The sequence below is a fragment of the Juglans microcarpa x Juglans regia genome, chromosome 4D (genome assembly GCF_004785595.1).
Source record: "Juglans microcarpa x Juglans regia isolate MS1-56 chromosome 4D, Jm3101_v1.0, whole genome shotgun sequence".
NCBI lineage: Eukaryota > Viridiplantae > Streptophyta > Magnoliopsida > Fagales > Juglandaceae > Juglans > Juglans microcarpa x Juglans regia.
Genome location: NC_054600.1, coordinates 15,250,590 through 15,319,779, shown reverse-complemented (window position 1 = coordinate 15,319,779; position 69,190 = coordinate 15,250,590). Strand labels below are relative to the sequence as shown.

At 36.9% G+C, this 69,190-nt stretch overlaps 2 protein-coding genes across 2 annotated transcripts; both read right to left on the bottom strand.

Annotated features, from left to right (window-relative positions):
- Positions 1 to 10,649: 10,649 nt before the first annotated feature.
- On the bottom strand, positions 10,650 to 11,153 carry LOC121260153. Its single transcript, XM_041161998.1, has one exon. The coding sequence runs from the start codon at positions 11,151 to 11,153 to the stop codon at positions 10,650 to 10,652; it is 504 nt and encodes a 167-aa protein (XP_041017932.1).
- Positions 11,154 to 29,602: 18,449 nt separating this feature from the next.
- On the bottom strand, positions 29,603 to 33,201 carry LOC121261621 (auxin efflux carrier component 5). Its single transcript, XM_041164066.1, has 5 exons — positions 32,377 to 33,201; positions 32,083 to 32,168; positions 31,834 to 31,991; positions 30,104 to 30,180; positions 29,603 to 29,836 (listed from the first exon to the last, which is right to left on the bottom strand). Exons 1-5 carry the CDS (start codon positions 33,063 to 33,065, stop codon positions 29,764 to 29,766), a joined length of 1,083 nt encoding a protein of 360 aa, XP_041020000.1. The 5' UTR covers positions 33,066 to 33,201; the 3' UTR covers positions 29,603 to 29,763.
- Positions 33,202 to 69,190: the final 35,989 nt, after the last annotated feature.

The following is a 69,190-nucleotide window of genomic DNA, read 5'->3' as shown; positions in this document are numbered from 1 at the left end:
TGACTGCGAGCTTCGTTATGTATGCTGAATCTCAATAGCATGTTTTTAAAGATATTATGTGATTTCTAAAGTAAGCCCAGTATTTTAAAGCCCTCAAATGTTTTAAATGCACTAGAAATATTTATATGGGGTATTTCCAGTATTATTGAACTAAGCTTAATTTTAAATAAGACAATTATAATATTTTTCAAGAGCTTCAAAAATATTATAATTGTAGGAAGTCATTTTAATACCATTTATTAAAATGATTTCAATTATTTAAAATATTATAAGATTTAAATTATGTTGAAAACTCTAATTAATTAAATGGTTTTATTCTTTTAAATATATTAAATAAGACTTTATCATTTTATTAATGATGAATGAATATTATTTTATAAACTAAATTTTAATTTAAATAATATTCTATCGTAATTCCTCTCAGTGTTTTTAAGTTAAATTGGTGTCTAATCTTTTACCGTTAGATCTTTTTATAGTTCCCAAAATAAAGGGTTAGGATTAAAACCCAGACACCCCTCTCTTTCTCCCTCACTTTCCCTTTTCCCTCTCTCTCCTCCCTCTCCCCTTGAGCTTGACGGAAGCTTCTCTCCCTTTCACCCGATTCTCTTCTCCTCCGCTCAACGCTACCTAGACTCACCACCACCACCACCACCACCAACCTCCTCTCATGCCGGCAAGCTCCCACCACCAAACCCAGCCTCCACCTCGCAGCCACTCTCTCCCACGCACGCTCGCATCCCCTCAAGCACGGCTACACTGCGTGTAGCTCCTAGCGCAGCCGTAAGTGACCATCCAGGCCACCGAACACCACCACGAGCGCCCTGAGCCTCCCCCTTCCTCCTCCCCTAGACCCAGCCGCCGTAGCTCCCCCTAGGCCATGCACGAAACCCACGAGTTTCTCCCCTTTCCATCGCCGTTTGCCGCCTCTTGGCCACCGCACCACCACCGGAGCCTCCTCTGGCCATCGGCAACCTCCCTTAGCCACCCCCATGTCCAGTCGAGTACCTAGCTCTCCCACTCTCTCTCACGCTCTCATGGACTCTCCCTCACGCACGGCCTAGATTCGCTGCCGTGGTGCCACCACAAGCTCCACCGCATCTCCCTCAGCCCCTCCATGGCCAGCCATGACTAGCCAAGCCCTCCCTCTAATTTCTCTTATTTGAGACCCACGGCCTAAACTCCTCCAGGAGCTGCCGTATCTTCGATGTGTGCCACCTCGACACCACTACAAAGCCACCACCCCAAGACCACGACCCAACCTTCCTACGCTTTGATCTGCACCTGTAGCCACCTTAAAGGGCCCAAACGGCCACTGTACGTGGGTCAGCCTCCACGTACGACCCTTCCGACGTCATCAACCGTGACGGTCAGCGAACAACGCACGAGTCAACCCCGTCGATGGTATAACCCTCTATTAATTATGCTAGATGTTAATTAGTTGATTAGGTTGTGGACTGTGTTGTTAGTAATTGTGGAGTTCGCTGTGTAATGTGGTGATGTGATGTGCTGTGTATGTGAAGTGTTAGGCGTAGTGGGGAACTGTGCTGTGTATGTGAAGTGTTGGGCGTAGTGGAAAACTGTGCTGTGTAGTGTTGTGGATTGTGTTGTGAAGTGTAGATTGGGAAGAGTACACATGGAGTGTACTCTGTGTGGCGTAGCATGTGTGAAGGGAATACACGTGGAGTGTACTCCATGTGATGGAGTGATGCACCATATGGCGTATATGCCATAGTGGTGATGTGGCATAGAATGTGTGAATGAAGTACGCATGGAGTGTACTTTGTGAGGTGAAGCGACACATCGTGTGGCATGTCACAGAGATAAGGATGGTTGTGTGGTTGATGGGCGTAAGCGTAATGAGTAGTGTCAGGAACTAAGGAACAGTGTCCTGAGGTAGTTAAGACGTGGCCTGTAGTCTAAGTTGACAGGTGTTATTGTGTTTGACTTATGACTGGGAGTATGTGTAAAGTGGCAGAACAAGTGTAAGAGTGCGCAATGGAAGCATGATTGGGGAATGTCAGAAAGTGACATGGTTACTGGCAGTCGTGCTTGTGATGGGTGATGAGTTAGTGTAGGAATGGCGTAACAAAAACGTGACGAGATGTCACAATGCGATAGGAGTACGTGACGGACCGTACTCATGATGAGTTAGGAGTTGGCGTAAAAATGAAGTAGGTAGATGTCAAGTGATGTGACACTGTCACGATGTAGCTAGAGAGTAGTCTTGAGCTATATGGCGTGACGTAAGACGTAGTTATGAACGGAGTCTTGTTGTGTTAAGTGTTGGAATGAACTGTCAAAATGGACAGATAGCATGAAGAGTCATGCTAGCTTGGTTAAGAAAATGTTGGTATCGGAGTATGACACTTGTCCCTACGAACATGTGATCAACGTGTTATGTGTTGGTCTTAGGAGATAAAAGGGTAAGGTACGTGTGTAATCTAGTGAGACATATGCACCTGACGAATTCACCATATATAATGGGTAATTTGTCCTAAAAATGGTTACACGGTACTTAAGCCTCAAAGTTAACTTAGAGCCATGTGGCGTGTATGAATGAGAATGAGGATTTAGTGTGAGCTAAGGTGCATGGAGGTAGTGATGGGTGTATTGTCTAGGATTAGGATACGTGACTCCGTCGGTCAGAATCATGCATCGAAATGTGGTCACTAGGAAGAGTAAGATGAAGGTCTTAGTGTCTTAATCCTAAGTTGAATCATGGATTCACTCTAGTGGAAAGGCACTCAAAGTAGAACATCGAGTTTGGAAGAGTTAGTGACCGTAAGTGGTTCCCGAAGGTTTTAGCATGGTACAGGACATGTAAGAGCACGAGATAGAAAGAGAGTATTCCAAGTAAAGTGTAGTTATATTTCTAGTTTAAGTTGCTTATGCACTAGATAGAGAATGATGTCAAGGTTATGTGTATGCATGTAGGTTGCCATCTGACACACACATGAATGGACTGCATGATATGAAAGTACCATGAAGTTTAGGTAAGTATTATGTTCATACGCTTCTAGAATTTTCTAAAATATATGAAATGAAAATGAAATGTTTTTATCTTACGATGTCTTATGAAACGACACGAAAGATGTTTTACAAAAGCATGCTAAGTGTTCAAAGGTATACGTATGTATGACCCTTCTTGGTAGCCCCTTTTTACGCACCCAAAGTATTAATTGTATGTATGTGAATGGATGACTATACGCAGTATCTATTGTATGTATTTTCCATGAAAAGAAATGTTGAGGCTTATGCCTGATGCTTTAATTGATGCTTTAAACGACGAGAACAAATCCCAAGCTTTAGGAGGTCCCATGTTTCTATCATCAAAGTAAGAGAGGAAATTATAATCCTCACTCTCCATCAGCCTAAAAGCCTTCTCAAACTTCTCATAGGTTGAGTTCCATTGTGTCTATACATTAAGATACAACATTTTCTTTACAATCAATTTTTTCTTTTTCTTCACATCTCTTTAACTTGTTTAATCTTACAAGGGATGAGCGCACATATCTAACTGCATTTCTAACCGTTGTGATGGCGTCATTGCACTTCTTCAAACCCTTATTCACAATAAGATTCAAGATATGAGCACAACATCTCATGTGCATATACTTACCCCAACACATTCCCTCTCAAAAACTGCTTCAAATATGAAACTGCAAGTATCATTTAAACTTGCATTATCAACAGTGAAAGTAAATATTCTATCAATGCCCCAATCAATTAAGCACGACTCAACATATCAATGAAATGGGCAATTAGACACATATAATTCAGACTTTGTACCGATGTCCATGTATCGGTCATCAACAAAATCCTCATGCCACCATCTTTAAACACTTTTTAAGTTTTCCCTTTTATAATTCATACAATTTCATACAATCTCTTGCAACTATGACACGACATGGCACTTTAAACCGAGGTTCAAGAGACCAACACACTTTCTTAAATCTCTGTCTTTCAACAACTCTAAACGGCATCTCATTGAAAATTACCATTTTTGCAATTGACAACCTCACAGTCTCTTCACTATATTTGTGGGTTACAAGACTCCTTAATGTACTATCTCACTCTCTCCAACCTCTTCCTCAGGCATTGTCTCACCTGTCAATATTTTTTTGTACCTATCCAAAGGCTCACATTTATGAGTATTTTTAGGACATGTAGGCAATTGGTTTTGCATTGTTGAAGTTTTATTCCTCTTTGAGTGGCAAGCATACATCATGTCACAATAATTATATTTAGCCTTCGGATCATCTATAGGACAACCCTCCACCTTTGTAAAATGGTCTCATACAATCGATGGATCCTTCCCTTTCCGTTTCTTAGGTAATGGACAAGTACTACTAGTAGGGACACTATGGGGTTTTGATGTTTGGGTCTCCCTCAAATCATCTCCCAAATTAATTGGCTCATTTGAATCAACATCGATTGGAGTCGACAAAGAATCCATCTAATTTATAAAACAAAACGTAAATATTACATGTACATTATACATAGTGTGTAACACAAATTATACACTGTCCAGTTTATCACCCAAAATCACCTCTTCATGCTTCAACTAACTTTTCACCCATCCAATGACCATTAAAATTAACACAAAACATACCAACATAAACTATCTCAAAGAGGAACAACTTAGAAACGACAAAGACCAAACGATGTTGTTTCCTTTATTTTTGTTTAATACGGTTTGAAACAAAACGATGTCGTTTTGGATCAGAAATATAAAATATATATATATATATATATTATCGGCCGGTTTGGTGATTTGAACCTGGTTCAAATCGGAACCGAACCGGCTAATGTCAGTTTTATATATTTTCCACTGCCGAGCGACCGACTCTCCACCGGTTCCTAACTCTAGCGATCGGTCTCCATTGCCAACGGTCGGTTTGGTTGGTTCCTGCTCATCCCTATGAACAACATAATATGGTTAATAATCAAGTCCTAGAATAGATCTAAGTATCAAACCTAAGTTCACATGGCAAAATTTGAATCAAAGCATAGATCTATCCAAACCTTTTCAAGCATTAAAATTCGTATCTTTGAAACCAACTCCATAAATCCTCAAACTAGCATCCTAACATTTAAATCAAATTAATAAGAGTATCATATGTAAATATTAAAGTCATTGGAGCATACTTTCGCAACAAAAGATTCAAGCATAGTCAAAACAGAATCGGTTTTCAACCTCTCAATTTTCAACTTTTTAGAGCCCTGCAAAACTCTTATAAAAAGCTTATAACATGCAACAAATCTTCATCAAACCTGTGTATTAGCATGTTAAATTCAATCCATATAAAGATCAGACAAAGATCTTTTCAAGAATACCATAAAATAAATCAAAGAATTATACACTGTCCAGTTTATCACCCAAAATCACCTCTTCATGCTTCAACTAACTTTTCACCCATCCAATGACCATTAAAATTAACACAAAACATACCAACATAAACTATCTCAAAGAGGAACAACTTATGTGAAGAGTACTTTGTGAGAAAACACTTACAACAACTTCAAAATAGTTGAGCAAGGTAAGCCAAAAAAGCTGTTTGAGAGCTCTTCTGGCTTTCTCTTCAGGAAAAGGTTTGGAAAGTGATTAAATGCAAGGGGAATGGACAATTAGGACACTTAAGCATCGTGAGGGGAGATAGGAGATGTGTGAAAGATGCTTTGAGTGATGGGGTGTTAGCCAAAATTGTAGGTTATACCATGTGCTTCTGCACATGGTTTTCATCCAAGGAAGCTTACTTGTGAAGAGTGGTGGTGAGGTGGCTTTTGGCCTTCTCATCAAACGCTATTTGGGTTTGACTTGGGCAGTGAAAGGACTCTGAGGGGGGAAACTTCCTCCACAAGCCTTGCCTTGGTGTTCAATTTCATGGGCCTTAACAGAATGGGCTTCCCTTTAGGGTTTCAAAGGGCTTTGGTTGGGGTTTCGATTACTATCAAGCCCAAATCCAACTTTTCTTGGCCCAATAAAAATACCAAGGTTTAAAAGACTTAGGATTTTACGATTTTACGATGCAAAGTTATTTTCACCTTTCTTTGGAGTGAATAATAGCCTCGTTGTTAGAACCTGCATCAGTGTTTTCGAAATCACAGTGTGGAATGTCCAAATTAAATTAGAAAAGTCTTATTTGGACACTTGGCAGGATCTTAGCTGCACTTGGTGAATATAGTATTGGATACTTGGCACTAGGAGGAACGAATCATGAGATAAAAAATGTGAAGGAAATCAAGCTTTGTGATCATGCCACCTAAGCAAAACTCTAGTCTATCTATCCATCCAATTTGTGTCAAACCAAAGAGGATTTGACCCTAAAGAAACCCTAAACACTTTGGTTTGGAGAAACCCCAAAACTTGGAGAAAACCAAAATCCCAAATGGTTTTCCTAAACCCCAAAGTTTGCCTTCAAACCCTAAATGCACCTAATTTTAGTTTAGTATTAATCACTTGATTAAATCACTTACACATGCTAATAACGACTCAAATTCTTGTTATTATATAACTATTTATTCGTTTAAACTTTGGAAATTTTATTGGGCCAAGACAAATTAGATTTGGGCTTGATAGCAACCCAAACCCTATTGAAACCCTAAATGGAAGCCCATTCAGTTGAGGCCCACAAAATTGAGCCACCAAAGCAAGACTTGTGGAGGAAGTTTCACCCCCGCATATGATCTAGGACATCCTTGTAATAAAAAATATGTTCCATTTTATGCAATCAATCAATGAAGCCCTCCACTTGCAAAGTAGCAGAAAATGCCAGTAGGTCTACTCTGAAGCCTAAGTCTCCACCTCACTCTTCCCTACCACAGTACTCCCATAACAGAGCACGATTGTGACATGGTTTCTCAAAATGGGATTCAGAATATTGAATAAGTCTGACCCTCCAGGTTTTGTGCCTCTAAATGCTGGGATAATTCTACTATTTACCTCTGCAAATCTATAATCATCGCATCTTGTATGTTACCATCGCGAGGAAGGACTTCCTCATTCGGAACCTATCCGTCGACCATGACCTCTACCACCAGCCATGAAAATTGATGATAATTCACCCTAGGAAAATGCTAAAGCTCTAATACCAGTTGACGCTAGGGCATAATAGGTGAATATTTTGATGGTTAGTTAAACAACAGACGCTAGAGATTGAGATTGAGAAAATTGCAAATAGAGAGAAACTTTGAGATAAACTCTAAGATTAGGGTTTGTTTATAAATTCAAATAAAAATCAAGATCCTTCTGAAGCCCACAAGCTAGGCTTAAATAGCTAACAAAAAAGGCAAAATTATAATTAAGGCAAAACAGTAAAATATGGAATAAGATAAATATGCTTAAAATCTAACCTAAGAATACAAAATAAAATAGTTATTAAAATAAAAATTACCATAAAATAAAATTAACCAAAAATGAAAGAATTAACTAAAAGTGATGATTCAGAAGGAAAAATGGCTGATTTTAGGGTCGACAAGGGGCCCACCAGGTAGAGCGTGGTGACCACGACGTGCGTGCCGAAGAAACCTTTCTGGATTAGGGTCATATGCGTGATTTTGACCCCTATAGTCAAAGCTATGGGTAACGTAGTGATATCGTCACTTCTCCTTGTCCAACCGAGGAATAGGTCATTCCTTGTCCAAATCCGATGAATACCACTTCTTGCCCAAATCTACCCCTTCTCGCCTAAATCCTGGTAATACATATCTCTTCTCTCCAATTTTGTGCTGCTCTACCTTCTCAAGGTAGTCCAGTGCTTTTAAAGTCATATCCGTCAACTAAGCCTCATCAGACTCAGATTCCCCTGCATCACTATGCCTTGCCACTACATATATGTTTGTTATACATTATATTTTGTCATGCAATGTTTATCTATTATATATTTTATTCTTTCACATTTATCTGTTACACATTACATTTTGTCATGTAATATTTATCTGTTACATATTATATTTTGTCATGAAACACTTGCCTGTTTCATGTTATGCCATTTCACAAAATGTTTATTTGTTTCATGTTATACCGTGTCATGAAATGTTTATCAGTTTCATGTTATGCCATATCACGAAATATTTGTCTGTTTCATTTTATGTCATCTCATTCATCTCACATACATGTCACGTTACGTTACAATTGGTCATCTATCCTTTCATTTCATGTTACGTCACATCTCGATTACAGAGTGTATTTTGAAAACAGTTTTTCCACCTCAAGTCAAGTCGATCTATCTTTATCATGACCCTAAGTGCTAGTATGAGATAATATCTTAGTGGAACTCTTTTGTTCACCCTAGAGTGTTTAAACTAGTGTGAAATCCTATGAGTTGACAAGTTAATGATCAACAAGCTTCGAATGGGGCTTAATTAACTAGTCACCAGAGCGAAGCTAGGCACTAAAGCCGATAGTGCCTCCCACACGTTCAATTTCATGTTATACGTACTCGTACTAGTGTAGATACTTGCCACTGGATACATACATTACGTTCTCCATAGCAGGTGAAAATACCTGTGAACTGGTACTATGTTAACGCACTCACTGCTAGTGCAGATACCTGTAGTAATCGATAGGAACACATGGTTCAAGGAGAATCGTATAGCACCCATATGGTCACTTTTATTAATAATGTTTAATTATTGAGCAAGATTTCAAGTTCATGTATTTCACGTTCAAGCTCATGTTATTTCACGTTCAAGTTCATGTTCAGTTAACATTCAAGTTCAAGTCATGTCTAGTTCAGTTTCAATTCATGTTCAAGTTCATGTTATGTCAAGTTCAATTTCAGTTTAGTTTCGAGTTTAGTCCATGATCAAGTTCTTCTCATGTCAGTTCAAACCACGTCAGTATATGTCATGTTATTTTTCAAATCACGCCAAGCTTATTTATGATCATGTTATGCATTCATGCTTTTATTGTTATGCATGCATTTTAAAACTGTTAGTTAAGTTCTTTATTAACTTGCTGAGATTTGTACTCAAATCTCACCGTGGTAGTCCCAACTACCATTCCCTTGGAATGGTAGACGATGTGTTAGGACTAGGAGATGCAACGGACACTGGCTTGTTGCATTTGACTTACTGGAGACGGTCGATTAGGCAGTGCAAGCACAATACGGAGCTCATAGCCTCCATGCTCCAATTCATATATAGTATTATCGCGTCCATAACTGAGTTGCGCGAGCTACTAGATGGATTAGCCCAATAGATACTTTAGTTATGCTTGTACTTAAGGAGCTTTGTCTCTCGTACTTTTGTGATTACAGACCTTTTGGACTCAGCTGTAATCTTGAACGACTATCACTTTCATGTTTATGTATTATGTTTTAAAGTCTTTGGGATATATCTCATTTGATGCATAATATTGCTCAAGAAAAAAAATTATCCACTACAAATATTGCATATGCATGTTAGGTGCATTGCATCTTAATTGTTATGAATGGGGGCAGGTAACCTTATGTTGTATCTCTCGATACTTCAGAGTCTGTCTGTTCCCAAGAGGAATCTGAGGTGCGTCACATGTTACATCCTTCCCTCCTAAAAAATAGGTTGCTCACCAAGCCTATTGTGCATCACTGGACGAATCGTCACTAATCGGTGTAGGCGGGGGTGAGTCGATGTCCATAGGCACAATATGCTATGGTAAGTAGTAGAACGCGTCATCCTCAGAAACATATGCCACGTTACCAAAATTCTCGGGCCAAGGTGCTACTTGACCTCCTTGTCGTCGCTATTAGGTACATGATCCTCCATGAGTAGAAGACATCAATGATATTGATATTTCAGGTTCATGATTGGTGGTTATAGTGTGCTCCTTTGCTACATGGCCAGACTTAGCTCCATCTCATGACACCCTCGCCTTGAAACTATCTTGATCCATCCATGATGGTTTATAAAATAACTACTACTATAAAAATGAAAATATAACACTCACGAAGGGCGTTCTATACATCATGCAAAACCTCAATACCAATATTTTACTACCTACATATTTGTCTCCAATATAAAGGCGATCTATATTTCCACAAACACAATACTTTGCCAAAAAGCATTTAATTGCAGCTAGGTAAAACTACTATCATAAGTGAATTCTACTAAGGCCAATGTTTCTCCTAATCACTTTACTCTTCAAGACACAAACTCAATCGCATCCTTTAAGTTGGATAGTTTGTTTCATCTGTTTATCCTCAAAACCAAAACAAACTCCAATACACAGAATACTATTTAGCTGACCTTCAACTCCTTCCTCATACTACTACTAAAGGGTATTCTGTGTCTACACCGTTATAAACAATAATACTCCTAATGAGTATTGTTACTCTTACCACCTGAGTAACAATTTGGCTTGCGAACCGAACTCTGGTGTAAGCTAAAAATAGTGACTCACTTGAAACCAACAATGTACAAGCTACAAATCACTATGGCTTGGCATTGCCTAGCGTCAGTTATAAAGCAGTACTACTACTAATTGTAGTCAAAATAATCTTAGCTAAGCTTAAAAATAAAATGGTCTAGAGAGATACCAGGGATGACATTAACTCTTTCTCTTCCTGGGATGTTAGCATTTACGTCTCCCAGAGTGACAGTGTACACCCTAAAAGGTACATGATGCCTCGACTTTGGTTTGCTCTCAATGTTGGGGGCAATTCACTTTCCTAAGCCTCAATGGGATAGTCTTTCTTCATATGGCCTAGCTGATCACAATTGAAACAGGCCCTTGAAGCGAGTTTGCATTCGACTCCATGCTTCCTGCCAAACTTTCTACAGATAGGTATTGGACTAGGCATTTGTCCTCCAATCATGATGTCCTTTCCTTTGTTTGCTTCGGTCATCACCCTCTTATTATCTAAGCTTCCACTGACAACGAATTGGTAAGCTCTCTTTTTCTCTAAATTAATGTGGGTAGTTAAGCCCCTTTGCCCTGCTTCAATAATAGCTACCACATTAACCAACTCTTGGTAATTCTCGATCTGGAGATAAACCACTTGGATGTTGATCCATGGCTGCAAACCCACTTGAAATTTCTGGGCTTGCATCTTCTCAGTAGAAATTTGGTGTGGAGCAAACCTCCCCAACTCCATAAATTTGGCAGCATATTGTTCCATAGACATGCTGCCTTGTACTAGTGATGCAAATTCCTTCACCTTTTGTTGCTTCATCTATTATGAAAAAAATCAATTATCGAACTCCTCCCTGAATATTTTCCAAGTAAGGTAGTCAAAATCAATGATTATCGAACTCCCTAATCAGAAGTTGCCTTCGTGTATCCCAGCATATGCCAGCTTCTCCTTGAAACAGATACCTAGCATACAGTGCCTTTTTTTTTTCTACATATCTCAAAAGTCCATTTGAGGTCGATTATCCACTTGTTTGCCCCTATAGGCCCTTCGTTACCCATGAAGTTTGGGTAGTGGTGCACCAAAAACTTCACATAGGGACAACCCACTTTAGGCCTATGTACGGGCACTTGATGCTATTGTTGTTGTTGTCTAAGCACCTCTGTCAGTAAAGAAAGAGCTCCTGATACCCCTTGTCCTCCGTCCATTGGAGGATTCTGTTCCCCTTGGTTGTTGCCTCCACTGGGCTCTCTCGATACTCTTCTACGCACCATGTGTTACTTCCTGAAACACATGCTTACATTTATCAGATTGAGAATCCACTTCCGAATTCCAAAAAAATATTCTAGCTCATAAGACAATACTAGTAGTCCTATCTTAGCTTGATCATATCCTATACAAATACGTCATTCCTCTAGGCTAGCTGCATCTTTATTAAGAGATCCAACTGAATAATTTCCTAAAGTTTTCACAATCTACAACCTCGAATCGAATCGAATTCATCTTCCAAACTTGCATTCAATCCATAACCTAAAATAAGGTAAGATCATTATCCAATGTTCGTCACTTTTAGATCTCGTAAAATTTCGTCACCCAAATGTCTCTTAATCTAATGGTAAGTTCAACCAGAACTCCCCTCCTAATATTTATAGACCCAAACTTCAGGTATGATTAAACTGATATACTAAACCTATAGAATTCAAAACCTAATAGGAATCTTTCCAAAGAGTCTTCAATTTCTAAAACCTCAACTCTTCTGAGTAATCCAAAATTGTTACCTTCTTCCATTATAGACTTTTGTTTCTGTTCCACAATCAAGACAATTGGGCCATGTTGCCTCTATTCTGCGGCCGATGCTGACATGCTTACCTATTCCAACACATCTATTCCTCCAAGCCTAGGTATCTCAAACTCAAGCCTAAAGAAAGACTAAAATTTCAATACTATTATAAGGTACAATTCCTAGGGACATGTGGCTTTAACTCAGAGATGTATTGCTTTGATACTACCCTGTGATGCCTCTAGATTCTGTTTTGGATTGGGCAGACTCTAAAATATCAGAACATACAACACAAGGGTATTTGCTCCCGTTTATGACAAATAAAGATGAAATGCATTTAACAAGCATCTAAACGATATACAATATTCACAGCTGATAATTTTTTTCTTTGAGCAATACTATGTACCAGATAAGATATATCCCAAATTAACATAAGCATACTTCATAAAAGTCACATCATAATTGATATCTAAAGGTTACAGTACTTTGTCCATAATATTTGCAACATAACTAGTACTGGAGACAGAGCTCCTCATAGACATAATCAAACGAACATTATAACTGATAGGCTAGCTTAAGGAGTAGCTTGCACAACTCGGCTAGGATAGCCATAATCCTATCTATAAATTGGAGCATCGAAGTGATGAGCTCCTCATCGTTGCTTCATGACCTAATCGACCTCATCCAGGATATCCTCTGCTGATTCTCTAAGTCCTGACACATTATCTACCATTCCGGTGGAAATGGTAGTTCGAACTACCATTACGGTGAGCATAGTGTGACGAATAAAATGCGTGAATTCATGAGAAACTGTAAGGAGATATTTTTAAACGTTAGAAGCTCCTTATTAACAAAATTATAAACATTAAAATACTGGCTTAAAGTAAAATTACCATTTTACCCCTCTACTTGTGGAAAAATTATCATTTTACCCCTAACTTAAGGATTTCACATCCTAATTCCAAAATTTACATTCCTCATGTAAAATTTGTCCTAAATCCAAATATCTAATTAGAAGAATTTAAAACACATCACAACTAGGTTAAACATGCTAAGGCCGAAACATGTATAGGCCAAAACCTCTTCATCTTTGCTACAATTCTATCAAATCTCATTTCTCATGCTTAAAATCGAAATATGCAACATACAAAAATCATATCCTGTGCTCAAATAGCATACTAAAACAACCAACAAAACTTTCACTACAAAAATCACAAATTTCTTCAATAACAAACTTCAAGTATTTAACCTTAAACACAACCCTTAATGGTCAAGGTTTTATCTATTTTCAAAACAGCTCCAAGAATACTAAAATTCCAATAACATACTCTCAATACATTCCTAACACATTCCAAGGAACCATCATGCTTTGAATCATCAAGCCAAAATGATAAAAAGTCACAAAATCCAACTTAAAACATTCGGATATCACACTTTCACCAAAACTGAAATCTATGTGGTTTGGTTTTGATCAAACCATTAGATCTGAAACATTTCACGAAATAAATCAAAATTTGCATAAAAACATAGATCAAAACCATATGTATCTTTAAAACCAACACCATAAATACTCAAACTAACATCCTAACATATAAAGAAAAGTACTTGGAACATCATGTGTAAATATTAAAGCCATTGGAGCATCCTTTCACAACAAAAGATTCAAGCTTAGTCAAAATAGAATCTATTTTCAACCTCCCAATTTTCAACTTTTAAATCTATGCAAAATTCTCTTATAAAAAGATTATAACATTCAACGAATCTTTATCAAACTTATATATTAGCATGTTAACTATAATTCAAAAAAATATCAGACCAAGATCTTGTCAAATACACCATAAAAAAAATAAAAGAATCACATAATGTCTAGTTTATCGCCTAGAATGACCTCTTCATGCTTAAACCAACTTTTCACCCATCCAATAACCATTAAAATTAACAAAAAAATACCGACATATTTCGAAGAGGAACAACTTATGTGAAGGGTACTTCATGAGAAAACACTTACAACAACTTCAAAATAGTCGAGCAAAGTAAGCCAAAAAAAGTGTCCGAGAGCTCCTCTAGTTTTCTCTCCAAGAAAATGCTTGAAAAGTGATCAAATGCAAGGGGGATGGACAAGTAGAACACTTAATCATCTTGAGGGGCGATAGGAGGTGTGTGAAAGATACTTTGAGTGATGTGGTGTCAACCAAAACTATGGGTAATACTATGTGGTACTGCACATGGTTTTCAGTCAAAGAAGCTTCCTTATGAAAGGTGGTGGTGAGAGGGCTTTGGCCTTCCCATCAGACACTATTTGGGACTGACTTAGGTAGTGAAAGGACTTCCATAGAAGGCGTAAAATTTCTCCATAAGCATTGTTTTGGTGGTTCAATTTCGTGGGCCTTAACTGAATGGGCTTCCATTTAGGATTTCAATGGGGCTTGGTTGGGGTTTGGGTTTCTATCAAGCCCAAATCTAATTTTTCTTGGTCTTATAAAAATATCAACGTTTAAAATAATAAATAAGGATGTAATAACATGAATTTGAGGGGTTAATAGCATGTGAAAGTGATTTAATCAAGTGATTATACGCTACGCTAAAATCGGGTTCAATTAGGATTTGGGGGCAAACTTTTAGGATTTGAGAAAACCATTTGGGATTTTTGTTTTCACCAAGATTTTGGGGTTTCAATTGGATTTCAAGTGTTTAGAACTAGTATTGTAACCCTATTTGGTTTGACACAAATTGGATAGTTGGATGGAATAGAGTTTTGCTTAGGTTGCATGATCACAAAGCATGATTTCCTTCACATTTCCATCTTATGGTTTCTCTTGATGCCAAGTGTCCAATACTATTCACCAAGTGTGGCTAAGATCTTACCAACTTTCCAATTAAAACTTCTCTAACCTAATTTTGACATTACATATTGGGATTTTGAAAGCACTGATCTAGGTGCTAACATCGAGACTACTATTAACTCTAAAAAAGTGAAAAATAAACTTTACATTATAAAATCCCAAATAATCATACTAACCTCAATGTGCAAATTATTTATAAAATTCAACTCTGAAGTGCCTCAAAAAATTCAAAACGCATTTTCGAACGAGCGTTTTTTCGAAAATCGAAATTTTTTTTATTGCGCCTTAAAATTCTAAATAATCCTCTGAGTTTAATGGCGCAGTCCATTTCTCATTCTAATGATTTTAAGTATTTTAAATGAATAAAATCATGTTTTTGGCACCATAGTAAGTGGTAATACTAACTTTGCTGTCAAATCCAAATCCGCTCTATTGTTTTTTCATTTTTACCCTTTGAAAAACATTCAGCCGCATGGTTTGGTCTTCACGAAAGGCTGCATGGCAGCCACTGATGGTGGCACAGGTTGGCCTTCCTTTGCCGACCTGGTGACTATTGTTCCGTAGCCCATCCATGAGATGATGTTGGCATCCCGACCTCCGAAGATGGTTGACGGTGAGGTATATTTTCAATTCTCCAAGGAAGAGATTGCACGTTCTGCAGAGCCATTCTAATATTCCATTGTGCTCAAATTCTTGAAGCAACGTCCTTCGCTGGACGTCATGCGTGCTTTCATTCATAGCTGATGGAGTCTATAGGCCATACTGGTGGTCTCTTCCATGCGGCATCCTCGTAATGTTTTTGTGCATATGACTAATGAAGCCGATTTTACTAAAGCCTTATCGCGGGATGTTTACCTCCTAGTTGGAAGCAAGAGATTGTGTATGAAACACTTCCTGCATATTGCTTTACATGCAAAATGCAGGGTCGTAATTCGTGGACTTGTAGAACAGGAAATCTGAGAAGAATGGGCATGTTCAGGTAGGGAAGAAAGGTCATCAAGAGGCTGTGAAATCTATAGCAGAACCTGTGCCAATTGCATCTGATATTGCGTTTAATCTTCCGTCTAATCTCATTGTAGAAGAAAATATGGTGACTGGTATGGAAACAGAGGGTGTAGTTGTAGAATTGGTACCGATTCCGCCTGATGATTTCCTTCGCTTGAGCCAGTGGGTGGTGTTTTGGTACTCCTGAGAAAGTAGATCATTTGGTGTTGTTGTTGGTGTGACGTCTGGTCTGCACGGTGATAGCTTGTTAACACAAAAACAGATGGTGTAAAGGCAATTGAGATAGAAAAAGATTTCCCAGTTTGTGCTGAGAATGCTACAGGTGTTATAATGGGGGAGACTTCAATGGAGAATCTTGAAGTCCCGATGGTTATGGCTAGTGAGGGGGTGGACCTATTTGTGGTGCGGGATTCGTTTGTGGTGCAGATTGAGACACTCGAGGAAGAGGAACTTGCGGATTCACCTGGTGAGGAGACACTCGTGCTGGAGAATATTGTTTCAGAGCTGAAACCAGATATTCAATAAGAGGTCTTCCCATAGGATAAAGAATATCTTATGCAATCTGAGGCCAATGAAGGTAAGAAGAAGTATAAGAAAAATATGTTTGTTAAAATGTGAAGTTCTTCTCGGTTTCATGCCCAAATTTCAAATCCTGCTCAATGATTGATTCCATTTTCGTATGGAATATTAGAGGGATTGGGACCTCCAACAATAGATTAAAGAAGTTGATTGGTAAGTTGAAGCCGAAAGTTGTTGCTCTTTTAGAACCTTTTCAAATTTTAGAGGCCGCTCATAAATTGGCACGATGTTTGAGTTTTGATAATTTATGTTCTAATGAGGATGATGGGGGCAAAATCTGGATTTTCTAGAATAGTACCTGTGAGGTGCAAGTGGGTCAGATGGGATTGCAATTTATTTCTATTTTAGTAGGTGAAGGAGCCGTGAAGTTCTTGCTCACAGTGATTTATGCCAAATGTACCATGGCGGAGAGGCGATACCATTGGGATGACCTCAGTTCTAATAATTTGGGATCAGATCCTTGTGTTTTTGTTGGTGATTTTAATATTATCTGTAATGATTCAAAAAGGAAGCGAGGTAGGCCTTGTCCTACTTTGGATATGGAGAAATTTAATAATTGGATTCACCAAGGGAGTTTGATGGAAATGGCTACAAAAAGGAGTGTTTTTACTTGGTGTAATGGGCAATTGGGTCTTGCTCACTCTTGGGCACGTCTTGATCATGCCCTCATGGACAACACCTTTCTTGCTTTGTTTCCAAATGCTATTTGTTCTTATTTGCCACATTCTACTTCATATCATGCTCTCATGTTTATTGAGTTCAAGAAAAATCCTCTCTTTTATGGCCCAACCTTGTTTCGATTTCAACAGATGTGGGTGGATCACTATAGTTTATTGGATTGTGTTCGGACAACTTGGGCTTCTCGGGTGGGGGGTTTGGTTATTCAGATTTTGATTAGAAAATTAAAGCAAACTAAGGTGGCGTTAAGGGAGTGGAATAAAAGGGTCTTTGGTCGTACCTTGGGTGGTATTGATGCTCTTGAGAAACAGCTTGAGGAGATTGAGCAACAACTTCAATTAGATTGGGAGGAAAATTTGGAGAGGGAGTTACATATGGTAGTCTCGGACCTGGAAAGTTGGAGGCGATGGGAAGAGACAAGATTGACACAAATGGCAAAGTTAAAATGGAAGGTGGATGGCGATCGAAATTCAAAGTTTTTTCATGCTTGCCTTGCCAATAAGAGGAGAAAGAGAGTGCTGGAAATGCAATCAAATGCGGTGGTTTATGAGATGCCAGAAAGCATTCACCAAGGGACAGTGGAATATTTTTCTTCTTTGCTTCAAGGGGACTAACTGGTTGAGTAGCCTAAACTTGAGCAGTTCATTGATCTCGTCATTTCAGAGGAGTAGAATGTCTCACTTCTCCGTGCGCCTACAATAGAGGAAATATTTTAGGCTTTGACTTGATTCTGTCTCAGAGTGCTCTGGGTCTTGATGGGTTTGGTTTGGGTTTCTATAAAAGTTGTTGGGAAGTGGTTAAAGTTGATGTGTGGAATGCAGTTTTGGATTTCTTTACATCCAAGCACCTTCCCAACTTTTTCACGGCCTTATATTTGGTTTTAATACCAAAGGTGGATTCACCTACAAGTTTTGATAAGTTTCACCCCATTAGCCTTTGTTCTGTTTTTTATAAAATTTGCTCCAAGATTATTGTGAATCGATTAACAGGTCTCCTGCCTCGCCTGATATCTTCGGAGCAAGGAGCCTTTATTCCTAGAAGAAGTATCTTTGAGAACATTAGTCTCACCTAAGAAATGATTCAATCTATTAATAAAAGAATTCATGGGGAAATATTATGTTGAAAGTGGATATGCCGAAAGCTTATGATCTCGTGGATTGGGCTTTTCTAATTGCAGTCTTGCGAAGGTTTGGCTTTTCTTCTCAATTCTGTGAGTTGGTGCATTCTTGTATTTCAAGCCCTTGGTATTTGGTTATGATGAACGGTACGGTCAAGGGTTTCTTCCCGGGAGGCGGTCTTCATCAAGGGGATCCTTTGTCACCTTATCTGTTTATCATTTAGCAAGAGATCCTATCCCGGATGATTCATGGCAACGTGAGAGAAAATAAATTTGGCTATTTCTATCTAGCCCGAGGTACGCCTATTGTTTCTCACTTGATGTATGCTGATGATGTAATTATTTTTTCTAATGGAAGTCAAAGATCGGTTCGAGTACTTCAGCACATTTTGAGTCAATATGAGAGGTGGTCCGGACAGACTATCAATATTCAGAAATCAGCATTATATTGCTCGGACAAAATTTCCCCTATGCGCAAGCAGAGTCTATTATGTCGTATTGGGTTCATGGAGGGGACTATTCCTTTTAAATATCTAGGAGTGTCGATTGTTCTGGGGCGCCTTAAGTAGTCTCATCTAGAAGGCATGGTGAATAAAGTGAGGCAAAAAATCAGTGGTTGGCAGATGAGGCTACTATCTATTGGTGGAAAACTAGTTCTATTAAGGTATGTTATATCTAGCATGGTGATTCACCTCTTTGCTGTTTTACAGGTCCCCCAAGCTACTATCACCAAGATTCATAGGTTGATGAGCTCTTTCTTTTAGGGAGAATCCGATGGGCGAGATAGAAAGAAATAGGTGGCTTTGAAACATATTTGCAACCCTGTGGAAGAATGTGGTCTTAGGTTACGACATCTTCAAGACACCCAGAGAGTCTTACATATACGTTTTGCTTGGAATCTTATACAAATTAATTCTCTATGGGCTAACTTTTTCGAAGAAAAATATGTGGGTTCGAAGCCTTGGTTTTTAATAGAGGCCACTAAAGGGTCAAGATTTTGGAGAATGGTTGCTAATTGTATCCCATTGTTGTTCAATAATTCTAAGTGGAAGATTAGAGAAAGAAAGATTTTTTTTGAATGACAAAAGGAGGGATAATGGTCCCCTTATTAATGAGATGCCATTAGTGGGTTCACCCCTGCTAAAAGTTAAAGAGTGTAGGTTGTCGGATAGTTGGGATGTGGATCCTCTGGAGAACTTAGTTGGGCAGGAGAAGGTGGATGAGATTTTAGTCTCTTTATCTAGGCCTAATTCTGGAAAGGATGTTCTTGTTTGGACTCCTACGGAGACAGGTATATTCTCTACCAAATCTGCTTGGCATTGTATTCATATCAGAGGTTCTCCTCTTGGTTGGCACGATTGGATTTGGCATAAAAGTCTTCCTTTAGAATTATCTATACATTTTTGGAGGGCTTGGCATATGACCTTGAGTGTGGATGATAGATTGCGCCGTATTGGTATTCCCCTTGTTTCCAAATATGATTGTTGTAATGTAGGCCATCTTGAAGATATTACCCATGTGCTCTTTGAGGGTGATTTTCCTCAAAAAGTAGGATCCTTTTTTGGCACTCTGTTTGGTATTCCTCTTGGCTGATCTTGGAAACAGAATTCTGGGACTTGGTTTAGGCATCTAGCTCTTCTTCTCAAGTGGGTTTTATAGTTGGCATCATTCCCATTATTGTTACTTGGTGCCTATGGAGGAGAAGATGCCTTGCTTGTATGGAAGGTATTCTGGAAACTCATGAAGCTGTTGTTCATTCTATTTGTGTGTGGCTAGGTTCCCTTTGTCATGCAACAAAGAATCCCATGAGATTGTCTCGCTGGGATGGCATGATTCTAGAGGCCTTGGGGATTAAACCGGTTGTGCCTAAAGCTCCTTGCTGAAAAGTGGTTAAGTGGCTTGCGCCGCCATTGAGATGGTACAAATTGAACACAAATGGTAGTAGTCTTGGAAACCCGGGCAATTGTAGCATTGGTGGGGTTATTCGAAATGATTCAGGTCGACTTGTCCAGGTTTATGCCTCTAATATTAGTTTCGGTTCTAACAACAAAGCGGAACTTCTGGTGCTTTTTCAAGGTTTGAGAATCTATAAATCATTACATATTTCTAATGTGATAGTAGAAATGGATTCGATGGTGGTTATTTCTTGGTGGATTAGAGGGCGATGTAATGTGTGGTACTTAGAGGATTTTTGGGAGGAACTTGTTGGATTGTCTCGCACTATTCATTACCGTTTTCAACATGTGTTTCGTGAAGGTAATTTGATGGCGGATTGGTTAGCCAAGTAAGGGCCTTAGGCACCAATTTGGTTTATTCTAATAATTGTGATATGCCGTAGATCCTTAGAGGATTGCTCTGTTTGGAGTTCTTAGCCCTCCCCATCTTTAAGATGTTAGTTTGTCTGGTATTTGTGATTTTGTTTTCTTTTTGTTCGATAGGATTGTCATAGATTGTTTTCTTGGGTGCGGTTTTGTTGGGTTTTCCCACGGGCCTTTGTTTGTTACCACGGTATTCCTCCGCCATAGGTGAGAGTTTTATTAATAAATTCGGAAAGGGGTCATTATTGGACATGTTACTTCCTGCTCTTAAATAAATAAATAAATAAATAATACTAACTTTGCTGATAGACTAAAACCTATGCGATTGTTCGATTCTTGAAAACTTTCGACATTTTTACGAGGTTCCTAAAACCAAATGAAATTCATCCCTTAGATTTCTAGCGGACTGTTACACCAAATGCAGCCCAGGGCATGAGACAGTGCATTGGAAGAGAGAAAAAAAAAAGACTAGTGCCGCAGAAGCATCTCGAATGGAAGAAGAAATAAAAAACTGGAGTTCTACCTCTAGTTTTGCAGCTATGTTTATGTTTTGAGTATTGTAATTTTTATTTTTCTTCATTTTATTTTAAATATTATTTTGATGTTTATTTACGTTAAGTTGTTAGAGTTTATTTTCATGAACATGTTTAGCTAAATTTTCAACTAAGGTTGATGATGAAATCTCATTGAAGATTAGTAATATTATTTATGAGATTGATTTTTCCCCAGTTGTTTGCGCATTCCATGATATATTGTTCTTACTTCATATTCATTGAGAGAGATAAAATTCTTGATAAGAGTTCAATCATATTTTCCTTATGATTTAGAATAATCTTAATCAACTGAGAGACTGATTTATATTTTTGTTAAAAATAAAATCTAATATTTTTTGTGATTTGTTTTAACAAACACAAGTGATGATTTGATTTTATATCTTTGAGCGAAGAAGAACATACTTTAGATATTTTCTTCGAAAGCAATAGGCTTCAATGGTGATATTTTCCATGATAACAAGACTAATTTCTAAATTATCATGTAGATGTTCAGGAAAAATCAATTATCATAAATAATTTAGTATAAATTAATGAGGTGGATTCCAAAACCTTAGTTTATTCTCTATTAATAGTTTATTCACGGTTTATATTAACTTGCATGTTTATAATTTATTTTAGTTCTTTTTATTGTGATTGGTTCATTAAATTAATTATTTCTTACTTTGATTCATTGTTTAGTTCTTAACTTCTTATTTTATTTTAGAACTCATCTTTCTGAACTAGATTATAATTTATTTTGTTTATATTTGATTGGTTTCCTATGTTTTTTTACAAGTTCTTGTGGGTTCGACCTCTTTGTTACTAAACTTTATTTTGGTAAGGTTCGTGCACTTGCGAGTATAATTAAAAGTTCACAACACTGATTTACCCATGCCGCGTGCATTACGATGCACTTATTACTGCTCAACTAAATATAAGAACTGATTCTGAGTGGCCCTTTTGATTTTCTAAGTAAACTCCTATTTTCCTGCATCTCCCCATTGTACCTTTACCAAAAGTACGACTTTAGATCACAATCTCTACTCCTTCCAGTCTATAATTCATAGTGTTTTCAAATAAGTAAGATTTGGTTGCAATAGAACTAGATCTGACTAATTATGCGGGGTTGTTGATACCCGAAACTCTTCCTTAATGAGGAAACGTGAAATACATTATGAATCCTTTCGTATCATGTTAGTAACGCAACTCGATACGCTACTAGCCTACCCTTTCTATCACTTGGTACGGCCCTATGTACCTTGGGCTTAATTTCCCTTTTAGCCCAAATCACTTAACTCCCTTCATAGGTAATATCTTGAGGTACACCAAGTCACTTTCCTCAAAGGTCAATTCCCTTCTAACGTCAGTGTTGCTCTTTTACCTACTCTGAGCAGTGACCATCCTCGCTCTTATTAGTTGGACTTGTTTCATCATCTCTTGGATGATCTCTGGTTCTATTAATCTAGCTTCTCCTACTTTCTCCTAACATATCGACGATCTACATTGCCTCCCGTACAGTGTCTCGTAGGGAGCCATTTGTATGGCTAACAGATAACTATTATTATATGCAAACTTAATAAGTGGAACACGACTTTCCTAGGGTCCTTTAAAATCCAATATGCATGCTCTCAACATGTCTTCCAACATTTGAATAGTCATCTCTGACTGGCCGTCATTTTGGGGATGGTAAGCACTACTGAATTTCAGCTTGGTGCCCATCACCGCTTGTAAACTCTTCCAAAGAATGAAACATAAATCTCAGGTCTCATGCATAATAGAGAGAGAGAGAGAGAGAGTGAGAGTGAGAGAGATTTTCTTTGGGGGTTGTGAGTGTGATTTTTCTTTGTTCTTGAAGAGAGGTAAGGGAAAACTTGTGATTTTCTTGTGTTTTTTTTCTTTGTCTATTTAGATTTATTTTGTTGTAAGGATGTATTGTTTAGTTTGAACTAACTAGTATTGTGTTTTTTTTTTTAAGGATTATTTGTTGGGGCTTGTTGAAGCTTTTGATTTGTATATGGATATTGTTGTGCTAGGTATATTTTTAAATTTTGTTATGAATATGTTGTGATTTTTTGTGAATTGATTGTGAATATGTTGTGATTTTTTGAATATATTGTGAATATGTTGTGAATTTAAAAAAATATATAGTGAATATGTTGTGATTATTGTGAATATATTGTGATTTGTGTATATATTGTGAAAAAAAAATTATATTATGATTTGTGATAACATTGTGATTTGGGCATATATTGTGAATAAAAAATATATTATGAAAATATTGTGAACATAGTAAGATTTGTGCATATATTGTGAATATATTGTAAATATATTGTGATTTTGTGTGCATATTTTGTGATTTGTGAATATATTGTGAATTAACAAATATTTTGTGTGATTTGTAATAATATTGTGATTTGGGCATATATTGTGAATAAAAAAAATATTTTCTCATCTTTTATTATATTGTGATTTGTGATTATTGTGAATATAGGAGATGGAATTAGGAGATAGAAAATATAGGAAAAGTAAAAAATTCCTAATTAACTAATAAATAACAAATTAATAAGATACTAATAAATATCTTATATATTAATCAATATAAGTATATATTGATTAATATATACTAAACAATTTAAAAAAAAAAAATTATATTGTATACTAAGTTTGAAACAAATAAGATATTAATAATATACAAATATAAGATATTATTAATATAAAAAAGTAATCAAACACTATTAAAAAAATAATTTGTAACATATAATAGTTTAAAACAAATAAATTATTTATAACATATACTAGGTTTGAAACAAATAGCTAATTAATAAGATATTATACAATACAAAAAAGTAATTAATAATAAAAATAAAGCAATATAAAAGAAATAACTAATTGACTAATATGATATTAAACATACTAAGTAATTCATAACATAACTAGTAAATAAAACAAATAAGATCAAAGCATACTAAGAGTAATATATAATAAATAAGAAAAAACATACTAAGTAATTCATAACTAATGACTACAAATAATTAATAAAAAATAAATAACTAATAAATAACAAATAACTTTAACTTTAATTTAATTTATACTAATATATTTAATTTCTAAGTAATTCAAACAACATACTTCATGTACGTTACTCAGAACAAAGCCTCCCAACTCTAGACATAGCCTGTGTGTAGTATATATCTATATGTTATTTGTTAGATTTTGTGTGACATTACATGAATAACTTTAGACCCATTTGCGAATTAGTTTACACTTCGGTATTCACTAATTCCTAAATTGTTCAATGTGGACAATTTGAGATTATATTATCTATATTGCACATTTTCGTTACTCTTACTTTACACGTTTAGTATGAAATTTTGTGTCTTCCTCATTTGTTGTTCGGGTATACTGTTTGCAGGGTGACAATCTCTTTCTGTGAACATGTATACTTGGAGAACTATGGGAGGTTCTGCCAAATTTCAACTGATGTGAAAAGTAGAAGAGTGATGAAATTTGTGCAATATGGATGATATAATCTCGAATGGGATAGGACCAACCACCTTTACCTAAAGAGCAGTGGGAATTTGAGCATGTGATGCATGTGAAATTAGTTTACATTATACTAATCAATAGGTTTTTTTAGAAATGGATAAAAGATAGATGCGTCTTGGCGATAGACTTGGAAAATACTATGTATTGTATGCACGTGGAGATAGAACCTTTATTGATTTTACTCGGGCCTCTGTCGATAGTCGCGATTACAATAAGTCTCCATGTCGATGGTGCAAAAATTTGTGCACTATAGAATTGGATAAAATAGAAAGCCATATATTTGTGAATGGTATGGATTTGGGGTATACCTGATGGATATTGCATGGTGAGCCATATGAACAATCAACCGAGGTTTTGTTCTGTCATGGTATTGATATGTAGCACATGGATGAAGATACTGAGCGGGATGACACTAATGAGCAGGATGAGATGGAGAAGATGTTGAGTCACTAAAGTTGGGATGTTAATGGATGAAGTAGACGAGGATGCCTCTAGTGGCAGAGGGACTAAATTGAAGAATTTCTCTACAATGTGGGAAGATGCAAAGCGTGAGTTTTATCCTGACTGTACAAAACACAGCAAAATGTCGTTTATTGTATGACTGCTTCACAATAAGTCATTGTATGGGATGTCAAAAAAAGCAATCAACATGGTGTTGGATTTATTTAATGAGGTGCTTCCTAAAGATTTCGCATTGTTGAAGAATTTTTATGAAGCCAAACAGTTGAGAAATGGGTTAGGGTTTGAGTATAAGTCCATACATGCATACAAGAATTATTGTGTTTTGTTTTGGAATGAGAATGAGGAAAAATAAGTTTGTCCCGTATGCAGAGAGTCGAGGTGGAAAGGTAAGAAAAATATTTCGGTGAAGATTTTACGTTTTTTCCCACTGAAACCTTTATTGCAAAGGTTATATATGTATAAAAAAGACAGTTCAAGATATGAGGTGGCACGAGGAGAAAAGAGTTAAGGATGAAGAATATATGAGGCACCCAGCTAACTCACTTGCGTGGCAATCTTGGCTGCACAAACGGGATACGAACCATGCATGTTGATCTTGCTGCTTCTCCCTCTCATGAGCTATCAGTATTTTCCGAGAATGTTTGGCCCTTGGGTGCACAAACAGGATATGTCTTAATTGGTGGAGAGTTAGGAAAAACTCGGTGGTATGTGTTGAATAATTTTTGAGAGAATGATGACTATATTAGGTATGTCACTGCATACTTAGAATAATTCTAATTAAAAAAATTTAACTATATAACGAATGTGTTCAAATATTCTATTCTTTTGTACTTCTATACAGTGAGCATATGGACAAACTTAGGACAAAAGGCACAGAGAATATAGAGGCGAGACACGAACAAGAATTTTCCTGATGGTTTGAACAACGCGTATGCATTTAAATGTCCCATGACGAAAAATCTTTTTGAACCATTTTAATTATTAGTAACTTTTAATAATTTTGTTACTATTTCAATTATTAGATTTTGGAACAACTTGCTCATGATCTCGCATCAGTTTCTTTTGAATTGCATGCATTGGCCTGTGGTCCCTCACATAGAGTACTTCGATACACTGCATGCACGGTTCAAGATTATAGATTCCATACTATGGACTATAAACATAATCGAAAGACGCAAAATTGTGGTGTGTTGGTCAAGGGAAGTCATGGAACAAATGATATTTACTAATATAGTGTCATACATGACATTATGGGATTAAAATAGCTGGGTGAAAATGTGACATATGTTTTTAAATGTGATTGGTGGTATCTAGGCGGTGGTTGGGTTTCGATACATAGGGAAAGTCATTTTAAGAGTGTCAATACTGCATGTAAATGGTACGAAAATGATCCATTTGTATTGGCTTGTCAAGTTACCCAAGTTTATTACTTGCTTGATCTAATGAAAGGGGCTGATGATGATAGTGGAGAGATAACTTGGCGAGTCGTATAGAAATTTGTTCCTCGAATATCTATGATGCAGGAATGGTAGCAGATCACGATCATTATGGAGATTCAGATGACACTTCGATTATAGAGGCCTACCAGGAAGATGGAGAGGGTATTAATTTATTTGTTGACCTTGATGCACTTGAACTAATCCCCTTATGTAGAGATGACGTCTCACTCTCGACCCATCCGTATTAAATAATCATTCAGTTGAAGTAGGTAAGAAAAAAGAAGAAGAGTCTGAAGAAAAAGAAGAAGAGTCCGAAGAGGAAGTCGATGAAGAAGACAAATAAGAAGATGATGATGACGAAAATGTTATTGAAGTCAATTCTGAAACAAGCATTAAAAATACATCTGGAGATGAAGAATAAAAGTATTAAATATTTTATTTACATAGGATGACAGTACAATACAATTTTTATAAATATTCTCTACTATTTTTTTTAAAAAAATATTCATCATTTCCAAGGATGCCACCACAACGACAATGAAAAAATGTGTCTCCTCCCCCAAGTCCCAAACTTGTTCATGACTCCCCAATCGAGGACTCCGCTCATGAACAAGTTGATATACAGGAGACAGACAGCCAACCGAGACCTACCAGTAAGACTTTGGGGACTGTATTTAATAATTTTAAAAATACTAGCTGATGCCTTGTTACATCGCAGAGGTGGCTTAACACGTGGCCTTGCTCTGAAAAAAAATAGAAGGGACAGAAAAATCAAGGTCAACATTTCTGATAACTTCATGGGGGAGTGGATAATACTGCAACATCGCTTTTCTCCTATGTCGGCACACTATTCCGAGCTTATGTCCCATTTTATGTGCGATCATGAAGAGATATTCCGAATGAGATTAAAGATCACATTCAGAGTCGTGTAATGGTTAGTTTATATACAATAGTAAATTTTTTTTAGAGATGTTTGATTTCATATTTTTGACGCAATTCATTTCTTAGGATGAATTCGACTTCAATTTTGGCCATAGCGGGGATGTGCGAATTGTGAAAGAGTTGATGGTTACATTATTTTGGCATCACAAGGGACGATGTCATGACCACTTTACGAAATTCAAGACGTTGGAAGAGGTTGTTCAATCCCCTATTTAGAAAATAAAGTTAGACGATTTAAGGAAGTGTTGTGATCTTTTCACAAATCTAGATTATCAGGTATTCTAGATTTCTCTCCTATAACTTATATACTAATATATTAGTTCCATATATTATATTTAACATTCTTAATTAATCTTGTAGCACTTAAGTTCTATCAATGTATAGAATAGAATGGCTTTGACAATCTACCATCGTGCTAGTAAAAGGTCATTCCAAAGTCTTACCGATAAAATGGTAATTAATAACTTATTAAAATTCACTCATTTTTATCATATTTTTTTTATTTAAGTACTAACATTATTTTTTTAAATTGCTAATATAGCTTTGTTAGAAACGTGATGATCCTAAAAATTTCTCCTTCATTCATGTCTATGATGTTAGTCACATTGATGAGCATATTGAGTGGATTGATCCTGTCGCTGAAGATAATTATGTAAATGTGGTTATTTTCTGTAAATAAATTATGCAATATGTGAATAGATATTATGTTTGATTTCTCATTTCTTTTAATATGTTACTTATTGTGTGTTTTCTTTGTAATTGCAGGAAAAAATGATTGAGATGTAGTCAACCACTGAGGAATCCTCTTCTAGTGATATGGACATATTCAAGCAAGTGCTCGGGAGCAAGTCTGGTTTGGTAAGAGGTTTGAGACGTTCTTTCAAGTATGCCGATTCATCCTTCATGACCTCAATTTCGGAAGTTAATAATCATACTAAAGATTTAGATGCACTATGCCAAAAAATTGAGTAGATGAAGTTGAGACACCAGAAGTTAGAGTCTCTCTTATCACGATAGTCTGATTTAGAAACGCATTTGCAGGAGCGACAAAGAAACCAGAAGGAGAGAATATGCATTAAAGTTCAAGAGCAAGTACAGAAAGAGATGCTGGTCCCGAAGAAATGTGTTATGTCACTGTAGAAAGATCGCAGAGGACGAGGAAAGAAGAAGAAATGAATATATTATTATCATTATTAGAAACTTTTATTATCTAATTTTATAAATCTATAAGACATTATTAGTTGTTATATTTATGGTGGAATATGATACAATTTGTATATTTTTTAATTTTATGAAATTAGTATTTCTGATCAGTACGTTTGAATGTAAATTAAAAACAAATTTTCGAACATAATACCACCGAATTCCAACAAAACTTTCGAATGTAAGTCACTCCGTTCGAACGTTTCCACCCACAAACAATCTAAATGTTTAAATGATTAGAATATATACGTTCGAACGACAACCCAACATCCGAACGTTAAATATTTTATGTTCGAACGCTTCGCAATTAACATCCTACATTCAAACGTCTTTGAGCAAACGTTGTAACGTAAATATTAATCGTGCAAAACAAAAACAACGAATGTCCAATTTTTTTACGTTCAAATGTTAATCGGTCAGGTTAACATTTGAATGTTGGTTTTTACATGCAAACGTTACTTTCTTTGACGGATTTTAACTGTTACAAAAAAACTTCACGTTCGAATGTTACATCTCATGGAAGACTTCCAACCCTCACAAAAAAGAAAAACTTTTTTTGACGGTTAAATAGTAAACTATCACAAATTACTTTCTATGACGCATTTTAGGTAACAATTTTAAACCGTCACAAAAAAATATTTGTGACGGTTTACTTATTTTTTGTGACAGTTTTATCCATCACAAAAGCCAAAATCTGTTGTAGAATTTACAGCTCAAACAACAACATAATACTGTACGTGCTCTCTCTCTCTCTCTCTGTATATATATATATATATATGTATTAATGTTTGTTGTATTCATGGGATCGATGCACGTGTCTCTTGACGAGGTAAAAGATTGAAGGTAAGTACTAGGCAGCAATTAGGCTGAAGTTGAACATGTTCAAAAGAAAACAAATGGAAAGGAAATAACTAAAATAAAATAGAAAGACCAACGATCCTTAGCCTCCTAATCCCTTTCTTTTGGAAAAACCCTCATCCGGGGGTATCAATATACAAACTCTAAAATAGCATAATAGGCTATCAACAATGGAAGTGAAACCATCGTGCCAAAGATCACCCTGCAAAAAAAAAAAAAAAAAAAAAAAAAAGAGAGAAAAGAAAAGAATGACACAAGCCAAAAAAGAACAGTCAAGTTGAATTTATGCATGTATAATATTAATCAATCTAAGGCTTTTGTTTTAGTTTTCCACGCATAAGAAACATTCTTTTTTGCAAAATACTCTCTCGAAATTTCATTACTGAATAATTTTCATGAAAGTCTTCATGTATTGAATGGTGAAAGTTGGTGTGAAGAGATTCTATATCATGAGTTTTAAGCGACTTACGCAGTGCTAAGTACGTCTGGATGTAATCCATATTCTTTAGCAAAGATGAAGGACGTAATGGATTGTGGCAGTGCTGCCTGCATGCAAACATCATATCAGAATAGAATAGATTGGTACTGATATGATCTTTACTGTTTATGTAAAAAATATATATACTAAAATGTGCGAAAGAAGATGCCGAAGATCAAAACCAAGTGTTCAAAGGAGAATGTAGAGAACATCTAATCCCAATCGTTTACTGATGATCAGAGACACATGATGATCTTGTCGGTTCATATATTATCATTGATCGAACGTATATAAGCAGTAAAAGCATGAAGATAGTGGACGAGGAGATCTTGGTTATACTTTATATAAATTCTATTGTTGATCAGTGAGACTTAAAGACTATAATGCCATATATTCAAAGCTGGTTTAGCCTTAAATATTAAAGGCTTTAAACAGTGGATTATCATCAATAATGTCTTAACAATGGATTCCATGAATTTATTGGCAACAGTACTTTCCCTTGTATCAATATCACCATGCATGGTCTATTTATATGTAGCTTTCTATTAATAAGGCTAGGGAATATTCCTATAATTAAAAAGAGTACTGCTTATATATTACGACAATATGAGCTAGCCCACAACTTTGTGCTGTACTTCTACGTTCATGACAAGCTTCCACCTGATCCTTTGATGAGGGGCAGAATTTCTAATAGCTAGAGATAGACAAATTAGATGTCTGTGTCCACTCATTTTAATCATATTATTTAATCTTGAATAAATTTCATAATCGTAAGTGGATTTATCCTAATAGCCATGTAATTGCCAGACAGCAGCGGCGACATTCAAACTTTAAAACACTAGTTCAAAACTGCGTGAGACAGCCAACCTAAAAGTTATGCTAAGCAATGTTAGCACTTATCTGACAACAAAAATATATATCGTTTGCATTCAAAACTCACCTCAATTTTATCTCAACTCATTTCATCTTATCATTATAACTTTATCAAATTCTCACATAAAATATAATAAACAATTCAACTTTTTCAAATCCCATACTACAAGAAAATTGTTTATTTGCGACCAGTTAATTCTAGCGAAATGACTATTTGCAACTAAAATTGATTGTGAATAGTCTTTTGGTTGTAATAAATTGATCGCAAAAGCCTGTTTTTCTTCTAGTGCCAAAACAACTTTTTCAAATTTTCTCACAAAATATAATAAATAATTTAACTTTTATTTTACTATTCACAAATTATCTCAACCCATCTCAACTCAATTCTGAATCCAAACCACTCCTAATCTCACTCTCTCCCCACTTCTTTTTCTCCTTTTTGGTTCCTTGTTTTGGCCAAGAAACCACTTTCTTGCACCAAGAAAGGGTAATTAATTTCTTGTTATCCTTGTCAGCATCTTAAGGAAAAAAAAAAAAAAAACACAAAATTGGTGGTTGACATCATTCAACCTTTGACGTGTTGTACACTCAAAAGTAGTCGTGTATGAAGTGAATTAAATAGTCAAATGCACACCAGCCATGCATTTTCTACTTTAACTATTACATCTAATTACAATATGCCCTTATAAGCATGAATGGAGGACATTGGTAGCATCGATTATCAGTGGCTGACCTCGGTATGTATATATATATTACATATATATATATACTAATTTGATATTCCAATGACACGTCGCATGCAACTAGTACTTATGGTGCATGAGTTTATAAAAAGGGGAAAAAATTACCTGAATGATAGCAATACGTAATGCATCACCATGCAAACCCACTGCGATAGCACCAATAGCCATAGCGGCTGGTCCCGCTATGAACCTTAAAACCATCCCAATCATAGTGAGGCCTGGGCCGCATGCAACCAATTTTTCTTGAAGTGCCATGAAGATCCCTGCACATGATATTTAATCAAATAACGACATCAAGATTGAACAGAACACAGAATAAGATTAGCTAGATCGATCTCTTAATAATGTTCTCACCCATGCTAAACATGGCAGTGCCTGTCCCAGCTTTTGACATGATCAGTATGGATCCCTCCACGATGCTTGGCATCTGCAAATGCCACCTGAAAACATATGAAACTAATAAATTAACAGAACTCAAATTAATATAAATGGTATACAATTTCATCCACGAACGTCTAAGACAAGATCATGTTCTATTTGCTATTTTACTCTTTTTCCTGATCAACACTCTTGATCATCATGTTCTACTATGTACATACGTACTTGCAAGTATAGTTAAAGAAGCATGTTTTACATATATATACATACCTACTTGAGATAAATGCCCAAACAATGCCTAGAATACATGCATACGAGTTCGGATTCATGGCTAGTTTCATCCACACCGTCCTCATCAAATACCAGAACGACGGCCCAGTGCTTGGCTCAACATCGACACTGCTCTGCTCTAAATCTTTTCCTGGTTCAACCACAGATTGCACCCGAGAAATATCACCAACACTCGTATCGGAAGAAAAATCAATACCCGTCCGTCGAAATTCCAGGACGAACAAGAGAACAGTGAGCCAAAGGATTCCCTGCACAATCGATGATTGAACGACCATGTCCACCGCCAATTGGCCATACATGGCCTTCATTAAGGGCACCCCTACAACAAGAGAATTGGTTAAAGTACACAAAGAGAAGCTCGTTATGGACCAGCGATAGCTTCCTTTGCTAGTGCACTTAGCCCAGAAAGCGAGCACCACCACGATAATGAGCTTGGAAACGGCGTCAGCACCAATGAAAAGAAAGTTCCATTCGAAAGGATCGGCATGGGCGGTGAATTCAAAGGTGAAGAGTGGCAGAGTGAAAAAGCAAACGAAGCGATTGACTGCGTCGCACTGTTCACGAGTAAAGACACGCCACCACCTGACGGAGCCATACCCCAAAATCAGTGCAAAATAAAGAGGAACCATGGCCACCACCACTTTGTAAACGTCTCCCCACCCTATCATTTTTAATCTCTTCTCGATGATCAGCTACGTACGTACGTGAAAAACTAGCCCTGATTTCGAAGTTGGAGTACCTAGTCTAGTACTTATAAGACTAGGGTTGAATAATATTGAGAGAACGTAACTTGTATGACAATACATATATGAGCTGGGGTATTTATACACGCATGCAGTACTGAAAAAGTTGTGTTGTTTCTCTCCAATCCCTTTTACTTTTTCTGTTTTTTTTTTTCTTTTTTTTTGGTATTATTGAAGAGATTGAGAATTGGTGGGTGCATACGATTCTATGCCCTGTATTCTTTTTAAGGGGTGACATAATTTTTGTTGGTTTTGTGAGTGGTTGGAAGTGAATATATAGTTGCTTTCACTCATGGTTTTTTGTTACGCCAGGCCGCAATTGTAATAGAATAAGGAATGAGGTCCAGCAATAATTCCACTCAACTGTGCAAACAGGGTTCCTGAGTACGTGTGGTTTCTGTTTAATTATATATATATGCCGAGAAGTGGAGGCTTAGAGGCTTCGGACGTGTGAATTTTTAGATTATGGCATATGCAAAATTATATGCAAGTGGACGGATGAAAAATTTGTTCCAGGTGATGCATATATGCTTGCTAATGACTTATGCCTCATTTGATTACGCAGTTTAGATGATATGAGATATTTTATTAAAAATTAAATAAAATATTGTTATAATATAATTTTTTAATATAAATTTTGTTTTGATATTTGAAAAAATTAAATTATTTATTATATTTTATGTAGAAGTTTAAAAAAATTATAATAATTATATGAGATGTGATAAGATGATATAATTTAATTTTGTGTAACTAAATAAATCTTTAAAAATAATAATAATAATAATAATTGAATTATAGAAGCACTAGTAGAATTCTCAGATTGAGTGCTACCTAGCTCCTCGTGATCATGTGACAGACACTAATCATATAGGAATTTGAACCACTCTTTCTGTAGGTACCTTAATTACTAGCTGGCCTGGCGGTGTCTTATGATCGATCGCAACATTGTGACGATAATTTATTATTGATGTTTAATAATTCTTAGATTTTTGTATCAATAATTGATCTAAGAGTTATTAAATATTAATAAGTTAATTATATAATGTGATAATGATAAGATAGTGATCTATATATGCAGTTTCAAGCATTTTCTTTCAGGAATAACAAACAGAATAAGTTCCATTTTCAGATGATTGATCATACGTACTACGCTAGCCCAAAAGCAATTAATACTACTACTACTACTCCTAACTGCAATAATTCCGATCCTTCAGTGTTAGCTTTACATTCTTCGAGCTCGTAACTTGATCCACTCATTATATTCCTGTGTGCTGATCTGGCTTTCGATGGGATGTGCTATTTACGACGTTTAGGGTAGAAATTGTACGGAATTCATCGATTGGAGCTTGTTACTTGATCAGTGAATCAACGAGCTGCTGTTTTTTTTTTTTTTTTTTTTTTTTCCTCCTTTTGTATTGAATGGTGTAGGACTAATCTAATTAGGACCAACGAAGCGATTGTTAGTTGGTCGTGTCCCTGCTGCATGCATGCATGGATGTGGAATAATAACTTTGATCGTTCTAATAATTACTAGGAAACGCTTAGCTTCTCGATCCATGCGTACGTACATTATCAATTTCGATCATTGCATGCATTCGGTGTAGTACTACTACTACTACTACTTTTGAGCCACAACCACCAAATTAAATAAATATTGTTATAAACTTTTTCTATGGTTTTTGTGTGGAGTCTGGACCGTACATATGAATGGAGGAGTTTAGTGCGCAGATCAAGATATTGTGACAACCTTTTTCAGTCGGAATAAAACTAGCTAGCTTCTTTTTTTGGGCAAGTAAAACTAGCTTCCTTTTTCTTTATTCTCCACAATAAATTGTTGTTAGGGTGAAGTACACTAAAAACACAGCAGAATATTTTCTATCTTTTTTGTGTAAATTAAATTGATAATTTAGTAAAAATAAACTCACAAAGGGAATAAAGAAAATTAAGCAATTCACAAGCAAGACACCAAGATTTTTATGTGAAAAATCCTCCAATGCAAAAGAAAAAACTACGGGATCTAATTTAATTAAAACTTCCACTATGAACAATAATGGGTTTACAATTTGTCTTCTCTAGAGCAATTTCTAGTGGCAAACACTACATCAAGATCAATATCTATATTCTTAGTTTAACACATAATCATCACCATATAAATGGATATTAACTAGGGCTACAAGAAATATCTCACCAAGTGGGTATTTGCATAAAACTAGCGAAGAGGGATGTCAATCAAAGTGCAACTCTCACCTTCAAGAATAACATAGTGAAATTTCGTCGAAATCGAACCACAGATCTAAAACATCTATGGAAGTGTGAGAAAAAAGACAAATTCTCACTCTTTTGTACATATAGCCGCAACTTACTCTCTTTATTTTATTTTATTTTATTTTCTCTCTCTTACCCACACTAGCATACACGGCACACTTTCATAAATAAAAAACCTCACCTATTTTGAAATTAACAAATTGTCACTAAGTGGCTTAAATCGGCTTCGCTCACATGGCGGAACCTAACCAACAAATATCCCCCTTTAAGCTATGTGAGGAGCTCCACCAAGCCTTTTTTCTTCTACATACTTCAACTTTTTGCATAGTTAGTAGTTTTGTCATCATATCTTACCCATTGTTGCCAATGTGAATTTTCTCAAACTGTAACAACTTCATCTTCAATGCATTATGAATCCATTAATACCTCACATCAATATGCTTAAATCTTGAACAAAGAGTTGATTTCTTAATGAGACGGATAACACTCTCACTATCACAATAGAAAATATAATTCTCTTATTTCTGACCAAGTTGATCTTCTAAGAACATTTCCATCCACAACAACTCTTTGCTAGTTTCAGTGATGACAATATACTCAACCTCTGTAGTAGACAAAACAACACATTTCTGCAATCTAGATTACCATGACACAACTTTCCCTAAAAAGTAATCAAGTGCCCTGAAGTAGACTTCCTGGAATCAATGTCACCAGCCATAACTGCATCTGTAAATTCATCCAGCATTGGCTTACTATTTCCAAAGGAAAAACATACCCTACAAGTACCTCTAAAACACCTAAGAATCTAATTTCTAGTGGCCAATGTTCTTTGCCAGGATTAAAGAGGAATTGAATAACAACTTCAACAGCATGAGCGATATTAGGTCTTATGCAAACCATGGTATACATTAAGCTACACAGCTAATGCATAGGGCATATTTTGCACCTCTTCCTTCTCCTTCTCACTTGTAGGAGTCTACCTTGAACTTAACTTCAAATGGCTTGTAAGTAGAGATCGAACACATGGGTTTTCTGTTGCCCTTTTTGAACCTATTTGGTACCTTCTAGATATAACTTTCTTGAGATAGCCACAACTTGGCATTCTTCTTTCACGAGCGATCTTCGTACCAAGAATCTATTTTGTGGTTCCCAAGACTTACTTAACTCTCTTTTTAATTTGTCAATCTTTTCATAATCACGACCAACTATCAACAGTCATCCACATATAGCAAGGGACTAATAAGTTCGCCATCAGATAACTTTTTAACAAACACACAATCATCAAAAGTAGTTTTATCATACTCTTGCTATAAAGAAATCTAATTTCTTGAACCAATGTCTAGGTGCTTGCTTGAATCCATATAAACTTTTCTTTAGTCAATGCACAAGATGCTCTTTGCCCTTTACTGTAAACCCTTTTGGTTGCTCCATATATATTTTCTGTGACCTGGAGGAAAGCAATCTTCACATCAAGCTAGTCAATCTCAAAATTTATACTAGTCAATCTCAAAATTTATCAAGCTACTCAAACTCAAGACAAGTTTGATAGAAAACATTTTTACCATGGGTGAAAAAAATTCTTCAAAATCAATACCTTTCTTATGACTAAACCCATTCACAACCAAATGTGCCTTGTACATTGATTTTGAACTATTTGGCTCGATCCTCAATCTAAAACTCATTTATTCTTCAGTCCTCTTTTACCCTTTGATAGTTCTATCAACTTATAGGCAAGGTTCTCATGTAGGGATCTCATTTGTTCTTGCATAGCTCTCAACCACTCATTTTTTATGATCATGCTGCATAGCCTCTTGATAAGATTCTGGCTCTCCTACATTTGAAAGTAAAACATACTCAAAAGCAGAAAACCTGGTGGAAGGCTAACGCTCTCTAGTAAATCTTCTTAACTGATTATCTGTAGGTAATTCTAAATAAAGTTGCTCTGCTTGTTGTTCTGGTCTCATATCATCAATTTTAGGTTCACCACTTTCAATAATATCAATATATTCTTCCAATTCAACTCCCCGATGTTCATCATACATCACAAAAGAAGAATAAATTGAATCCATGTCAACAAGTTATTCGTTGAAAGACTCAGACCTTTTACTTTGATCCACATCTTCAATGATTTGATCTCTAAACAAAACAACATCTATGCTTCTCTAATTTTCTTCTTAACTGAATCCCACAATTTGTAAACAAATCCTTCATATGCATAATACCGAGGAAGATGCTCTACTTGGATTTGCTATAAAGCTTGGATCTCTCATTGTTAGGAACATGAACAAAAAGTCTTGCAGCTGGACACCCCCAAATGCCCAAGAGAGATATCTTCCCTTATACAAACCCTTTCAAGAATGTCACCATCCATAGGAATTGAAAGAGAAAGGTTGACCAAGTTAACAATTGTCCTCGTTGCTTCACTTTCAAAATGAATTAGGCAATTTTGCATGACAGAGCATATGCCTGGTTTTTTCACAAATTGGTCTATTCATTCTCTTAGCAACACCATTTGGTTATGGTCTCTTAAGAATTATTTTCTGCCATGAGTTTTGCAATACTCTTAAAATGGTCCATTGTACTCACCACCATTATCTGCCCAAACACATTTTGAATGTCTTCTGATTTCCCTTACAAAATTCTCATGGAGGACCATGAACACATCTAGCACTCGGTCTTTAGTTTTCAATAGAAAACCCCATACTTTTCTAGAGTGATCATCAATAAAAGTAACATAATAAAGTGCACCACCAAGACTTTTGGCATTCATAGTACAAATATCAGTATGACCCATCAAGAATATTACCCTTTCTAGATAGAGAATGCAACACCCCAAGGCAAGGTGTGAATCAAGAATTTTGGTTATGGATTTTTGGACCATGGAGATCACGGGTTGAAATAAATCTTAGGCCTAAGAATTTACAATGACCTTAGACTTGGTCTATCTTCTCAAAATTTTTCAAGGTACATAAGAGGATCATTTGACGAAAAAGATAAGCACCATTGCTTTTTAGAAATTTTTTGTGCAATAAGAATTTTGTGATGACATGACACCAACTGGCCCTTGACACATGGCAACTCACTTTACCACCTCATTCTTAGGGCCCAACGCCCATAGCCACCTGGATAATGGGTTTTGATTGTTCTAAATACATGACCAAGTCACCTCTTACTTCCATGCATCATCATATCTTGCACTTGACAAAAAGACTCTTCTCAAGTCCACATTTTCAAATTTTGTCCCCCATGCCACAGCCATGTGTGCCGCTCGCCCCTCTTCACCAATAGAATTCACTATCTTTGGCTAGCTTTCTAATCATTTTCAGTTGGTGTAATTATTAAGATTCAGATCTTGTTAAAGCTGGAAATTTTGAGAGGAAAGGGCAAGAGGCTTCGCCGAAAATTGTAAGCAATCTTTATATTCTCCTCTGTTGATTGCCACCCCTCTACGCCGCTCGCGCTTTATAGTTTTGGGTCTAATTTATAATCATTTCCAGTTGGTTAAATCAATAGAGTTAAGAGTCTTTTATTTAGAAATTTCACAAGGAAGAGAAAGCAATAGGGGTGTAAGGTCCGGCCCCTCTTGCAAGCACCAAATCTTTTTTTATTTTTCTTTGATGCATGTTGCTTCTCCACCATCTAGATTCATGAAGATTTTTATTACATATTTTGTACCGATCCAAAAAAAAATAGTTAGGGAATTTCTTTATACCATAGAAACGTAATGAAATCCTTTTCAGGATTTCATGAATTGAACAATCGATTAGGTTTTAGTCCATTGGCATAGTCGGATCTTGATCCACTATGGCGACAGAGTAGTCTTTTTTGTTTAACTAGAAAACTTAGGAGTATAAGTTTACAAAACAAATTGCATCATTAGATTCGTTTGAATATTTATGATTTTACGATGCAATAATACGTTTCCAATGTTTCAAATGAAAAGTAGTCAGGATTACCTTTTTATTTAATTAAGGCACTTAGAAGTAAATTTTTGTGAAAAAAAATTGTACCATTTGACTCATAAGAATATTTAGAATTTTATGGTACAATAAAAAAATTTCAAATTTTTTGGGTGAAAAGTAACCCTTCGAGAGAGCAGCACAGGGCAACTGGTTAAAATAACTGTCAAATCATCATGTAGGATGTCCAAATCCACTTAGGATCACTAGAATTACCTTTTAGTTGGACTCATCGCACAATCCTAACCATCCATTTGGAAACCCTAGGATACATGTCAAGTGGAGTGGAGGACAAATGTGTAATTGTTGGAGTGTAAATCAAGTCATGTGATCATGTCTCTTACACCAAATACTATTTGGTCAATCTAGAAATAGGGTCTCAATCCTATTGAAATTCCAAATAGTTGGAAGCCAACCAAAACCAAAATCCTTGGACGTAACCAAACCACAAATTGGTTTCCAAACCCTAAACCAACTCGGTTTTGATTAAGTGTTTTATCACTAAGTTAAATCACTTCTTCGTGAAATTAACTAGTCAATCACACACTCTTACACCCTTAACTACTCCCTTACATCTTGGTAATGTCATTTAACCAATAAAATTTTGATTTGAACCAAGCAATTACCGAAACCCTAAGGAGACCCCAAACTAGATGCATTTCGGTTAAGTCCACTTAGTCCCACTAAAACTACCCCTTTTGGCCAATCTTCTTTAGAACGATTCCTCCTACTTTCACGGCCATGCTTTGGGTGTCATGCCACCTTCTGAATAGCTCTAAATAGTGGCTTGATGGCAATCCTAACCACCCACATCAACCCTCATGTGATTCAAGCACCCCCCCCCCCCATGTCATTCAAGAACCATCCATGTCAGTCCTTCACCTATACCTCATGTTCACTCCATTTGCTTCCTGCATTTTGTATTTTTCTCCAAGAGAGAAACGAAGAGAGATTTGAGAGAGTTTTATGGCAACTTCTTGTTCTAGTGTTCCAGCCCTTTGTAAGTTAATTTATATGGATTAATCCTATTATACTTTGTTTATCATTGATTCTAGTTTACTTGGGTGTGTGTTAAAAAATGTTTCATGGAGTTCTAATTGATGAGAGTCTAGTTTCATGATGGAAAGATTTTGGTGTTGACAAGTTTGATGTTTGTGTGGAACTTTGAAAGTTTTATGATATTTTTTTATGAAATATTGGGTCAATCTTGGTCCTAACATGTCTATATGCAAGTTATGAGTTGATTAAAAGCATGTTAGTATTTTTATAAACGATCTTTTCATGATTACAAAGTACTAGAAATCGATTGGCTCAAAATAGTTTATTTTGGCTTAGGTTGTAATTTTGGCTCTAGAAACTTGATCCTATGGCATTGATTTTCATATATGTTGTTCTTGATGTATGTATTAAGATTTTAATTTTGAAGCATTATGGTTTAGATCTTTGATGGAGTGTTAATGAACATGCAAGAGTTTGGTTTAAACTCAACCTAGAGGCTCTCGGGTTTGATCGTGTGTTTTGTTGAAATATTTGCCATGCCCTGCTAGTTCTATTGCTTAGATCTAGTTAGAACTTGAATGTGAGGTATATGGTTGTGTTAACTCAAGATTTATTGCATAAAAGTAAAGGATATGGTCACTTTGTTTCAAGTCCAAAGCATGCTATACTCAGTTTTATGGTCTTTGTGCAAATCGATTGTGTTGAGTTGTGTTTTGTGATTTGTGGTTGTTTATTCAAGTATGATATCACTTAGGTTCAAATAACTAACATGCTAGGAAAGTATTTATGGACTTTTGGATTCCTTGGAGTTGATTTAAAAGTGTTCTACCAAGAACATCAAGAGTAGGTTCTATTTGACATTGTCTTAATGTTTTGTCATTTTCTATGGTGTAGTGAGTTTAAGTCGGTGTAGTGAGTTTAAGTCGGTGTAGTGAGTTTAAGTCTTTGCATGATTTTATAACTAAGGATGTGGTCTTTTAGAGTTGCTAAAATTGGTTTAAGCATATTAGTATGTTGGAAGGTCAAGTAGCAATAAAATCATGTTTTGGCATTAACATGAATCAACTTAAGCATGTTTATCAAGTTGTGATTAGTTTTAAATTTTTCTAAGTTCATATTTGGCTAAATTTTGGTAAATTTTGGACTTTTTTGTAAAATCCTTATTTTAGGAGCAAAATTATAATTTTTCACAAGTAGAGAGGTAACTTTGTAAATTTAGCCTTAAGTTAGTAAGTTTTATATTTATAAAAATTTAGTGGGGTTTTCTGACCCTAGAAAACATCTCATTTTAGTTCACACACTTTTTACGCTTGCTTTATGTTACACTATATCACTGTAAATTTGCCTCTAACTTACTCTCGATATATTCATGTGTGTATAGTGGAAAAATTGCTAATTTGTATCATGTCATTATAGTTATTGTAAATGTTATAATATACCATGCCATGTCTCTATTATTGTTGCACATTTGTCTATTACATGAATACCATGTCACAAGTACATGCCACGAATACCATATCATCTGTTACATGTTATTTTGTTATATGTCATGAATGCCATATCATCTGTCATACGTTATTCTATTACATGTCACTAATGTCATGTCATCTGTTACATGAGTATGTCATGAGTTACGTCAAGTCATGCATGAGTCATTTACTTTATCACGACCTCAAGTGCTAGGATAGGAAATTATTATAGTGGAATTCCCTTGTCCACACTGGAGTGTTTAAATTGAATGCGGAATCCCTTAGGTTGACAAGGTACAATCAGCAGGATTCGAATTGGACTTAAGTAACTGGTTACTAGAGCGAAATCAGGCACCCAACGTCGATGGTGAAACTACATGTTTAACAGTTTTATCAGTTTAGTTATCATGATATACTCACAGCTGGCCCATATGCCTATAATGTGATGTAGTACCGATAGGAGTACACGGTCATTGGGGAGTCATGGAGCATTTACAGTTCACGTTAAACAAAACATATGTTTGTAACAAGGTCATGTTCATGTCAAGTCAGGTCATGTTCATGTCAAGTCATGCTACGTTCACATCAAATCATGTTACGTTCATGTATAGTCATGTTATTTACAAGTCACATCATGCATGTTCAAGTTCATGTCTTGATTTAAACATGTCATTTTACTATCATGCATGCCTATGTATATTGTTGGTAGTTTAGTAGCTTACAAATCTCACTCAGTAATCTCAACTACCATTCCCCTCGGAATGGTAGACGATGTGTCAAGATTTGGAAAATCCGCAAATAACCAATTGGACAAGGTTGAATAGACCACAAAGTGATGAAGAGGAGCTGATAGCGTTGATACTCCATTTTCTGGATATGATTTTGGATATTATAGCTAAGCTGCTCACGCAGCTCATTGATTTAGGTTAGCCTATATTTCATGTATGTATTATGCAGCGTTGACTCCAGTACTTGTTTTGACTTAGGCTTATGTTATAACTTTTGGATATGTGAATTTGTGAAGTATGATTATGTTTTGGGATATAGCAATTCTGCTGTATTGCGTATTGCTAAAACAAAAATATCATCTGTGAATGCTGGATATTGTTAGATGCATGTTAAGTGCATTGCATCTTTAATTGTCTTGACCGAAATATGTAACATTGTGTTACATGTCTCGAATGGAGTTTGGGGGGCATCACATAGTTGGGAAACTTTTGAGCATTGAATCATTGGATATCTATACCGTTCAATGGACACATGAAGGAGAGAAACTTGTGGAAACAATCTTTGGGAACCTGAGCACCCCCATTTAGCTTTTATCCATCATTGTTTTGTTGTCATTTGCGCCACATGTCGAACATCCACAAGGCTGGTTTGCACCCTGATAGTTCTCAAGTATTAGCTATAATCGAGTGAGATTTTGGGGGTTATTTGTTGGGCTGCAAAAAGGCTGGAGCAAGGAGCATTTAATAGGCAGTTTTAGCTCAAGACTTGTGTGGATTCCTCTTATTTTCCCATTTGAAACCAAGAGCTTCATAGAGAGTGTTATCTACTTCCTTCTCACTTCTTCTTCTCTTCTTCTTTTCATAACTTGTGTTCCATGCTTAGATCTTTGTTTGGGAGTATCCATAAGTTCTATCATAATAATATTTATGATCTAAGCCATGCATGCTTTGGATCGACATTGTTTTGCACATAACTTTTGAGTTGATCTCATAGTAGAATGATGCTCATGTATGTTACAATACTTGGAGATGAAAGTCTGATTTATAAATGAAAATGGAGCTATGTGTTTAAGAAAAATTATCAAGGTGCATAAGATTGTGAATCAATGAGTAAGGTTATCAAGCATGCTTTGGTTCCAATCTTTATGTTTGCATCTATTATTTATTTCCCAAGTTTGTTTTAGCTTAAGCATTCATGGGGGGTTTTTGAACTTGGTTGTGATTTGGATCTTGATAGTATGGATGATTTATGTGTTGAGAGCACAAAGGAGTAAGATCAATTGCCTTAGTTTCAATTTTAGGGTTCCAATGTTCTTGAACATGTGCTTAATGGTTTTCCTTTAAGTTTGTACGTAAATAGAATGAACCAAGGCAGTAATGTGCTTTTAAGATCTACTTTGGAAGTATGATGAGTGATGTTTAGCGCTAATGATTTATCTATGCTTAAGTCTACATTTGAATGCAAGATTATAACTCAAGGTTTTGGTCTTTATCTATTATGTTCGTGAGGTTTATGTAAATTACCCTTTAAAGGACAAAAATGGGATTAGCATAGAAGTTTCATGATGATTGTTAAGTTTCATAAGTTAAGGGGCCGATTTGTAATTTTAGAATTTGATGCTTCTTTATATGACATTTGAAGTAGTCCTAACATTAAATATCACTTCTTGCAGCATGACAACTTTGTTTTAGACAAAAGTTTGTATGTTAACCTATAACTTACTCTTCTTTTTCTTTTTTTTTTTTTTTTTTTATAAAAGGATCACATTTCATTCATAAAAGAAGACATACAAATTTGACTTAAAAAAGTCAATTACAAACGTTAAGAGCTCCCCAGCACACTACCATGGCTAACATGTTCTAGTCCAGACGACAGATCTCTAAAGACCTAAGTCTAAGGGATTCGTCGTGCACATCTCTGTCCTCAACAGAGAAATAGTAACCAAGTGACAAAACCCATACCCCGACTAAGCGGAGTAGGTACACCAACCCCATACACTGCCAAAGCAGAGAGAGGACATCACACCGTTTGGACCAAGGTCCGAAGGGACAAAATTTTTGATTTTTTTATTTTTTTTGAAAAAAGATAAACAAGACACAAAATAAATTACAAAGGAAAAACCGTTGAAACAGAAAAGGACAATGCTCCAAGCGGCTGTGGTGGCGCGTGCAGTACACGTGCCACCCTGGAAGAAAACCGTCGACCAATATTGGAGGTTTCGGACTCACAGGCCCCAGTGGTGCCGTGCGTGGTGAAGGTAGAGGCCTCCTAGTGGCGCAAGAAAGCCACTCACTGAACGCATCCGCTAACTTTGGGCCGTGGGTGCAAGCAACTCGCTGCTCCGTCTGGCGCCTCCTTCGGAAAGCTTGAAGATCGGCGATTGGGCAACACCATGGAGAGGTGCGTGCTCATTTATAGTCTCGAGATATTCCAGATCCTCGATTCTCCCTTATTTAGCCTGCAAAATACAACAAACACAAAAACGAAGCACTACACATAGGGGACGAGGGGAGAGAGGGAGGGAGGGGGAAGGAGCCGAAGCTCCCACCCCCTCGAGACAGAACTATAACGAGGGTTTAGAGGGAGACGGGTTCGAGAGGTTTCAAGAGACGACTATCAAAATTTTAGATCATAACTTACTCTTAAATCATATAATTATGTTTATGTATAAATGCTTTATGCTCGTTGCATATGTTCTATTTATTCCAAGCTATTCACATCCACTGCTTATTGTATATGTTCTGAGTATTTCAAGCCATTCACATGGTATGCCATTATTAAATGTCATCATCATATTTCCATGCAAAGAAGTGTATGTCATACATTCAAAAATAAAAATAAAACTGCCCCTTACATGCTCTGTTAGGGTTTTCGTGTGTTTTCACAGGTTCCTTTCTCCGTTTGGCCTCTGTTTCGTTAAGGCTGGATGGCCAATCTTCTAGCCGTCAGTCCTTCGCCGAAATGGCTGTTGTGGTGCTGCAACCCTTTCCTGAAATTACTGTAACCCCTGGTGCACCTAATGTTGTGGACGACAAGATTTTTTTCCAGTTCTCCAAAGAAGAAATCACCCGATCAGTGGAGCCATTTCGTTTCTCTATAGTGATCAAGTTCCTTCAACAAAGGCCCTCTCTGGACGCTATACGTGCCTTTATCTCTAGCCGGTGGGGTTTGTCATCTACCCCGATGGTCTCTCCTCTATGAAACTGCCCCACAACGTTTTCATCAGGATGGCTACAAAAGCTGATTTTGTGAAAGCCTTGTCCTGTGAATCCTGTGAAGTGAATAGAGTGGCTTACCGTGCTTTTCACTGGTCTCCAGAATTCAATGAGGAGTGCGAACCTTCTAATGTACCTGTGTGGATTTTTCTTCCTGGATTACCTCCCAACTATTATCAAGAATCTTTCCTTCGGATTTTCACTGCACCGATTGGTCAATTTATACATAGGGACAACCCCACACATTGTGCGACCCAGACTGATGGAGCTAAACTTTGTTTGGAGATGGATGTTGCCAAGGAGCCGATCTCTTATTTCTGGATTGGTGCTCCTGGTCTTGCTACAAGGAGAAAACAAGAGGTTATCTTTGAGACTTTGCTTACGTATTGTGGAAAATGCAGAGTTCAGGGTCATAATTCTAAGACATGTCATGTAGGAAAATCTAAGCATGGGGAGCAAAACCATGGCCGTAAGAAAGGAGAATCAGAACCTGGTGGAACTAGTTTTGGTAATACACAAGGTGGTGAGATGAACAACCCCGTGGTTATTCCTCCTGAGACAGAGACCGACAAACCAATTGGTGATATTCCGGAACTAGTTGGTGATATTTTGGAACCATCTCCTAACCAAGGGATTATTATGGAGGTCAATGTTCACGATGATGGAGGGGTGCTAGCACCAAGTGAGGATGCAGGTACTCTTTTGAACCATAATAGCATTTTTTCTTTTAATGTTGAAGAGCCCTCTCCTCCGATCCTGGAGGAATCTGCTAATATTGATCTGGAGGAAAATGAACTTTGTTTAGCAGTTGAGACTCTAAATGAAAATATAGGCAATAATCTTGAAGATATTGCTTCCGAGCCTGATCCTGATATCCCTCCAGAAGTGCTCCCTCAGTTTAAGGATTACCATTTGGAATCTGAAGGTAAAACGGTTAAGAAAAAATATCAAAAGAAAAAGTTTGAGAAAGTTAGAAGGTCCATTCAAGTCATTACTTGTCCCTCTAACTTGTCTTTATGAGTAACTCTATTATTGTTTGGAATGCCCGTGGCATCGGTACCTCTCGTCGTAGACTGAAGAATTTAGTTTGTACGTTTAAGCCTAAAATGGTTGCGGTTTTGGAACCATTCCAAAATCTAGACAAAGCTACCCGTTTGCAACATTGTTTACACTTTGACTCCTTTACTTCGAATGTAGCTGATGGTGGTAAAATCTGGATTTTTTGGGACAATACTCTTGATATTCAAGTGGTGCAGACAAATTTGCAATTTGTTTCTCTTCGTGTTAACACGGGGTCCTATCATTTTTTGTGTACTATCATCTATGCTAAGTGCAGTATGTATGAGAGGAAAAGTTTGTGGGAGGATCTTAGTTCCCAGGCTATGGGATCGGAGCCTTGTCTTTTTCCGGGGGATTTTAATATCATTTGGAATAACTCGGAGAGAAGGGGTGGCTCACCTCGATCAAATGCGGCGATGGAGGAATTGAATGACTGGGTCCACCAAGGTGGTTTGGTTGAGATGAAGTCTAAGGGCAGAAATTTTTCTTTGGTATAATGGGCAGTCGGGTCTTGCTCGGTCCTGGGCGAAGTTAGATCGAGTTTTTATGGATTTCTCTTTGCTCTCTTATTTTCTAAATGCAGTTTGTTCTTATCTACCGTGGACCACGTCCGATCACTCTCCTATGGTTATTGAGTTCAAGATGGATCCTTTCTCTTATGGCCCTTCGCCTTTTCATTTTCAACAAATGTGGGTGGATCATCAGCATTTTTTGTTGTGTGTTCGTCAGGCGTGGTCTGCATTTGTTGGTGGTCGTGGGCTTACTAAATTGGCTTTTAAATTGAAGAACACTAAGGTTGCCTTGCGTGAATGGAATAAATAGATTTTTGATCATACTAATATGCATATTAATTCTCTTGAGCAGCAAATTGAGGAGCTTGAAAAGAAACTTTAGCAAAATTGGGATGAATCTACAGAAAGGGATCTTATGGCCTCTTTTGCGGAATTGGATAATTGGCTCCGTCGTGAAGATACTAGATTGGCTAAAATGTCTAAGTTAAAATGGCATATGGATGGTGATCGTAAGATGAAGTTTTTTCATGCTTGCCTTGCTAATAAACAACGTAAAAGAGTGGTGGACATAAGATCATCGAATGGCATGGTGTTCACTTCGCCAGAGAGTATTCATCAGGGGGCTGTGGATTTCTTTTCTACTTTTTTGCAAGGCACGCCGACCAGATTGTTACCTGATTTATCGACTCTTATCTCACCTATTATTTCTTATTTTGACAACTCGATTTTGTGTGTGGTGCCTTCTATGAATGAAGTGTTCTCTACTCTATCTTCTATTCCTTCTAATAGCTCCCTGGGGCCTGATAGATTTGGTTCTGGTTTTTTCAAAAGTTGTTGGGAGATTGTGAAAGAGGATGTCTTGGAATCCATATCTGTTTTTACTGCATCTTTTCTTGTCTTAATTCCAAAGGTTGATACACCTTCTGGTTTTGATAAGTTTAGGCCTATCAGCCTATGCTCGGTGTTCTATAAAATATGCTCCAAAATCATTGTTAATCGTTTGACAGGTCTCCTCTCACGAATGATTTCGTGGGAACAAGGCACTTTCATTCCGGGGAGAAGCATCTTTAAAAATATTAGTATTACGAAGGAAATGGTCCACTCCATTAATAAGAAGGCCCATGGTGGCAATATCATGATTAAACTAGATATGGCTAAAGCCTATGATCGAGTGGATTGGCTGTTTCTTCTGGAGGTTCTTCGCTGTTTTGGATTTTCCTCTAATTTTTGTGCTCTTATTAGAACATGCATCTCGACTCCTTGATATTCTATTATAATGAATGTCACTATTAAAGGTTTTTTTTCAAGGTGGTCGGGGCTAGCGTCAGGGTGATCCCCTTTCTCCCTATCTCTTTATTATCCTTCAAGAAATTCTCTCTAGATTGATCAAGCAAAATGTGGAGGCTCGAAAATTTGGTCAATTCTCACAGGCCCGAGGTACACCCATAATTTCTCATCTTATGTATGCTGATGATGTGGTGTTTTTTTTCTAATGGTAGCTCTCAAGCCCTAAGGGAGATTTTATTTGTGCTTCATAAATACGAGAATTGGTCAGGTCAGTGTATTAATCACTCTAAATCTGCCATTTACTGCTCTTAAAAAATTTCTTTAGCTCGTAAAAGCTTATTATTACGGAAGACTAGATTTTTAGAAGGATCTTTCCCTTTCAAATATCTTGGAGTGCCTATTATTTTGGGTCGTCTCAAACAGGTGCATTTGGAAGATATGGTGTCTGATATTCAAAAGAAAATATCGAGGTGGACGATGAGATTTCTTTCAGCGGGTGGCCGTCTTATTTTACTTCATCATGTTCTTTCTAGTATGGCTCTTCATCTTGTTGTTGTTCTTCAGGTCTAGCAATCTACTATTAAAACCCTTCATCGTATGATGAATACTTTCTTCTGGAGGGAGGATAATAGCAAAGGTAAGAAAAAATGGGTGGCCTAGAATTCTATATGCCGTCCCGTGGAGGAAGATGGCTTGGCTCTTAGGAACCTCGATGATATGCAAAAAGCCCTTCATGTTAGATTTGCTTGGAATCTTATTCAAGGTAATTCTTTATGGGCTAACTTTTTTAAGGGTAAGTATGTGGGTTCTAAACCTTAGGCCCTGGTTGATCCAACTAAGGGTCAAGGTTCTGGAAAATGATTGCTAAATCCTTCCTTTGGTCTTGGATAATTCTAAGTGGTGTCTTAAAGATGGTAAGGTTTTTTTTTTTGGTATAATAAATGGCGGGACAGAGACCCTTTAGCTAATGATATGAATATTGTGGGGCATCCTCATCTTCAAGTGAAGGATTGCAAATTAAATAATGATTGGTATGTAGATTTTATTCTACAGTTAGTGGGGCCGGATCACTTTGATGGTATTTTAGAGGATATTTGTAAGGCTAAACCGGGTTTGGATGTTCTGATTTGGACCAATAATGATAATGGTTTGTTTTCCACTAAGTCGGCTTGGGATTGTGTCCGTATTAGGGGTGATACTATTGAGGGGCACTCTTGGATGTGGCAAAAGAGTCTTCCTCTTAAAATGTCTACCCATATGTGGAAAGCTTGGTATATGGCCCTTAGTGTCGATCATCATCTTTGACGTATTGGCATTCCTATTACTTCTCGTTATGATTGTTGTGCTAACAGTCAATATGTGGACCAAAATCATGTTCTTTTTGTAGGTGATATTGCGAACCCCATTTGGCAATATTTTGGGGCAAGCCTTGGGATCCCGATTGGCCGTAATTGGAAAGACACGGTGAAGATTTGGTTTCGCCGTGCGACTCTATCGTCTCAAGTTGGTATTATTGTGGAAATTCTCCCGGTGATTATCAATTGGAGAATCTGGCGGAGGCACTGTTTGGCACGTATGGAGGGTCGATTTGAATCTGCCTATGACATTATTCACTTTGTTCGTAGGTGGATTAGTCTTATTTGTCACAATATGCATGCTAATTCTCACATATCTAGTTTTGATTTGCAGGTACTTGAAAGTATGCATGTCCAGTACGTTCTCCCCCCAATCTGGCGTTGCAAAGTTATTGTTTGGCAACGGCCTTCGACGGGATGGGTTAAGCTTAACACAGATGGCAGAAGTTTGGGTAATTCGGGTGCCTCGGGTATAGGAGGGATTACTAGAAATAATCATGGTAAGCTAATTCATGCTTTTTCTTCGTTCATTGGTACATGTTCTAATAATAGAGCAGAACTTTTAGCTCTTCTTCATGGGCTCCAGGTTTGTAAATCCTTATCTTTGAATTATGTGGATCTTGAACTTGACTCTATGACTGTTATTTCCTGGTGGAGGAGCAAAAGATGTGGGGTGTGGTACCTGGAGGATTTCTAGGAGGAAATTATGGATATTATGAACTCGATGACTTGCTCGATTCATCATGTTTTTCGTGAGAGAAATAAAGTTACAGATTGGTTAGGCAAACATGGGGCTTCTGGTAGTGATTTAGTTGTCTCTCACTTGACGAAGACTCCCCGAGCGCTGCGTGGTCTTATCCTCATGGACTACTCCGGATTGCCTTCATTTCGTTTTAGTTAGTTTCGTGTGTTTTTTGTTTGTGGTTTTATTTTGTTTTCCATGATTTTTTATTTATTTTGGCCTGATTTTTTTCTGCATGCTGGGTTTTTGTTTGTACCCTATATGCTTGATTTGTAACCACGATTTTCCTCCGCCACAAGTGAGGGTTATTAATAAATTTGGGGAGGAGTCACTTTTGAACAGGTGACCCTAACTCTTTCTTGAAAAAAAAATGCATTCAAAAAATAAATTTTTGTCACAACTAAATGTAAGATGGAGAATTATTCTAGTGGAACTTCCCTATCCACTCTAGAGTGATTAGAAATGGAGTGGTATCATCCCCTATGTTGATGAAGAATAATTGACGAATTTGAATGGGATCGTAACGGTCCCGGAGAAAAGGTATAAGCACTCTCACTGGTGGGTGTGCTAGAGAGCTCATGGTGAAGAACGTTACATGAAGTTTAAGTATCTATTGAGATGAAGCCACTTGCAGCATCAATCATAGTTGTGTGAAGATAATCAGTAGGTGCACATAATTTATGGTGAACTGTGATGTAACCACAAGCATGAACAAGTAAAGATGAAAGATGATTCATGTATGTTGAAACCCAAACGATATGAACCTATTTTGGAAGACAAATGTTAAATTTGGGATAAGTAGTTTCCTTTTGGTACCAATGATTACTTAGTCACTTTCTGCTGCATTTTATTATTGTTAGAAACATGCTATGTGCATTGCATATTAATTGTCATGAATGGAAGTATGTAACTATGTTTCATGTCTTAATGCTTCAATTATTGTCAAATTCCATGCAGAGGTTGGAGTTATTACAGAGAAAATTTATGAAAAGAAATTCTTAAGGCTTGTATAGCTTTGATATTGAATAAGGTATGCTTCTTTGCAAGAATCTAAAGTCATTTTTCACTAATGTGACCAAGCCTCTTATATCATAGCTCAGTGAAGATTTCATTCTCAACAACAATAACATTTCCATTGATCAGCCTTGTATGTCTACATTCATCATCCAAATTTTCAATTTAAATCAAATCAAAACCCATATCAAGAACATACTTGATGTCTTTGAAAAGTGATTTGCACCCAATGTTGGTTTTCAATTGCACATCTTTATGCCCACAATCTCACACTTTGCTTCATTTCCCATGCTAACCCAACCAAAATCACCACTAGTATAGGAAGAGAAGAAATCTCTACATGGAGTAATATGAAAACTTATTATATCAAATACCCAACTCTAATCCCCATAAGAGACATTAGCATGAGCATCATCACAAACAATAAACACATCACCATCAAATGCAACTGCTACAATCTCTTTTTCTTTTTTATGTTCTTCACCTTTTTCTTTAAATTGTTCATTTTTTAACTTTCTGAACTCTTTCTTTATATGCCCAAGCTTACCATAGTGAAAACATTTTGTCTCTTTTCTTGAAGTGGACCTTCCTTTTGATTTGGCACAATTGTTATCACCATGAGGTTTTCCGCATAGTTCTTGCCTCTTCATTGAACATGTTGTCATTTCCCATACTCATAGTCATCACACTATTGGGAGATGAACTACTGAGAGACACCACCAATGTTACCCAACTGTCTCGTAAGGAACTTAACAAAAAGTAAAGTTTGAACCTCATCTTTCAAGACAAGTTTCATAGTAGACAACTTGTTCAAAAATTCTTAAAAATTATTCAGATGCTCTACAATACTTTGCCCATCCCTATACTTTAAATTCACAAGCCTTCTTATCATAAAGGCTTTGTTTTGTGCAGTTTTTACTTATAAAGACTTTTTAATTTCATCCATAGACTGCATCTACTTCTTTGGCTACATGATGGAACAGACATTAATCAACCCAATGTCTAATATGACTGAAAATTTTCCTATTCATTTTCTTTCATTTGTCATCAGTTTTCTTTTCTAGTTTAAAACCATCCAAATCAATAGGCTCAAATTTTGCAATACAAAACATCATCCATCCTTGTCCTCCAAATTGAGTAAATGGAAGAAGTGAGTTTAATTGTCCTACTAGATGAATCTTTTATTTAATCCACACAGATAATTAGCAAAATATCAACCAAACTCTTGTACCACTTTGTTAGGGTAAACACCGAAACACAACATAATATCTTCTAAAATTTATGTGTGAAAATGAAATTGGCAATCTAATAAAAATAAACTCACAAATCGAATGAAGAAACTCAAGAAACCCACAAGCAAGACACCAATATCTTTATGTGGAAAACCCTCCAATGCAAAAGGAGAAATCACGGGACCTAGTCTAGTTAAAACTACTAGTACATCAAGAATATCTATATTCTTGATTCAATATATAATCATCACCATATAAGCGGATATCAACCATAACGACAGGAAAGATCTTACTAAATGGGAATTTGCAATAAACAATTGGAGAAAAATTTCAACAATCAGCACCACTTGAAACGAAGTTTTTACAATCATAAATAACATACTGAAACTTTGCCAAAATTAGACCACAATTGATCCCTCAAAACTCTGATAAAAGTGTGAGAAAAAAGATAAGATTCTCACTAATTTGTACATATGGCTGCAACTCCCTTTTTTCTTTTTTCTCTCTCTCTCACCGACACCAACACACACCGCACACTTTTATAAAGCAAAAGTTCTACCTATTTGAGAATTACCAAATTGCTACTAAGTGGCTTAAATGAGCTTCCCTCACATAGAGAGACCCACCCAACCATTAGGTAGTTGTTGTATTTTCACCACAATAAATTCATTTTTTTCAATATTAATTTTTTACTATTTTTTTAGAAAATGATTTATTAAGGATTAACTTTATTTTTTCCCTAAATGAAGTAACTTTTAAGATGGTTATGGAAACTGTAATGCCCCGTACCCGGATGGGTCGGAGAATTACTACCTGTCACTTATAAACCTGTTTCCCAACACATCTAAAATCTCCAAAGATTTCAGAAACAATAAACAATCTCATATTCTCTAATTAGACACATAATGATCTCTACAAATTCATCACTACAATAACAATATAATCCAAAGGGTCTACAATCTCCCAATCGTCACATCATAATAAACTAATAAATCTTTTTAAGTCTTACTTAACCCAAAAAAACATATCTAATAGACATCAGAAATCTATTGCCAGCTTAGCCTTGCTCACATTTTCTATTCCTGGTCCTCTGCTGAACCCTCCACATCAACTGAAAGATATTATGAAGATAAGGGGTGAGTTATCAACAAACTCAGTAAGCAGAAAATATATACTGGTATGTAAACATGAACCTTTTCAGAAAGTTCGGTATGCAGAAAAAACATTTCATTTTCATATACACATCTCAAAACGTGTTATTAGAAAATCAGAGTGACTTTTCAATCTTTTCATATTCAAAAACCAACTTTTCATATTCAAAAACCAACTGTTCATATTAAAAAATACTTTGGCATAACCTAACTAAATATTTTCATCTTATCATATCGTATCGTATCGTATCGTATTATATCATGTCATGTCACCATATCATATCATATACCATATTTAACCATCATGGTAGGGTTGTACTATCCCTAGTGGCCAAACCAGATAGCATCATAATGTGAGACTTTCCCTTATTCATTCTTAGAGCCCTGAGTGTGCACACAAGAAAGAACACATAAAAGACCACTTTGTTTCCAAAGTGGGTGCACTCATATCATACCATATCATGTTGGTACCAACCATATCACGTGAACCAACATTATCATATCAGAACCAGAATTAGAATCAGGGTAAAAACAGATAAGCCATGCTAAAGGATTTTCAGATGTATATCATATCAAATTACGTACTGAACATATTCATATCATTTTCATATGATCAAAAATAGATCCAAAACATTTTCATATTGTAACGCCCAGTCATTGTGGTGGGACTTTTTAGAAAAATGATTTTAGAAAATGAGACAGGAATTACTGATCATTTTAAAACTTTTTACTTCCATACCTTTGGTGCAAGACTCTACATTATAATATAAAATGTGCTTTGAGAATAAAAGAGGTTTACAATAGAAAACATCAAACTTAAAATAAAAAGGCCTCTCATAAATTTAAATCTCTCATCCCTAGACTTTCGTGCTCTTCTCATTGGGCCGTGTCCATCCTAACGCATTCTGCTCATTTAGTTCCTGAGGGGAGAGGAGCATATATAAAAACTAAAATGAGTCGAATACTCAGTAAACATTACTTCATATAGTAAAAATATAACAGCATAGGTTTTCAGGCATGCATTCATCACTCCATACGTACCTTACGTACATAAGACATACATTCATCTTCAAAACATCACTAGGCGGGGTTTTTCTTAAAAATGAATTTTCTTTTCGTAAAACATTTCTCCCATTAGTGCCTTCATTTCTTAAAGAATTCAAGCATGCATACATACATTTTTTTATCACTTCCCTTTGGCTGGTATACACTATTACGCCCCGTATGTTAGGGTTAGCAGTCTTCCTTTGGACCTGGATTCCTCCCGTGGCTACAGATTGGAAATTCCTTTCAATCAGGGGACAACACTAGGTGCACTACCAGTACTACTTACTCGGCATTGGAATCTGCCCCTTCTTTTGGTACCCATTCATTCAGTCATGACCGTTACGTAGTTTTATACATTAAAACATTTAGTCATTTAGTCATTTCCTTCTTTCATTCATTTCAATCTTTTCTTTTCAGTCCTTTCAGTTAACAGTTCATTCAAGGAAAAATGTCATTTAAAAGCATGAGTTTAAACATCATCTTTCAAAGCATCATTTAAAACATCAGTTCGTGGCATCCTTAAAACATCAGTTCATAGGAACGTTTCAAATACTTTTTTTGCATCATTTTAAAGCATCACTTAAAGTAAAAGGCATAAGCCTCACTTCTCATTTCATGAAAATACATACAATACATACTACGTATAGTCATCCATTCACATGCATATACTTAACACTTGGGTTATATAAAAATGGGCTACCAAGGAGGGCCATTACATACGTATACTTTTGAACACTTATACTTAGCATGCTTTCGTCGTCGTTCATGTTATCTCGTAAAGCATCGTAAAGGAAAAACATTTTATTTTCATTTCATATCATTTTAAAAAACTCTAGAAGAGTATGAATATAAAACTTACATGGTCTCCATGCTATTTTTAGATCATGCAGTCCATTCATTTGCGTGTCAGATGGCAACCTACATGCATACACATAACCTTAGCGTTATTCTCTATCTAGTGCATAAGCAACTAAACCAGAAATAGAACTACACTTTACTTGGAACACTTTCCTTCTATACCTGGGCTCTTTCATGTCTCTTACTATGCTAAAACTTTCAAGGATCCACTTACAGTCACTACCTCTTCCAAACTCAGCGTTCTACTCCAAGTGTTTATCCACTAGAGTGAACCCCACCACCTTAGGGTTAAGACACTAAGACCTTCGTCTTAATCTTCTTATTAACCTCATCCCGATGCTCAATGACTCAGGCTGACTAAGTCACGCATCCCAATCCTAGACAATACATATGTCACTTCTTACATTTGAGCTTACGCTTCTTCATCGTCATCATTCCTCATCCATGCATACCATACGACTGTAAACCAACTCTGAGGGTCAAACATCATGTACCTCTATACTTAGAACAGATTACCCATTACATATGGTAAATTCGTCCGATACATGTGTCTAACCAAACTACACATGTACCTTACTCCCTTTTATCACCTAAGATCAACGTATAACACGTTGATCACCTGCTTGTGTAAACAAGCCCCATACTTCGATATCAACCTTCTCTTAACCCAGTTAACATGACTCTTCAGGTTACCCGTCCCTCTTGACAGTCATCCCAACACTTAACACGACATGACACTATTCATAGTTATACCTCTCGTCATGCTCCCGCCACATCACTGTTACACCACTCCGTCGCTTCACACATACTCCCAACCATAACTCAACTACACGATGACACCTATCACCTCAGACTATAGGCCACATCACAACTACTTCGAGATACTGTTCCACAGTTCCCAACACTCTACATCAAGCTCAACACTTCTCAACTACGCAACCATTCAAACCTTTGCGATACGTCATCCGACGTATCATGACTTCACCACATGGAATACACGCCACGTGTACTCCCTTCACATCATACTACATCACTCATCACCACTACGGCACACACGCCATACGGTGCATTACCTGACTACATGGAGTACATTCACGTGTAGTCCCTCCAATCCACACTACGCCACGAGTACTCTTCCCAATCCACACAACGCCATATCACCACTACAACACATACTTCACAACACAGTCCACAACACGACTACACAACACACTTCCCCAACTATGCCAAACACTTCATGTACACAGCCACACTTCACATCACCACACTACACAGTGAACTCCGCAACACAGCACAGTCCACAACCAACTAAGATAATAACGAGGATTAAAGGGAAAGAGAGTTATACCATCATCGGGATAACCCATGAGTTGCTTGTTGTCCGGCATGGCCAATGGCAACGGACCTTGGAATGAGACTATCTCAGGGACGGATCTAGGGTTTCGGCTATGAGATCTAGGTTGTGCGAGGGTGGCCGACATGATGGGGAGTTTGTGGGTGGCTGAGGAAGGGCCATACGTGGCGGCTAAAGCCGTACAATGGCGATTAGCCATATACAGTGGCTTGTTTTAGGAGTAGGGATAGCTTGGGTGGTCTTGGAAGGCTCATGGTGGCAATTAGAGGCAGAGCACGATGACATCTAGCTGTGTACAGTGCATCTGAGAGGGTGAGAGTGTGTGTGAAGGCTATGAACGGTTGGGATAACGGCCGAGCATGGAGGGGCTAAGGGAGGTGCAGTGGAGTCGGTGGTGGCGATGGGGAAGGCGTACAGTGGCCTTACGGTAGATCTAGGTCGTGGGTCATGGAGGACCCGTGAGAGAGTGAGAGAGCGTGGGAGATTTAGTGGCTTCAGCTAGGCATGAGGGTGGCTAGGGGAGGTCCCCGACGAGGGAGGAGGCTGATGGTGGTGGTACGGTGTCTTGGGAGGAGGCGTACAACGACGCTAGAGGAGAAACCCGTGGGTTTTGTGCATGCGTATGCTGGAAAGGGAGAAAGGGCTGTCGTGGGCTAGGTTCAATGGTGGGGTTTGGTTGCTGGCATGAGGTGGGGCTGATGCCGGTGACAGTGCTGCAAGTGGCGGTGCATGGTGGCTGGGCTACTGAAGGAGAGAATCGGGTGAGGGGAGAGGGAGACATGCGGCGTGAAAGGGAAGGAGGAGAGAGAGGGAAGAGGGAAAGGTGAGGGAAAAAGGGAGGGAGCTAGGATTTTAATCCCAACTCTTTATCTTGGGATCTCAGATCTAATCTAATGGTGGGTTTTAAACACTGAATAAATGTTATATCATAAATTTAAACTCAACTTTAGTTTATAAAATAATGTTCTTTCATCATTAAATAAATGATGAAGTTTTGCTTAATATCTTTAAGAGAATAAAACTATCTAATTAATTAGAGTTTTCAACATAATTTCAAGTCTCATAATATTTTAAATAACTAAAATCATGTTCATAAAATGATTTTTCTACAATTATAATATTTTTTGTGCTCTTCAAAAATATTATAATTATCTTACTTAAAATCAGGCTTGGTTCAATAATCCTGAAAATATTTATATAAAATATCTCATATAATAAATATTTTCAGGGCATTTAAAATATTCGAGGGCTTTAAAACACTTGGCTTACTTTAAAAACACAGCTTCAATATTTAAAACGCGTAGACGAGACTCGTGACCAATCGAGAGAGAAATGAGCGGGTTGTTACACATATCACATGTACAAAAATTCTCAGACTTCATATTCGCTCTTTTGCACATTTCAGAAACATGTTAAATATTGCTCGTCTGCACTTTTCATGTCAAGAAGCATTTTTCTCTTTCATACAGATTTCATGAGTGAAGGTAGAACATATAACTGAGATTGTTTTCACATTTTCTTTTAAAACATAACATGCACATTTTACAAACCAACCTCAGTCCATTTTTCATTTTTATGCAAATTTAGCATAGGAACTCTGCTTACCTTTTTAACTTTTATGAACATTTATACAATCGTGCCGAGTGAATATCAATCGTCACCTATACGGAAAACTAAACGTTACTAAACTTCTAAAATGTCTACTAAAACTCTCCATCTACTTAATCCCTACTATGAAATTAGTTTTATAAATATTCAATTTAATACGAAAATCATGAATGCTAATATTTTAAATTATTTAAAATACTAGTAATATGTTTTTACTTTTAAAATATACTTTAGTAGAATACTCGAGCTATATTTATTCTGTTAAATCAAGTCACGAAAACTAAAATTCTTAAAATATGCTTATTTTCTTATAATTAACATTATTATTCAATCTTACAAGAAATCCAGTAAATACTAATATCATTAAAAGTATATTATTAACTTATTATAATATAATTTTTATCAAAATATGGCAAAACAATTTAAATTCATGTTGAAAATTAACTTAATCATATTTAAAACTCATATATTTATAAACTATTATTGAAATCATAATTTAATACTACTAACATATAAAGTAGTAGGAAATCCTAAATTTCTTAAACAGTAGTAGTTCATAAAATATATTTAATAATATTTATATTAAAAATCATTGCAAATTATTAATCATATCTAATTTAAAACCATACAAGGTTTATTTCATATAATAGGCTCAGAGTGCTTAAAAATAAAAGGGTTAAATAATTACAATTTACTACCAAAAAATAAACTGTAAAAATTAATACTAAGTAATATAATAAAGTCTTTAAATATTTTCTGTGAAATCAAGTTTATAGCTAATATTTTCATCCCAAAGAGATCATGCCTAATTTAAAAAAATACTAAACACAATCTAAATTAAAAATAATACATTAGTCTCTTAATACAATAAAACAAAGTTCATTAAAAATCGTTGATTTAGTTTTTTGTAAACTACAACAAATCCAATTTAAAAACCAAACTCATGTGAAATCAGCACATTTGAAAATATAATTTTTGAAATAAGGTAGAACGAGACTGCTACGGGTGGCAGATAAAATTAGCAAGTCCAAAATATGATATATGCCGTAGAATAAAAGTAAGGGTAAAAACGTATGCACATATTTATTCAAACAACTTAAAAGGCATGCATGAGTTTTACTTAAAATGCAAAACCAACGGGCTGTGCGACGGTGAACTCACTGAGAGAAATGGCCAGGGACGACGGAAGCGGTGCTGGACTAGATCGACTTTGTACGGTTCGTCTGAAGAGCACTGCGATAGAGAGAGAGAGAGAGAGAAACAGGGAGAGGGAGTTACGGACCATGCAACGTGGGGGCTGTAGTCCGACCATGGAGTCTTGCTTCGTGATCTGTGGTGGCTCCACTTGCTGGTTCACGGTTGGGCTACGACGCACAGACGGCAAATGATTGGGCGGCTTGCATGGAGGCAGTGTTCGAAGGAAAACATGCTCTATTTTTGGCAAGTGAAAACAGAGGCCTCTTAGCGTGCGATGGTGGCTTGGGTTTCACGGTCAAGGGTGGCGGCAATCTGGAGCTCTCGTCTTGAAGTGGTGGCTGGAACCGAGGGAACGTGGGAGAAGCTTACAGTTTGGTGGTGTGTACGAGGCAGTGGCTGGGTGGTGTTAAACAGGGTGCTACTTGTAGTGATTTTCGGTGTTGGGTTGGCGTGGAGGAGCATGCGGTGGAGGAGGGAGAGTGGTTCACGGTGGTTACGTATCTCTCTTTCGATGGTTCTTCGGCATGATGACAATGATGGTTTCTGTTTGCCGTGGGGAAGACGTGGGTTAATGGGCTCGACGATGGTGGCGAACGAATATGAGATTGTCCGGTTCACAGTAGGTGGAGGCTAGTGTTGGGCGGTGTTAGGGCAGCTTCCGCTGTGCAGGAGCGGTGGCTGGTGGTGCTGCACCGTCTCTCTTTTTGTTGGATTAAAAAAGGGGAGTTTGGACGGAAAGGTGCTGGCCCTGCTATCCAAAGTGGTGGAACTAGTTACGGCCTCACAGCCCTCCAACATGAACCTCCGTGCATGTACTCCTTTGGTGCAACGATTGGGTGGCCGGACAGTGGAGGAAGAGGATTGGTCTGCTAAGAGAAGAAAATAAAAACTTAGAGGGGAGGAAACTGAAGATGCGTGGAGAAGAGAAAATCTGACAAAGGGGTCGTTTAAAAAATGAGAGAGAGAGAGAACATGTGAGTGCGAAGTGGGGGGTGGGGAAGTGGGGAGAAATGGTGAGAAATAAACCAAAATAGAAAATGACGGGAGAAACTGTCGTGATCATGGTATTCGGGGAGAGTGATTTTTGGATGAGGGGAACAAAACTGAAAATCTAAAAGGGGGAAGAACCGTCGAGTGAAGGAAAAAAGAACCACAGAAAAAAAATCTTATCTGCCTAAACGACGCAGTTTGGCTCATTGTTAAGGACCCCGGTCTTGTCCCTAACACTAAGGTCCACTAACTTACCTTGATGAAGATGATAACCGAGTGATCTTGCTATCTTGCTTGGCTTTTACCAAATGAATGGTGTTTGAGTAAGGGAATGATGAAAATGATGCACTTAGGTTAAGGCAAATCAATGTGGGTGGCTAGACTTGTTCTTGAGTGAGGTGTCAAGATGATGGAGGCTAGGGTTGAATGGAAGAGATGAGGTTAGGGTTTGTTCTTGGAGAGTGGCACCAAGTTGATGGAGTGGGAGTGTTCTAAGAGTTGATTAGGGTTGTTTGATGCAATGGGGATGGCTTGGGGGTTGCCCTTGATGTTTTGGCCACTTGGATGGAGATTAGGGTTGGTATAGTGAAGTGTAGCTAGGGCTTTGTGGGGTGGCTAGGATGGATTTCAAGATTTGGATGAGTTGGTTTAGGGTTGGAGTTTAGGATGATGCTAGGGTTTGAGAATGAGATGGAAGAGTGAGGCTAGGGTTTGATGGCTAAAGTGGGCGGATTGGGATTGACTTGGTTTTAGAAAGATTGGATAGATTTGGTTGGTTTAGGAGTAGATATGGGAAGTTTGTAAGATGGAAGGAATCTTTGAGTGAAGAGGAAAATTTGAATTTGAATTAAGATGACAAGTCAATAGTTGACTTAGAAAGATTGTAAGAAGAGTAATTTAAGCAATTGAAGAGGATTTGCAATTCCTTAAATTAAGGGGTTTGAATTTAAATTTGAATATGGTTTTGAATGTGAATTTGAATATGGTAAGAGGATTGAGAGATTTTAGGGATGTGATTGGGATGAATCAACTTTCCTAAAATTAAGAAAGTTGACTCAAGAGGGACTCTTGATAGATGGCTAGGTCAATGGATATGAGGGATGAAGGGCAATTATGAGAATGTGAACTATTATGAAAAGTAGGGCAACACTAGGGTTGGTCGAGTATGGTAAGTGGGGAATATGGCTAGGGTTTGATGGAGATGGTGGCTAGGTATTTCGGTTAGGACAAGTTGGAGGGTGGGAAGGCTTTATGTAAAGTGTGTCAATGTATGGAAAGGATGACAAACAAGATGGTGGTCGAGTATGTGATATGGAATGGATCAAATGAGCAATAGAATGAATGAACACCAAGAATAAATGAAGAACATGATGAATAAGTGATAAATAATCAAGAACAAAGTGAACAAAAGATAGACAATTCAACTATGATTCACGTATTGCACATAGATGAAATAAACCTCTTTATTGATGAACTTGAAAATAACAAAAAGAACAACAACTTGGATTCACGAATTGCACCAAGTTGCAAGAATAAGATAAATTGAACCACACCTATTCACGAATTGTAAGGTGTGATCATCTCTTAGGGGATTCACGTATTGCACCCCAAAGAGCCTAAGTGCCTTAGCACCGAATGGTGATCTCAAGAACAAAATAGTCTACCCACTAGGGAATTTGTCAAAAGATGTCAATGCAAAGACTAAGGGTCTTATTTATAAGGATTACAACTTAGAAACCCTCAATAGGTCTCTTGGAAAATAAATAATTAAATAAAAATAAAAAATAACATAGTTGGCATGAGCCAAGTTGACCCATGGCATGCATGAACCCATGGGTGGGCTAGGCTAGGCCATGGGCATGGCTAGCATGGTTGTTGGTATGTGACTGACATGGCTAGTGGCTTGGCCATAGGCCACAACACATGGGTTCCTACCACTCATCCGTGGGCCTGGGTATTACGAAAACATATGAAAACAAAATATACATTAACAAAATAATCAAACTAGTCTACACTATGTCGGCCATCTCCCAAACCATGCCCTCAGAATCACAAAGATAGTTCTCCAAGTCTGATAAATTATCCAAAAACTGGGTAGCATCATCTTATAATATCAGTGTATGCAGATACGTGACTACGCTAATAGTCACCGTCGACAAGTGTGCATGGATCTCCATACTTGTAGTATCAACGGGCTCTAAACTCAAGGTGGAGATACTATCACACAATGTCGGCTACGTATCAAGTGGACCCACTCTAACAACCCTCCAAGGTGGTTGCACCACCCGGCTCTTCACCCTTAAAATGAAGTGGATCGATGCGTACCGTACCCTAGCTAAATACCTGCAACTAGCTAGCTAAATGGACACTTTGAGATAATCTTCATTGCATAAGAAATCAAGATAAAAGTGTATCCTTGCGATCTCGTGTCTCTGATCCACATATGGTATATATATATATCAGGAACTGTTTAATGGACTGCCAAAACGACAAGTAGTGCATGCATGGTAAGGAACTACACCTCGTATCAAGCCATACTAAAAGTTTGATGTGGCAGGTGATGAATAGACTGATCGTTTATTGCAAGCAATTTAGTAAACTAACTGTACGTACGTTCTTACTTCATACCAATTGATCTTATGCTGCCTAAAATCTATGTTTTATGCCACAATGAGTTTCAACGTCATCTTCTAATTATCCCGTCGAAATGGAGAATGGACCAAATCATATATGTTCAAATAAATTATCGCCATTTCTTTCGTATCTGAAAGATGTGGTAGGTTCTATACGATGACATTGTGCTACAATGGTTCCCCCATCTAGGCATCTAAAACAATTGCACGGCTTAGCTGCTTTCATGGCAAAGACTATTAAATAAAAAGTGTTAACCATTTCTTTGTGCCATTCGAAATCTGGCATCATGCTGAGCTCCTCTACCACCATCAGCAGTAACGTAGACCAAAATCAAATTGTAAGTTTTTTCGCCTAGCCCACCCCCGATAAGAGACCTCTGCCCTGCCAGTCGAGTTCCCCCTAGCTAATCTACCCAGCAGCGTCAAGGTGCTCATCCCCTCCACCACAAAGCCGCCACCAACCAAGTAATTGCTCTGCTCTCATGCATGATTCTCATTTTGTAGATATAGATCATGCTCTCATGCACCACCCTCGATTTACCTTGTTTCAGTTTCATTTTTTCTCTCATGCCCAACTCGTCGGACCACCCATCAACTATCTGGTGAAATTACTCGTTTTGTGGATTTGGTCCACCCTCAGCACAAAGCTTCGAAACGTGACATACACCGAGACACGCTATTGGAAGGTATACCTCTTTAATAATGCTCGTTATATGTTTGATAATTAGTTGCTAGTTATATGTGCTTAGTATTAAAATTTGCTTAACGTTTAATGAACACCTAAATGTATGTGGATTTAGACCATAACTTTCAACATTTTAAAAGCCTAATGAAACGCAGACTATGAGTGTATTAACAGATTTGATGTTTCAATTAAAGAAGTATAAATAAACACCCATGTTTATGATTTTATCAATATTGAGTTTTTGAAAGCCTAATTCCAAGAGGTTTGATCCACTTGACCACCATATTTATTGTTATAAATAACTTACAACTTGAGTATGTAGTTTTTGTGAGTTATATTTTAGTTAATTAATTGATTAAGTGGTTGTCATGATCGATCTATATCACCATATATTCAGTGTTGATGTGCCGATAAGTTGAAAGTTTCGACCAAGCTGTATATAGGGACCACGGACTAGACATCAAAATGAACCAATCCAAGGCATTCCCCACAATTATCAAAATTATTATAAAAGCAGCAATGGTTTTTATTACACAGAAAACTACTTCACACGATCCTAAACTAATGCACACATTCTAAACGTGGACGTGGTTTTTGTAGACTTAATTGTCGAAAGACAATTAATTGCTCGGTCTAGCGGTTTTTAAGTATAGTTTCATTTGTAAAAAAAATTTGATATTAAATTTTCAGTTTGAAAATTAAATGTTATCATGTCAATGCTACAAGGAGAGAGAGTAATTAATTTATGATCTTGAATTGGCTGAAAGTTTACATAGAGGTAGGTCCATTTTTTGTGGACAAGTCAATGGAGAAAATGGAAGAAAGCACAAGGCCTACCAACAGTGCTACAAGGCCTACCAATACTACTGCATTCACTCAGGTATTATTTTCCTATCTGAAAGCCATGTTATTGGTGTTATTTACAATTTTGTGATAAATCATTATTTGATATTATTTCAGGAAATATTAAGACCATTTTATTCTGATTGATCAGCATATAGCTATATCCATGTTTATCATGGGACTATGCCGGCGACATTTTTTCCACCATTTGCACCGCGTCCGAATGCCGACCCTTATCCATGGAGAAATGAGACGATAAATTTCGTTTCAGAAGTATCTATGTTTAAATTCACTATGTCAAGGTTACATTTATGATTTTTTTTATTGTAATTTGCAACAACCGACAGGAGTACTGTTAGACCACCAATTCCTATCCTTTTGCTTCTTTAATTCCCTTTCTGGGATGTTCAAATAATCCTAAGGAAATGACAGAACCGACCTCATCTACTAGGCGATCATTGTTTTCTTCTGAAAGCACTATTTATTAGGATAACTCAAATGTGGGAGACGAGTTAATTGAACAACAGCAGATATATCAAAAATTGTTTCGTTCATGTACATATTAAACAACCAAACTTTATATATTGAAACTGGGTTTATACCTTCCTTGCCTTCATCATGTAGGAGACTAATGCACTATTACTGAGAGAAATCATATAGATGTGCACTACAATTGATTTAATTATGCATTCAGGGAATATTGATGTGGATCTCATTTAAAGCTAAGCACGAGCTCTTGGACTTCTACAAACAATATGGATAACAGATTGGGTTTGATGTAATGACCAAAGAAGTAAAAAAGAAAATGATGGGATTGTTAGATATTTAACACTTGGTTGTGCTCGTGGTGGTAAGGCAAGGAACTGTGTTTCAAATGTTTCTAAACCAAGTCTGACAACGAAGACGGATTGCAAGGTGAAGATTAATACAATTTTGCTTGATAGGGTGTTACATATAACAACCTTTGAGAATGCACACAACCATAGGCTAAGTCCACAAAAGGCAAGGTGCTTTAAATGTAATCAAGCTAATGATGAGTTTGTAAAAAGACAACTAGATATCAAAGACAAGGTAGCCATAAGTATGGCTAAAAGCTTCGGCACATTAGTTGTCCAGGCAGGTGGATTCGATAAGCTTACATTTGTTGAGAAAGATGCAGAATTATATTGACAAGGCCCGACACCTTAGGCTTGGTAAAGGAGGTGCCGATGCACTTCTTCAATATTCTAAGAGAATGCAGTATAAGAATGATAGGTTCTATTCCTTAATGTGTTTGGATGACAATGGGAGATTAAAAAATATTTTTTGAGCCGATGCACGTAGCAGAGAAGCATATGGGTATTTTGGAGATATTGTGATATTTGATACAACATACCTAACAAATATAAGTGGCATGCAATTCGCCCCTTTTGTAGTTGTGAACCATCATGGACAATCTATACTTTTTGGAGTAGTTTTTATTTCAAGTGAAGATACTAATACATTTGTTTGATTATTTGAGACTTAGTGGAAATGTATGGATGGGAGAGTTAAAAAAGCTATCATCACTGACCAGGACTGTAACACCTGGGCCTAGCGCCAAGTTTTTTTTATTATATATTTTGGGTTAAGAATGTGAAAAATCCAGTTTAATTTTTTTTCTAAAAATACTATTTTATGGGCCGAGAAAATTTAAGGAAGAGCCCATTTATTTATTTTTTTGTATTCACTACATTTTTCTTTTTTGGACCATAAAGCCCAAGCCTATGTTACCTTAGTTTCAGACTCCACGATTCTACATAGTTTTATGTCGGTTTTATCCCTATACATGCACACGCACGTCTCCCTCTTTTCTCTAGGGTTTTTCGTATCGCCCTTTGATATATATTTAAGCACTTATCATCACATGCACGTATGCCTCTATATTCTCCTCATTTTGTGTTTGTTTTGGTTTCAAACATCTATTTATTCACACGGCAACTTCACAGTTCATCGGATAGCCCCACAGTTTTCTCGTCATGCACGACTTCATCTAGTGCGTTTTACTCGTCCGTTTCTCCATGGCATGAACGTCCCTATCCCTGCATCATTAACGGCAACAGTTGAGTAATAGATATACATATATATACTCACATTTAGCAGTTCATCAATTTGATAAACTAGGGTTGCCGCTTACACTTTTCTTTCCCCAACCTCCATGCTGCCGCTGCCTCCCGTTACTTGCTAGCACAGCCACTCCACACGCAGCAGCTCCTCTTTGCAAACAACCCAGCCAGGTCCTCATCCACTCCGAAAACACCCCGCCAACCTACAGGAAGCCTCTGCCTTCCTACCCCGCGTAACGTGCACCGCGTTGCATGCCGCGTGAAGCCATTGCAGCTCCCTTCCCGACAAACCAAGTCTACACCTCCATAAGCCACCGTGACCCACTCAACCATCAGCCCTTCAAACCTTCACCTTTCACCTTCGTGCCCAGCCCACGCGAGATCGGCAGCCACTGGCATTGAGAATCGAAGACCTCTGATTTTGCTCATCAAAACAGAGCACTTCGTTTCGGCCACCGTGAGTTCGTCTTTACCACCCAGCCGCCGACGTTGCCACTGTCCATCTCCCAGCTCTCTGCACAACTCCTTCCAGTAAGTTCGACTCTCCTGGGACAGCCATCTTCATCTCCGCACCTTACGCAGCTCCTCCTTCACGGTGAGTTTCCGTTCCCTCGTTCTCCGTCTCTCCCTCACTATCCGTTTCCCTCACAGTATTGCTCTCTCTCTCTTAGTGCTCCGCCGACTTCACCACCTCCCATCGCACACTGCGCCGTCGCACGTTACCTTCTCAGGGAGTCCCTGCCACCGCTGCACTCTATTATTAATATGTGTATGTTCATCATTAGTTTTCTTCATAAGGGTATTTATATATATATATATATATGTACGTATATATATAAGTACAGTTTTAACTTGGGTACTTACTAGTTTTAACCTAATATATATATATATATATATATATATATATATGGAAGGTAGTTTTAACCTAATGTTTTCGGGTGAAGGGTTTTTTTTTTTTTTTTTTTTTTTTTTGGGTTTATGTTTAATTGGGTTTTGCTTTAGGTCTCATTAAATATTATATTTGTATTTTAATAATATTTTTAATTAAAGGAAGTAAACCTATTTTTTTTAAGAGATGAGTTTTTCATGACTTATTTTATGGAAATTTTAGTAACCAATGTATTCTATTTATTTATAAAATATTGTTGGTATTTTAGATATTTTGAATATTAATTTTTATTGAGTTCTATAATTATCATAATACTTATTAGATAAATTTTCTTTTTCAGTACGAATTGGATTAAGTGGCTATTGATGGTCTTAGAAAATGATGGTATTTTAGGTGTTATGAGAATTTTAGGTTTTGAGGTTTTAAAAATAGGTTCTTTTAGCATTTTAAGTTTAAATATCAAAATATGTGATTGATTGGAAATTTACGGGAGTTACGTGACTTTTATAGGTGACAATTAATAATTATTCGGCATTTTGAGGAAATTCCTGAAATGCTAATAAATCCAGGAAAACGGAGTTTCTATGCTAGACTTTGCATTAAAATAAAATGAGCTGAGGTTATTTTTGAAAAATATACAAATTGGGTTATGAAAATAAATTTGAACTACCTCAGTTATTTGTTCTGCATTATTCATGAGATTATGTTTAAGAATAAAGTATTTTCTGTCATGACTGGTGTAAACATGAGCTTATTTTTGACATTCTATTTCTGAACTTTGAAAAATAGAGTGAATATGAAATTTTGTGCATAAATTATGTTTTGTGATATGATTTTGTTCTGTTCTGAAGATTTTATGTACTCTGATATAATC

Excerpts from the sequence above, each read along its gene's own strand:
- LOC121260153 (XM_041161998.1), bottom strand. The coding sequence starts at position 11,153 with ATGAAGCAACAAAAGGTGAAGGAATTTGCATCACTAGTACAAGGCAGC.
- LOC121261621 (XM_041164066.1), bottom strand. The coding sequence starts at position 33,065 with ATGATAGGGTGGGGAGACGTTTACAAAGTGGTGGTGGCCATGGTTCCT. Across the intron at positions 32,169-32,376 it reads TGGGCATTTATCTCAAGTAG|GTGGCATTTGCAGATGCCAA; the intron begins GTATGTATATAT and ends ATATGTTTTCAG. Across the intron at positions 29,837-30,103 it reads CCAGACGTACTTAGCACTGC|GGTGATCTTTGGCACGATGG; the intron begins GTAAGTCGCTTA and ends TTTTTTTTGCAG.